Genomic DNA, 61,899 nt, shown 5'->3' on the forward strand with positions numbered 1-61,899 from the left:
CGATACACTTATTTGTTTTAGCTCTTGCTCATTTGATTTTCCTAGTTTGTCTCATCTGTTTATGAAAGTAGGTAGCTGATATATTGCCCTTTTACTTTTATCGCTAGGTATACTCTTGGTTGCTTGTTTTAGAAGAGAATGCACTTAATACTTCTGGTGATTAGTAGTTTCGTTCCCTACCTATGTTGAATGCACTTATTGTAAGTCGCTTTGAATAAAAGCGTCTGCTAAATGACTGTAATGTAATGTAATGTAATTAATGAAGGTGCTAGGACAGGAGTCACTGACATTTCAATGTAAACTACATCCTCCTCGAGTCTGGGAACTACTGACCGCTCTGCAATATCAACGGTGATTAGAAAGGGTCATACAGTGAATAAACAGACAGTTATATATCATCACTAAATCTTCTGTATGAATTATACTATAATAATTATTTTGGATGTTGGATATCCAAAAGGTGTTTGAAACCATGAATCATGATATAATTTTGAGCAAGCGTAAAGGCCCTTACACACCAGGGAGTTTTTTTTCATGCGAATAATACGTTTTTTTTTTAAAACCTTATAAAGTCAATGCAATCTTCGACGGAGTGAAAAAAGGGGAAGCGAAAAAAGCGTCTTTTATTTATTCGGAACAAGTCCGAATTTTGCGTGTATTCGCATAATCGCTGGTGTGTAATGACCTTAAAGCTCCTTACACACCGGGCACGATTTTTTCATGCAAATAATGTTTTTTAAAAAAAAACCTTATAAAGTCAATACAAGCTTCCACGGAAGCGAAAAAGCAAAAAAGCGTCTTTTATTTATTCGGAACAAGTCCGAATTTTTCGTATATTCGCATAATCGCCGGTGTGTAATGACCTATAGGCTTTGGGTGTCAGCAGGCATGTGCACACATAGACATCAAAGGGGGCTTGAGCCCCTGCCCTTTTTATTCCTGTCTGTAAAAGTGCCCTCTCCAGACCATGAATATAGCACTTACTACTATGAAAGAAATGCCCCTTTCCATGCCATATACTATACTGAACGCAGGCATTCAAAATAATTGCCTTTTCAAACTCTCCTGAACTTGAACGCAGCATTTTATGCTGAAATAATTGCATCTCAAGTATTGGCTTGAATCTTGAGCGACGCGTTGTGAGCTTGGAAATCGGCTATTTTCGATATTTTCACCAAAAGTGTCCTTTTTAGAAATCTCAGCCCCTGCCCCTCTAACATTCTCTGCACGTCCCTGGGTGTCAGTGTATCTTTAAAGGGGGTTAGGTCTTATCTGGGGGGATGTAAATGGCATCATGTCCCTCACCTCAACCACCAAAACGTGGGGGTCCCTCAAGGAAGTATTTTGGATCCTCTTTTCCTCTTACTATTATTTTAATGACATTAAAGGGCCAGTTCACACATCCAAATTTGGTCAGAAATATAAATGTTTTGATCAATAATGCCCCTGTCAATTCTTTGTCTCACCCAAAAGATATCTATAAAGGAGTTTTATAGCACCTTGAACCCTCTTTAACAATTCCAGGATCTATTAATTATGCCACGCCTGCATGAACAACCCTTCATGAATATGCTAATATGCCACTTCCCTGTAATCAACATGCAGACCCCCCCCCCCCCCCCCAAATAAATAAATGATAATAAAAAAAAATATATAATGATAATAAAAAATAATGATAAACACATCTCGGTCACACTTGTACCATAAAAGGCAATATTAGACTAATTATGCCTTATCAGGGCTCAACATTTTGAATAGGCCTAAATCTTATAGTTTATTATATAGCATTTCTAAGTTATAAATGAATTGAAATGTAAATAGTATAACCTAGTTTTGCCATTGTTACGATGTAGGCAGTGATAGAATAAAGGTAATTGTGTTCTGTGCAAACTTTTAGAAAAATAACAACAGCATGTGTTGGTAGAATACTGTCATACATGTCTTTACATCTGATCATAACACCTAATGTCTACAATCTGTACCAGTCTCATCCCTGCGTTCTTTACTTATTCATGTGATTTACTTATTCATCCCACAACCAACCTACTTAGTTATCCTCTCTCTCTCTCTCCTCTCTCTCTCTCTCTCTCTCTCTCCCCCTTATTCCAGTGTCACTGAAAGTCAGTCCTGAAAGGTTTCAGTTCTTCCAATATCAGTCCATGTCACTGATCTGTGAGGAAGAAGACAACTCTATGCATTGGTGGTCTGTGAATAGAGAGACCAGTGAAAAGGTGAATGGAACCTGCAAAGAATGGGGAACCAACAAAGGTATGGGGAGAGAGAGAGAGAGACAGACACACACACACACACACACACACACACACACACACACACACACACACACACACACACACACACACACACACACACACACACACACACACACACACACACACACAGACACACACACACACACACACAGAGAGAGAGAGATTTAATTGAATCCCTCTTTCTTTTCATTCTGATTCTGTGTAGGAGAGTCCTGTTTCATGGAGAGCCTGTATCCTTGGGACAGTGGAATTTACTGGTGTCAGTCCAATTCAGGAGAACACAGCCAGTTCATCAGCATTGTGATCTCTGGTACAATAAATATAATTACTTCAATTGGATCAATATATTGTAGTGGGTAGACATAATTTGCATATTATCATTGGTTACACAGATATAGATTAATTTCCATTCAAGGGGTACATTTTATCTACTGTATGCCTATCAGTATTGTGTTGTGCAAAAAATTAACGTCTGATTCGAACACACATTTGTGAAGGCATACTTTTGATTTGTTGACAAGTCCATGTGTCATCTAACTTTTGGAGCTACCAACCATCAAATGTTCATAACTCAACCTGCTGTTGGTTCTAGATGGAGATGTGATCCTGGAGAGTCCTGTACTTCCTGTGAAGGAAAGAAGTGATGTCACACTCCGCTGCTTGTCCAAAGAAGAGTCAACCTCTGACCTTCCAGCTGGTTTCTATAAAGATGGATCCCTCATCAGGACTGAATCTACAGGACAGATGACCATCCATAATGTCTCCAAGTCTGATGAAGGATTCTACAAGTGTCACATCTCTGACCTTGGAGAGTCACCAGAGAGCTGGATGGATGTGACAGGTGAGTCTTGAGCCTTTGTGAGATGATTTGACCATTATCAACATGAGAAGATAAACCATTGTTTGGATGCTGAAAGCCATTGTTCTCTTTACAGATTCATCTTCCACCCACGATGCAACCTCTGCACTCCCCTCATGTCTCTGTCCAGACTGATCATCCATCTAGTGGTGCTCACTCCTTATGTGGTGTCAACCTTCCTCTACATATCCATAGTGAGAGACAGAGCTAGAGGTGAGACACACATGTTATATAAACACACACCTTAATATGTGTCCACCATACTAGTACTCATATACAGCGACACGACTAGAGGTCAATGTAATGGCCACACCCACTGTCCCTCCGACCACGGCCACTGTCCCTTCGGTCCTAGGATCTAATTATGATTATAATGTTGTTCATAATCTTGTGTTTATAATCCTATGTGCAAAAACGTGTTAAATAAATTGTCTCTGATTCTGAAAAAAACTATAGGAACATGAAAATGTAGAGCGCTTGGGTGGCACAGGGGTGAACCACCACCCCCGGAGTCTAGGAGTTGAATTCCGTCGTGGTGCATCTGGCTTGGTTGATTATCTTATATTTCATGGTTGGTAGCCCGCAGGATGATTGTGGGAAGAAAAATAATATACAAGACTATTCCTTATATATTTGTCACAGCAGATACTGTACATAATAGACACCACCCTATGACCGCTATCTCTCCCTACCACTGTGTGTAGCCTGCAGCACTGTACACTTGTTTCCAGAGCAGTTTTACTTAATTAAGTAAATAGTCAGTATACTGTACAACCATCTGTATAGTTCATGTCTCTCTCTCTCTCTCTCTCTCTCTCTCTCTTTCTCTCTCTCTCTCTCTCTCTCTCTCTCTCGCAGCTGCAGCCAATGTGAGGGAGAGAAGAGACATCAATGATGTCATCATGGAGGTAGCTGTGTAGCCAATCAGAAGTGTTGAAGGTGATCAGCACGCTGCTCTGCCTGTCACACAGTCCACTGTCTTAAAAGTAGATGTGTGTTTGGAATTCATGTTCAAGAAAAATGCAATAGATCTGAAACAACATCATTATATTCTGTATGATGTATAAATCATTATAAACTTCTTTCTTTTTTCTAATCTTTGTAAACAGTATTCTACTAAAGATATTATAATTTGAAAGCTTCCTGCTTGTGTATATGAAAGACATTCATTGCATGTACAAGAATAATTATGCCTGTGATTATGATAAAGGACTAATCACCTTGAAGGGTATTTCTCAATAATGCTCACCAATCATTATCCCACTTATTACACGGCTACTTAATAAAGTGTTTAATAAATTGACACAAAATGTAATGAAATGCTTTCAGTATCGAAAGAGTCCTTTAGATTATGCCAGATGTGTCGAGCGCAACAGGTCGGGTCACAAACCTCCGGTAGAAAGTGTTGATCAAATATTAATCAAATTCTGATATTCTGATTCTGATTCGGCATTGCCTATTTCTCGCATTAAATGTTCTCAAAAACTTTCTTTAGTGTACTGTTTAGCCTTATAATGACATAGTGTGTTTGTTTACATGGCTGCCTTATTGAACATGGCACAAATCAAGCACCTTGAATTGATTGATTATTAAAATGGTTGATTCAGGTGGGTTGTCTCCATAGGTCTGTTATTGGTTATTGATAGCAGTGGTCATTATTGAAAACTAACAGAATGAATTTATTGATTGACCAATCAGAATCAAGCATTCAACCAAGCTGTGTAATCACAGGGGGTCTTCAACGTTTTTCAGGCCAATGACCCCTTAGCTGGGGGGGGGGGGGGGGGGGGGGGAGAGAGAGAGAGAGAGAGAGAGAGAGAGAGAGAGAGAGAGAGAGAGAGAGAGAGAGAGAGAGAGAGAGAGAGAGAGAGAGAGAGAGAGAGAACCCCTATATATTGTTATTTTTAGCAATAGGGATGTTAGGGAATCGGGATCAAGTGGTTAATGTAAAAAATAAAAAGGGGGAAAAAAGTTTTCTATCACACTAAGATTTGGCGGCTCCCATGTAGTAACTCCCCTAGCTGCCCCGGACCCCGTGTTGAAGACCCATGGTCTATCATACTCTTATTAGTCAGCCTGGTCACCAGAGAAAACATTTATCCTAAAACTAACCATAAAAATACAGTTGAAATGCAACATACCTAAAATGTAACTCTTATGGGGTACAGAAACATTGTCACTGAACGATTTCCTCTGGCGATTGTGTTGTTTTAGTGGAAGTTTTAGTTTGAAGTGGAACTAAGACCTGGTGTACTCAGAACAGGACAGAAAGTCAGGACAGGATGTTTCAATGAACAAAACCACAGCACATGATATGTGCTGTAACACACACACGCTGGAAACACAGTCCTTTAAATTTCACGTCTGTAATTGTGTAAACATTCATCATTAATCATTATAAACTTCTTCTTTATTTTTCTAATCTTTGTAAATAGTATTCTACTAGATATTATAATTTGAAAGCTTCCTGCTTGTGTATATGAAAGACATTCATTGCATGTACAAGAATAATTATGCCTGTGATTATGATAAAGGACTGATCACCTTGAATGGTATTTATCAATAATGCTCACCAATCATTATCCCACTTATTACACGGCTACTTAATAAAGTGTTTAATAAATTGACACAAAATGTAATGAAATGCTTTCAGTATCGAAAGAGTCCTTTAGATTATGCCAGATGTGTCGAGCGCAACAGGTCGGGTCACAAACCTCCGGTAGAAAGTGTTGATCAAATATTAATCAAATTCTGATATTCTGATTCTGATTCGGCATTGCCTATTTCTCGCATTAAATGTTCTCAAAAACTTTCTTTGGTGTACTGTTTAGCCTTATAATGACATAGTGTGTTTGTTTACATGGCTGCCTTATTGAACATGGCACAAATCAAGCACCTTGAATTGATTGATTATTAAAATGGTTGATTCAGGTGGGTTGTCTCCATAGGTCTGTTATTGGTTATTGATAGCAGTGGTCATTATTGAAAACTAACAGAATGAATTTATTGATTGACCAATCAGAATCAAGCATTCAACCAAGCTGTGTAATCACAGGGGTCTTCAACGTTTTTCAGACCAATGACCCCTTAGCTGGGAGAGAGAGAGAGAGGGAGAGAGAGAGAGAGAGAGAGAGAGAGAGAGAGAGAGAGAGAGAAGAGGACCCCTATATATTGTTATTTTTAGCAATATGTTAAGGAATCGGGATCAAGTGGTTAATAAAAAAAATAAAAAGGGGGAAAAAAGTTTTCTATCACACTAAGATTTGGCGGCTCCCATGTAGTAACTCCCCTAGCTGCCCCGGACCCCGTGTTGAAGACCCATGGTCTATCATACTCTTATTAGTCAGCCTGGTCACCAGAGAAAACATTTACCCTAAAACTAACCATAAAAATACAGTTGAAATGCAACATACCTAAAATGTAACTCTTATGGGGTACAGAAACATTGTCACTGAACGATTTCCTCTGGCGATTGGGTTGTTTTAGTGGAAGTTTTAGTTTGAAGTGGAACTAAGACCTGGTGTACTCAGAACAGGACAGAAAGTCAGGACAGGATGTTTCAATGAACAAAACCACAGCACATGATATGTGCTGTTGTGGTTTGTTGTTACAGAAGTGGAACATGTTAGCATCAACTTCATGACAGGGGCTGACTGGAAACAAACACACACACACACACACACACACACACACACACACACACACACACACACACACACACACACACACACACACACACACACACACACACACACACACAGTGCAGCTCACCTGCATGCGTCAGCCGCAGGGGGAGGAGGAGGAGAGGAGACAGACATGCAGCAACTTAGTTTCGGTATAGCATGTTAGATGCACCTTTATTTTGTGTAGTTATGAAAACTCCCTCTAACATACAGTAGCTCTGATCCATAGCGTTAGAGGGAGTTAATAATAAGGATAATTCCTTTTAACAGGTCGTTCATGAAAGTCCTTGCGGTCTTGTTTCCAATGAGAACCTGTGAGCAATTGGGGTTAAGAGTCTTGCTCAGGGACAAATTTCATATCATCGGCACATATGCTGGGATAGCCTGGAATCGAACCTGGGGCAACCAGGGCCAGCTGGTTCCCTAGGCGGGCTTACTAACCACTCAGCTATGGCCGCCCCTAACTTGGTGCCACAGAGTCAGACAGTCCTTGTGTCCGTCCGACACAAGGTGCAGAAGGCTCTGACACATCTCCACTCAGGGGCTTAACACCGTTTTTCTTCCCACTGTATGTTTTAAGAATAAAGTATTTTCTTTTTAGGAGGGCCGGGGCATCTGGCTCTCCATATCCTGTCACTCTCAGCCACCAGCGGCGCGCAGATTTTTCCACAAACACATTGAGGAAATCTTACACAACACAAGCACATACATACACACAAGCGAGCGCACACACTGAGCCTGCCCTGTCATCCCGGTCATTTCAAGTGAAAAAGACCGGAAGGGTCGAAACGTCGTATACTGTCTGCTGTTTGTTATAAATAAATAACCTTTGGAGCATTACAAAAGTGAGTTGCGAGCCCTGCTTTGTTCTCCATAATACTATATTATAACTTATTTTATATCATTGAATTTGTCATTTATGTTCCTGTGCATATTATCACAATATTTTCAGAAATAACCGTTACCTGCACCCTGCATCTGAAACTGTATCTTGTCTAGGTGTTCATGCCAGGGTGCAGCTCTCTGCTGAGCATGTCATCAGAGGCGTCATTTGAGAAGAAACAACTATTTTTGCTATTTTGAAAAAGAAAAAAGAAAAGAGAATGTTTCTTCACCTACTGTAATAGGCTCACATTCCCAAAATAGGGACACCAGGTTGAAAGTAGATAATGAATGTGATGCAATCAGCGAGTCATCGCTGATCTAAAATCAGATTAATCAGCTAAAAAAAAGGTGGAGAAAATAGACATTAAGAACTGAATGTGAGGTTGTGAATGCTAGGGGGTGGCAATTGCCATCCCCTGGGACCCCTACTGACACCACTGTGTGTCATTTCATTGCTTTTGTCCTAATATCTGTCATCTCTGCAGACCTGCATATTTCTACGGCTGATGTCAGTGTGACTTCCTTCTCTCGAATGCTTAATGTATTCTTTGTTTCAGATGCAACACATTGTGAGCTTGTACATCTGCTAAATCTGGCGCACAACACCGCCTTTCGATGATGGCCAGTGGTGCCAGTTCCCAGGGACCAGCTTGACTTGGACTGCGAGGCCAATCAACAAATGTAATGTAATAGTAATCAAAAACCAAAAATGTCACCTGACTAACAGGACGGACGCTAAGGGAGCAAGTATTTTTTATCATGTTGTATTATATTTTTTTTACACACAAATACATATCATGCAACACGTGCACACGGACATCCTCTCAGGCTATGGCATTATAATTGCCGGTGCTACATAAAGAGGGAGATGTGCATCAGTTGGTTCAATAATCTAAACATTAAAACTGCACTTTTTATTAGAAGCCTAGTAAGTTATTTTTTTTATGTTAATTGTCAGATGTTGTGCCTGTAAGAGTGCATGAATAAATCCACTAGTGAGCTTTAGATGTGAAAGGCACCTTCATTTAATTATTCTTATATGTATGTATGTATATATATATATACATACATACATACATACATACATACATACATACATACATACATACATACATACATACATACTTACATACATACATACATACATACATACATACATACATACATACATACATACATACATACATACATACATACATACATACATACATTATATTACAGTCATTTAGCAGACACTTTTATCCAAAGTGACTTACAATAAGTGCATTCAACATACTGTAGGTAGGGAACGAAAACTACTAATCACCAGAAGTCTTAAGTGCATTTTCTGCAAAAACAAGCAACCAAGAGTATACCTAGCGCTAAGGTAAAAGTGCAATATATCAGCTACCTACTTTCTTAAACAGATGAGACAAAATAGCTAAATCAAATGAGCAAGAGCTAAAACAAATAAGTGTATCGACTAAACAAGATCCAATAAAACAATACATCAACTAGAAAAAGTGCTCCTCGGAGCACAGGTCTCCGCCAGGTCAGGTAGGTTATTGTGACCTCCTGGTGGCGCTATAACAGGCCAATGTGTTTTGGGTGACATTTGCTCCTCAACATAGTGTGAATGTGCGTGCAAAGTTTGACCGTAATCGGACGCTGCGTTCATGATTTGCGGCATTCTGTTAAAAACAAGCCACTACTGCAAACTTTAGATGTCAATCTTAGCCAATCAGGATGGAATATGAAAAATCAAACACATCCGTCTTGATCACATGACTATAGAGATCATGTGTACTGATTTGCGTGAAATTTGGATAAAATCGGAAGGAGTAATATGAAACAAATTGTTTTACATAAGTCGGCCTCCTGGTGGCGCTATAAAAGGCAGATGTGAAAAATGCAGGGCAAAGGTTTTTCCTTCACCTCTAGGGAGTGCGCTTACAAAGTTTTACACAGATCGGTGCAGTTATAGGTAATAACATGAATCGGCCTGTTATAGCGCCACCATGAGGCTGATTTGAATATTTTTTCTCTCTTCCTCGGCATAGTGGAAATATGCGTGCAAAATTTCAAGAAATTGCATGCTATGTTCATGATTTGAGGCATTTTGTTCAAAACGGAGCACTCCTGCAAACTTTGGAAGCCATTTTTAGCCAATCAGGATGGAATACGAAAAATCTGAAAGACCTGTTTCGTTTAATGACTATAGAGATACTGTGTACCGATTTGTGGGATTTTTGGACAAAATCTGTAGGATTACTGTCAAAAAATATGTTTTGCACAAATCGGCCTCCTGGTGGCGCTATAAAAGGCCCATGTGAAAAATTTGGGGCAGAGGTTCTGCTGTGGCATCCAGGGAGTGTGTGTGCACAGTTTCACTGCGAGCAAGCCAACGGTGCCGGAGATTAGCTGTCCACAGACAGAATGACGGACACACGGACGGGCACACGGACAGACGGACGGACAGACAGGGGGCAAAACATACTCTCTCGCCATGCCTTTCGGCCTGGCGGAGACAATAAAACAAGCGTTCGTACAACTAGTTAACAACAAGTAGGCCAGGAAAAGATGAAGGGTAGTGTTTCCTGAAGAGGTGGGTTTTCAGCCTGCGGCGAAAGATGGGCAGTGACTCTGCTGTCCTGACATCAGTGGGAAGTACCTACCTACCTACCTACCTACCTACCTACCTACCTACCTACCTACCTACCTACCTACCTACCTACCTACCTACCTACCTACCTACCTACCTACCTACCTACCTACCTACCTACCTACCTAATACGTGTGTGTGTGTGTGTGTGTGTGTGTGTGTGTGTGTGTGTGTGTGTGTGTGTGTGTGTGTGTGTGTGTGTGTGTGTGTGTGTGTGTGTGTGTGTGTGTGTGTGTGTGTGTGTGTGTGTGTTTAGTAAGATCTGGTAGACTACAATAAGACATGTCATTTCTTGGTTTTACACTGAACATTTAACTGTTCCCTGTCCTCTTATGCCCTCTGCTGGTTTAAAACTGCATGACATATACACTAAATGGGACTAAAATGACTCATTCTAATGTAATGGAAACATGATTGATATTTTCTTGTTAAAGGTTATCATGATGACATCATCCTCTAGAGATGCGGGGCTTTTCAAAATGCCAAACTAGATGAATGAAACAGTAATCTTTAGACCCTGTAGAACACAAAAGACCCTCAGAAACAACATGAGAGAGAAACCCTGGATCCCTTCCATTCCCCTGCACTGCAACCCAACCGCACTGCATGTGCACCTACATATCATAGTCTCTATTGTGTCTTAACCCATTAAGACCTGAGGCCGATTCTAAAAATGTTTTCTAAATCCTAAAATCCTATCCTAAAATATAAAAAATATATTAAAAAAATATAAAAAATATATTTAAAAAATATAAAAAATTAAAATAGAAAAAAATTAAAATAGAAAAAATATAAAATATCTCAAAATATTTTGTTCCAGGGACCCCCCAGAAGCAAAGATTAGAGTTACAAATGTTCACTTTAAAAAATATATATATTCAAAAATGTTCACAATTTTTTCAAAAATAGCAGATCTACAAGCTCATGGCACTCAGTGCGACGCTATGAGCTTTTTTGAATAGCCGAAGAAATCTAAAAATGACACAGTCAGATGCGTTCCTTACTGGGTTAATTTGAATATGAGGATGATAACTTTTGGATATACACGCAATGACTGATTGATTTAGCTTCCCTCCTGACTGACATCCTGAATGAACTGAATTACACCTTTGATGGAGATGATCAGCACACCATCACATCAAATCGATATGTCGACAAATCATTACCCAAAAAATAATTTATTTAGTGGAGGACAGCCCTATTGGGCATTTTATGTTTAATTGTGACTGTTCCATGGATGACGATGAGCGTGACAATGCTCTAACTAAGCCAGTGGTTTTCAAAGATTTTTCCAAGGCACACCATTGGGCAAGACAAAATCTCATGGCACGCTTGTATTATACAAAAAAATAATGTCAGAATGTGTTGCACCACGGCATGTTGTGAGCTTGTAAATCGGCTATATAAATTGTAAGCGATCTTTGACGATCAGCCTGTGAGAGTTGGCTCTGGGAACTAGCTGCTAGTCCATTTAAGTGAAGTTGGTAGCTGCTTGTTGCTATTGTCAAAAAAGGCCACAAGGTGGTCTGTCACTGCTGATCAGTACTTTGACTTGAAATCCTCCATGTGAAAAAACTCTCACAGAGGTATGTTGATACAAACATCACTGTCACTATACGGTATCTGTTATCTGGTAACTTTAACATAATAGTTAACATCCACATGATGTAAGATTATTGTGTAGTACAGTAATTACATTGGTAATTTAAACATGCCTGTGTGTGTGTGTGTGTGTGTGTGTGTGTGTGTGTGTGTGTGTGTGTGTGTGTGTGTGTGTGTGTGTGTGTGTGTGTGTGTGTGTGTGTGTGTGTGTGTGTGTGTGTCAGTTCAGGGAGCCGTGACTGGGACCATTTACTTTCAAATATTTAGGATGGGGTAGAAGCAGCCCCTCACAATTTGGACTGATCCTTGTTTATGTTGAAATCTGATCGTTCTCACAGGCTTTTCATTTCACCCTGAAGAGTTTCTGTCAGAAGTTCTTTCTGTTAAACAAAAAGGTCAGGAGCCGGTTTCTCCTGTTTCCCTAGCGTGCGACAGCTTGATTTTTACACAACAACATCACTGTTATGCACTGTTAACTGATATGTACATCATATAACACATTTTGGACTGGCTGTGTGTAGCCTGAAAATGAATGACCTCAGTTTAGACTCTTATGCTACTTGAGGTCTTACTTTTCTCATCATAACATGTATGTCTGTCAGCAGTATAAAACTATGTCTAGCAGTTAACTGACCACAGGTTCAGCTGTCAGAAATGAACATCTGAAAACAGTAAGCAGTATTTCTACTGCTTACTGCAAGCTCAAATCATGACATGTTATAGATCAGGCATCTATAGGTTAAAAAAAATAACATAATGATGACAGTGTCCCAATATGCAGGTGAATATAATTATGAGCAAGGAGGTGAGAAAGCCAGGGCAGACATAAGGTCACCAGGACATCATTATGTTTGTCGATCAATCATAATCCAAGAATATTTGGTCTAAGAATATAGTCCAAGAATATTGACAATGATGTAGGTAGAGGATTGCTGCTTTATATTCATAGGTCATTAGAAGTCAAGGAAGTTGCATTAGTGACAGAGTTCCAAGAGAATATTTTTGTGGAGATAAAATGTAACAACAAAGAGTCTATGCTTGTGGGTTTAATCTATAGGTCACCGTCTGACAGTGGTACAGAGACTAATAACGGAAATCTTCTGGTTTTAATGGAGGAAGTGTCATCTAGGAAGTATTTACATTAATTATTTATGGTAGATTTTAATTTGCCAAATATAGATTGGAATTTGCTTGATGCAAAGGGAGATGGAGCTACATTAGACAAAAAAAAATTGGACTGTGTTCAGAATGCATTGTTGTTTCAACATGTTCTGGAACCAACAAGGCCGTCCAGTGAGCATTGCACCCCTGCAACATGACACCACATGTGTTGGATCTTATATTCACAAATGAGAAAAATTTGGTCGAGGATGTTCAATATCGATCACTGTGTTTTGCTGTTTAAGGTCATATGTTGATGTTGTACAAAAATTAGGAAAAACGAAAAAATAAGAAAAAAATACAATAAGGGGAATTTTGAGGCAGCAATTAGGGAATTGGAAATATTTGATTGGAAAAACTATTTCTCTGACTATGATGTAGACAATAAATGGAGATTATTAAAGTTGAAGTTGAAAGAAACAGAGGATAAATATGTGCCAAATATCAAGAGCAGGCCATTGAATAGGAAGCACAACTTTCCCTTAGACAGTATTACAAAAACAAAAATTATGGAAAAAAAACTCTCTTGCAAGAAAGGCTATAAAAAGTAAAGACCCAGAGGTACAAAAAGAATATCGAGAGAGAGTTAGAAATTGTGTGAGAACGAGAACACAGAATTTAAGAAATCTATATGAAGAAGACTTAGCAAGACAATCTAAACACAAACCAAAAGTTATTTGGGATCACATTAACAAAAGGAAAATTGCTACAACTAAACTGTAACTCTGAAAAGAGAAAGAATTTCTTTACACTTCGAGCTGTAAGAGCATGGAACAAACTTCCAGAGGAAGTGGTCCAGGCTCCTTCAGTCAATACCTTCAAGAATAGACTTGACAAATTCTGGTCATCAAAAGACTTTCTGTACAATTATAGGGCTGGCTTGTAACTTCATAGACTAGATTTTAAATGTTTTAATGTAAAAATGAAATTATGCATGTACCGTATGTATAGTGGGGGATTGTATGTATTGTATGTGGGTTGTGGGGTGGGGTGAGTTGGTGGGTTGAAGGTTAGTACATTGTGAATTGTGAATGTCGCAATTTGAAAAGAAATATTTATATTGTGTTGAGTCTGGCGTAGAGGATTGCATCCATTCCTGTGCCAGAAAATGTTCAATAAATTTCAATACATTTCAATAATAAGCCAATGGATATCACATGGTGAAAGCCCCCTCCTCTTGGGTATAAAAGGGAGAGAGGTCTGTCGGTATAAGTTCAGTTGAAATTCAGACTCAACTCGGTTTTATTGAATGACCTTGTGCAAAAAACTCTGCCTGTACATCTAATCCCATCTCTGAGTTCTTCAAAAACTTTGAGTCACCAGTGGTTTCGAGAAAGGCACTTTTGAATAAGTGTTGGGAAAAATTCCAAACTTCACACCTGGCCCAGACTTAGAATCTTGCCACAACACTGCACAAGTAGTACACCCCCTGGACATGTCGCTAGTATGTCACATGATATACAAGTACCGTAATTTTCAGACTAAAGTCGCGACTTTTTTCCCCATTTTTGGACCCTGCGGCTTATATAACGGTGCGGCTAATCTATGGATTTTTACAGCTAACTGCCACTAGGGGACCTTCTAAATCTATGGATTTTACAGGTTACAGTCCACCACCTTTAACGCTATGGGCTCTATGCCCCCCCCCCCACCGGGCTTCAGCAGGAAAAGCTGGAGGCCAGAAAAGAGTGAGACAGGCAGCGAGCGAACAAAAGAAAGCAAAAGTGGAACCGAGAGTGGTACGAGAGACAGAACGAGAGCAAGACAGTTAGTGCAAAGGAAGTTTTCATGCACAACCCCTCATTATGGAAAACAAACGTAGAAATGCATATGATGCAGCTTTGCCTTTTAAGTTAAAGGCAGTCAATCTGGCTGTAAAATAAGGAAATAGAGCTGCTGCACGTACCCTTGGCATCAATGAGTCAATGGTGACACGTTGGAGACGCCAGCGTGAAGAACTGTCTCAATGCAAAAAGTTGAAAAAAGCTTTCAGAGGTAATAAAAGCAGATGGCCAGAACTTGAAGACTTTCTTGAAGATTGGCTGAACACACAGAGAGCAGACGGCCGAGGTGTTTCCACCGTGCAGATCCGACTGAAAGCCAAAACAGTCGCCACCGAAATGAAAATTGAACATTTTAGAGGCGGACCATCCTGGTGTTTCAGATTTATGAGACGAAAGGGACTGTCCATCAGGGCGCGGACGACTGTGTGTCAGCAACTCCCTCCAGACTACCAGGAAAAAATTTAAACTTAGGCAAATTCACACAAGAAAGAGGAATATTCCATCGGACCGGACCAGATCATAAATATGGATGAAGTGTCTTTGACGTTTGACCTGCCTCTCACTAGGACTGTTAGCAAGAAAGGTGAATCGTCCATCACGTTGAGAACCACTGGCCACGAGAGAACGGATTTCACTTGTGTTCTGGGCTGCACAGCATCCGGATTAAAGATTCCACCAATGGTGATTTTTAAGCGGATTACTATGCGAAAAGAAAAGATCCAGAACGGCATCTCCTTTAAAGTCAACAAGAAAGGGTGGATGATGGAAAGCGTAATGAAGGATTGGCTGAATGAGTGCTACGTCAAGCGTTGCTCGTTTTGGACAGCATGAGGGCCCATATAACAGATTCTGTGAAAGCAGCCATCAAGAGTACAAACTCAATTCCAGCTGTGATTCCTGGGGGCACGACGAAGCATCTGCTGCCACTCGACATCAGTGTGAATCGTGCGTTCAAAGTGGCACTAATCGTTCAGTGGGAGGCGTGGATGAGTAGCGGCGATAAATCATTCACCAAAACTGGTCGCATGCGAAAAGCAACTTTTGCTCAAGTCTGCGAGTGGATCCTGACAGCGTGAAGAAGTGTCAAAACATTCACGATCACCAACGGGTTTCGAAAGGCTGAACTGTCTGCTGCGTGATGAAGAGGAGGACGCCGCCACGGCTGAGGCCCTTCAGAGGATGTTCGATTTCGACAGTGACGAAGAGGAGTTTGTTGGTTTTGAGAGCGACAACGAAGGAGAGACTGGGAGAGTGGCTGACGAAGCCACCCTGAGCCTGTTCGTTTCCGACACTGAAGAGGAGGACTTTGGTGGTTTTAGTACGCAGGAAGAAGACGAAGATGAGGATTAATGACTGACTTTTCTTGTTACAGCCGTGTTACTGCACTTTGGCCTAAAAGATGAAGACGAGGATTAATGACTTTTCTGGTAGGCTGGTTATATTTTAAGCAGCCGTGTTACTGTACCTTTAGGCTTACTGCCGTGTTACAGGCACTTTATTTTGCACTTTCAAGAAACACATTTAATTTAGCCATTGATATTGCCTCGTCAAGCGCTGTAAGCTTTGTTTGTTGTTATGGTACTACTGTAGGCTATACTGTAGATCAGTGGTTTTCAACCTTTTTCATGCCAAGGACCCCTAAATTGACATACATTTGGCCGCGGAAATAGCAGATCTACAAGCAGATCTACAAGCAGATCTGCAAAAATAGCAGATCTACAAGCTCATAGCACGGCACTCGGTGCCGCGCTATGAGCTTGTACATCTGCTATTTTTGAATAGCCAAAGCTAAGTGGTTAAAAATGATTGTGACGGTATTAACTAATTTTGCTGGGGACCCCCTGGTACTCCCTCAAGGACCACTGGTGGTCCCTGTACCACTGGTTGAAAATCACTGCTGTAGATCACTGCCGGGACGTGCGCTCCCGTTTATTAACTGCGGTGACGCAGTGTTTATTATTGCTGCACAGTGTACACGTTTCAAATGCTGTTAAACATGTGAAAGTTTGTGTGTCTGAAACGCTATGTGATACAGTACAGTTTACACAGCACAGTACATGTTCCGTAGCAACTATTGCACTAAATGGTAACACTTGGTAAGCAACTTGTTTGTTGAAATGTTAATAAATGGGAGCTTCCCGAAACAGCCATCTCTTTCCTGACAATCCCCTCTGTGCACAAACCCTTACATATGGTAATTAAACATTAAAGCACCTGTGGCTGCCAATCACCACTGTATTTATTGACGTTTTTCAGTTTAGTAGTGTTGTTGTTGTTTTTTTGTCCCCCCCGCACACACGCACACACACACACACACACACACACACACACACACACACACACACACACACACACACACACACACACACACACACACACACACACACACATTTCGCCTCCCCAAAATGTAATTCCTGGATACGCCACTGTCTCAGTGTGGAGTGGACACGAACCACAAGGACACTAAGTTGGTTTAAGAAGTTCACTGCTCCTCCTTCTAAATGGTTTTGTATCAATCAATCTATCAATCAATCAATCCATCAATTTTGCATCTGAGGTATATTTCATAATATGATATACACATTTGAGCCATACTCTACAAGTAGCCTACAGTCAGACAGGAGAGGGGGTTCAGACAGAGAGGTGCCGGTTTGTCTGAGCTGGGTGGGGGTTACAATTAGCATTGCCTTTTGTTCTACCTGGGAGACAGTGGGTCTATGCCTGTGTCTCCCATCCCCCCTTCCTGCCTCATACAGGTGCAAATCGAATCAGGGACTCAGAGTGTGATCTATTGTTTGTCTGGGTGGGGTCTCACCTTTGGAGGCTGACCCCAACCCCCTTATTCAATGCTATATAGATGGGATGTATTTGTAACTATCTGTGTGTGTCACTCAGCGGCCGTCAGGCTGCTGTGAGGGGACCTCAGTGTCCATGGAAGGCTGTTTGTACTCTGAATAAACTGGATGCAAGGAACCTCACTGCTGGAGTGATGACTCAATTCATTCTACAACCATTCATTCACACCACTGGAACAACAAACTAACTACAATATGGCAGTGGAAGAGATACCACACATCTCTTCATGAAAAGCACTGCATACTCCAGTCCCAGTTTGGTTATGGTGAATGATATCACTCAGGTAGGGATTGTTTTAATTATGAAACCACGGTTAAACAACACTCACCTACTTTTATGTTATATGTTTTATGTTGAAACGAGTTCTTTATAGTTGACAACAAGTTCCACCTGTTGACCCTCAATGATGGTGCTCTGAGTGAGAGGAGTGTGGCATCTGAAGACGATTCACATTTTTGTCTCTGATACATTGAGTTGAAGGAATTTTTGCGTCAGTTCAATAAATAAATAAAATAATAAATAAAAGTGATATGACTTGTTTCAACAACGAAACTAATTATAACTGAGTCGCCTACAAACTTCAGGATGTACACATATCAGTTCTCAAACTACCTCCAACTGTTATCAGTATACAGATAACAGTTGTGGTGAACCTGTATAATAATAATAAGGGTAATAATAATAATAATAATAATAATAATAATAAGTGTAATAATAATAATAATAATAATAAGTGTAATAATAATAATAATAATAATAATAATAATAATAATAATAAGTGTAATAATAATAATAATAATAATAATAATAATAATAATAATAATGAAGAGTGCTCACCTGACATGCACTCATTTACACACACCCTCTGGTTTCTGTTGGATAGGATACAACCAATCAAACTCAACAACAAAGTAGAGATTATCCACAAACAGGTGGGGTTGAATGGGGTTGAAACCTGATGAAAAACAGCTTGGCATCCAAGTACTGCCCTCAGGGTGTTTGAATAAAAAGTCAAGCAAGGTAGCAGTACACCCCGCCCGGCTATCCTATATGCAAATTCAAACGGATCCAGAAGGTGTTGGGTTTTGTCCAAAGGTTCCTGTTTTATCTGTTTCTCAAAATACTTTATGATCAGGAAGGGCAGAGCTACAGATTTTTTGTAATTCAGAACCTTTTAGGTCCTGTGTGTGTGTGAGTGTGTGCGCGCGCGCGCGCGCGTGCGTGCGTGCGTGTGTGTGTGTGTGTGTGTGTGTGTTAATTGTGTTTGACATTTAGATCGTGTCAAAGGTCATGTCTCACCTAGCCACAGGATCTGACACGAATTTTGACCTGATGGTCAAGATTAATCCCCTGAGTAAGCAGGCGGGCTATATTAGATCAATGGTGAAAATGTCAGCACTTGCGCAGGAAACCGGGTTCATATCCTGGGTAGAAGAGGAAAGTTACGTAGTGCAGCTTTAATGTACATGTAACGTTTTATTTGAGTATTTTATAAGCAAGTTGTATTGGTAGTTGTCATGTGTTTGATCAGTAGGCTACTAAGTTATGTTTGTTTACTGAGAGTACAGCAGCGTCAGTTGAGGACAGACCACAGAAGTAGTTGTTAGGACTCAGGGGGTGCTGCAGCCCCCTCAGCACCCCTACTTCCCACGGCTATGAGTGAAACTTAACACAATAGAGGAAAGACAAATATAGTTATATAGACACTTTTATTATTTTATTTATCATTTTTATGTTTATTATATTTTATTTTAATATCATTTAGTTACTGTAACAATGTTATCTCAATCAAGTATGGAAAGATTGGATTAGGAAAGGAAGGTAACTGAACGTGAATGTGTACTATAGGCTAAGCATGAATGTGTACAGGAGCTAATGGGGCCGAGGGCATGCTGAAGCTAGGAAAATGTGAAGCTAGCAAGGTTCAAAAGAATGAAAAATATACACTCTTGCACATATATTGATAGCCCAAAATAGAATTTTACAAAAAATCTGGCACAATTAATTGTTACAAGCTTTTAGTGTAGTTGAGAGTGATGGCTTTTGAGAGATGTAAGCACATTAGTGCTGAGGTACAATATACCAGGAGAGACCAGCTGGGCAGAAGAACATATTAAAATAGAAAATCGCAGCCCACACACTGGATCGTACAACATGATGATCCACACACAAAAGCAAACACAAAGTGTGCGCTTCATGAAGGCAATATCTCTAAATCATGTTCAGACTTAAGCACAACACATACCACGAGAACACAGGTTGGGACAAGTCATGCATTTGTGGAGAGGAGAGGAATGTTGGCCAGGTGTGACTATAATAACCTCATATATATATATATATATATATATATATATATATATATATATATATATATATATATATATATATATATACATATACATATACATATACATATATATATATATATATATATATATATATATATATATATATATATATATATATATTATATGTACTAGACCATACCCGGTGAAGGGCGCAGGCGAAAGTAGTTGCAAACTTGGGGTTATTGCACGTCCTGTCGCGCGGTTTCTCCCCGCCACGCGTCCCGTCGTGCCGCTGCTTGTTTCTCGCGCAAAACCTGGCAACGTTATCTCCCATTGTTTGACACATAAACGCTAATAAGAAGCTGAGATTTGATGACATTGAAAAACGGGCTTCGCAGTTAAGTTCAGATGGTAATGGTCAATGAAATGGCTGTGTGCAAAATCAGAGCAATTGCTCCAGCCACTGAGGAGAACCGGGCAACTTCACCATGACACGACTACAAACAGACAGAGTTACAGAGGTTTGTTAAACTGTAGGAGGATATATACACACACACACACACACACACACACACACACACACACACACACACACACACACACACACACACACACACACACACACACACACACACACACACACACACACACACACACACACACACACACACACACACACACACACACACACCAAATGGACCCTTACAGGTCTGTAACTCTGAGAGTGTACAAATGGAACCAAAGGGACCCTTACAGGTCTGTAACTCTGAGAGTGTAGCCTACTAATGGAACCAAATGGAGTATGCCTAAAGTATGCCTCTTGACTTCTGTATGAATATTCAGCTTTGTAACTAAATAAAATAATATCTCTCTTAAGCTTATCTTAGAAAAAGGTATGTAGCCCCTTTGCCATGGCTGTACAACATATTCTGTCAATTTGAGAAGAGCTCATCTCGCACAGCTCTCTCGTGCTTTGCAGTGTTGATATGGGCTTGCAGGTCTAAAGAACCTTTATTTGCGACGGACCCATAAGTGCCAGCTTTGCAGACAATACACACTGCTTCTCAGTGGTCACGACTAAGACTAAGAAAATAGTACATTTTCTGCATTTCGACTGTGAAATGGCATTTGAATTTTGGCATTTTCATTCATTCACGGAGAGCTCAGGCTCAGTGCTGCGCAGCGAGCCTTTGCATTGATCTGAGCGAGGAGTGCAGGGCAGAGTTAAGTTATGAATAATACACGTTCCGGGGTGTGGTGTGGAAGTCCGCCTCTTAGCGTGTGTTTCCAAACGAACCATTGTACGTGAATAATATAAATATAAGTCCCGTAGGAGAGGGATCGATGATGAGCTTCCTAGAGATCCAACTGCGTTCCTCAGGGGGGTAACCCTCCCAGTCCGCCAGGTACTGGAAACCCCGACCCTGGCGCCGCACCTTCAGCAGCCGCCGAACCGTCCACTGAGGATGTCCGTCGACCATCTGAGGAGGCGGAGGAGCCGGGGCAGAGGGCATGAGAGGACTCGAGGAAACAGGTTTGACCTTGGACACGTGAAACACGGGGTGCACCCGCATGGAGGCAGGGAGCTTGAGACGTACCGCCGCAGGACTCAGGACGCGGTCAATCTCAAATGGGCCGATGAACCGTGGGGCCAACTTCCTGGAGGATACCTGGAGCGGTAGATCAGCAGAGGAGAGGTACACCCGTTGCCCAACCTGGTACACCGGTGCAGACGAGCGGCGACGGTTGGCCCCACGGCAGGAGCGCTCGTTGGAGCGGAGCAAGGCGGTGCGGACCTCCTTCCACACCCGCCGACATCGACGGAAGTGAGCCTGGACAGAGGGGACAGAGGCCTCAGACTCCTGGAGGGAGAACAACGGGGTTTGGTAACCCAGAGAGGCCTCAAATGGGGACTTGCCAGTGGCGGAGCAGGTTAGGGCAGGGTAGATCCTTGCTCCAGGAGGTGGGATGGAGAGCAGAGACACAGCGGAGGGCAGACTCCAGGCTCTGGTTGGCCCGTTCAGCCTGGCCATTGGTTTGTGGGTGGTAACCCGAGGAGAGGCTAATGGTAGCGCCGATCTCCTTACAGAAGGCCCGCCAGACCTGGGACGTGAATGCAGCAGTCTCTGCCGAGGACGGGAGTTTAGGGAGCGCCACCAGGTGCACTGCCTTGGAAAACCGGTCCACCACGGTGAGGATGATGGTGTTACCCTGGGAAGAGGGAAGACCGGACACGAAGTCCAAGGTGATGTGAGACCAAGGGTGGGTGGGGACAGGGAGAGGACGTAGAAGACCAGCTGGTGGCTGATGTGACGCCTTGGCACGGGAGCAGGTGGTGCAGGCAGCGACAAACTCCCGGACGTCAGTCCTCATAGACGGCCACCAAAACCTCCGGCTCAGGAAGGAGAGGGTGCGGTGGAACCCAGGATGGCAAGCGAACTGGCTTGTATGGCCCCACTGAAGCACTTGGGACCGCACCGAATCGGGTACGAAGAGCCGATTCGGTGGGAAGAGCCGGTGATGAGGAGCATTGCCTGGACCGGGTTCGGCGTGTTGGCCCCGTTCAACCTCCGCTTCGATATCCATGGTGACCACCCCAATGATGTGAGAAGCAGGAATAATGGGCTCAGGCTCGGACGAGGACTTCACCGGTGCATGGAGTCGGGACAAAGCATCAGCCTTGGTGTTACTGGAGCCAGGCCTGTAGGTAAGGGTATAGTTGAACCTATCCAAGAACTGAGCCCACCGTGCCTGGCGAGAGTTGAGGCGTTTGGCAGCACGGATAAAGGTTAGGTTCTTATGGTCAGACCAGACAAGTGTGGGCTCTTCGGCGCCCTCCAGCCAGTGGCGCCACTCCTCAAAGGCTACCACCACAGCTAGCAGCTCCCTATTACCGATATCGTAGTTCTCCTCTGCAGAGTCAAACCGGCGAGAGAGAAAGGCGCAGGGGTGTAGCTTCTAGTCCTCCACTGATCGCTGGGACAAGACAGCCCCTAGACCTATGTCCGAGGCATCTACCTCCACTATGAAAGGCCTGGAGGGGTCAGGGTGGAGAAGGACTGGGGCTGTGGTGAAGTGCTCCTTGAGGGTAGCAAAGGCGGTAAAAGCAGCAGGTGTCCAGACATAGGGACGTAAGGTGGAGGTGAGTTGAGTAAGGGGGGCCGCTATGCGGCTGTAGTTCCGAATGAAACGGCGGTAGAAATTCGCAAACCCAAGGAATCCTTGGAGCTGTCTGCGGGTGGTGGGTTGAGGCCAGTCGACGACAGCTTGGACCTTGCGGGGGTCAGGACGGATGCAGCCATCCTCCACAATCAGTCCATGGAACTCCACAGAAGGCGAGTGAAAGACGCACTTCTCAGCCTTAATGAAGAGCCGGTTCTCCAAGAGGCGCTGGATGACCATGCGGACGTGCTGGATATGCTCCTCGAGGCCCCGGGAGAACACCAGGATGTCGTCGTTCCGGAGGTCCAACTTGGTGAAGATGGTAGCACAGACGAGGGGTTCAAAGTTGGAGCTCATGAGGGGGAGAGGGTATTTGTTCTTGACTGTGATGTTGTTGAGCTGTCTGTAGTCTATGCACGGCCTCAGATCCCCACCCTTCTTCTTGACGAAGAAGAACCCCGCAGCCACCGCGGACGTGGATGGGCGGATAAGACCCTCAGCCAGACAACCATTAATGTAACTGTCCATAGCCCCCTTCTCAGGCAGAGAGAGATTGTATAGGCGACCGGCTGGAAGCTGAGCGTCTGGACGGAGCTCAATGGCGCAGTCATAGGGTCGGTGGGGGGGCAGGGTACAAGCACGCTCCTTACTGAATGCCTCACCCAAGTCGTAGTACTCGGAGGGAACCTTGGTGAGGTCGGGGGGAGCAGGACTGGGTCGTTCCACACTGGAGGGCATTTGGGCGGACCGGAGGCAGCGGGCGTGGCACGGAATGCTCCAGCTGAGAATACGTCCCGAGCTCCAACAGACGTGAGGGGTGTGAAGCTCCAGCCAAGGTCTGCCTAAGATGAACGGCGTGTCAGGGGAGGTGATAACGTAGGGGCGGATGCTCTCCACATGGTTTCCAGAGACCGTGAGGGTGAGAGCCTCGCACCGGTGGGTGTTGGGACCCATGGGATGGCCATCCAAAGCGAAAGCTGAGAGAGACTTCTCCAGAGGCGTAATGGGAAGGCCCACCTCCCGGGCGTATCCTTGGTCAACAAAGCTCTCATCAGCCCCGGAGTTGATAAGTGCAGGTATGGTGAGAGTCTGTCCCGACCAGTTAAGAGTGACAATAAACCTGGCCTTGTTAGAGTGGGACTGGGGGTTAGATAGGCGGCTCACTCTGAACCCCCGAAAGGGTGAGCCCTGTCTTTTGGCAGTCGGGCTGAGGAGGGTCTGGAGGGCAGGAGGGGACACGGTGAGTCGACCGAGTGTGCTGAGCTGGCACAATACATGCAGAGCCCCTGTAGCCGTCGGTGCATACGTTCAGCAGAGGTTAGGCAGGCTCTGCCCAACTGCATAGGCTCCTCACCAGCTGAAGTTGAGAGAGCAGGGGAGGCTTGGACAGGCCGGTTAAGGCTGACTGGAGGAGGTGGAGATGGCCTAGCGGCAGCATGACACTGGTGAGCCCTCTCACGCTTATGCTCCCGGTGACGTTCATCAAGGGAAATAGAGAGGGAGATGAGCAGATTCAGGTTGGGAGGCCTCTCTCTACCAGACAAGGCATCCTTCACGGGCTCTGCCAAACCCCGCACTGAACAATGCGGCCTCGTTCCACTGGCAACGGGCTGCGAGAATACGAAACTCTGTGGCATACTCCGCCACAGAGCCAGAACCCTGCTGGAGGGTGGAAAGAGCTGAGTCTGCATCCTGTCCGTGGACATCATGATCGAAAACAGTCCTGAACTCCTCAGTAAACGCTATGTAGTCTTGCATGTAAGGTGCAGAGCCCTCACGACTAGCCATAACCCACCGGCGAGCCTGCCCTGTGGTCAGATTAGCTATGTAGGCTATGCGGGCGGTGGCAGTGGAATACATACTAGGTTGCAGATCGAAAATGTACTCACACTGCATAAGGAACTCCCGACAGAGAGTGAAGGACCCGTCAAAGAGAGCCGGGGCCACAAGATGGGGCTCCCGAGTGGGAGGTATGTCTGGCTCAGGGACTGCGTTCGGCACAGGAGCTGGTTGGAAAGGAGCGGGGGCCGGATGGCCCGGAGGTGGAGTGAGTCGAGCGCAGAGCGCAGCGACCTGGTCAGAGAGATCCTGGACCAAAGTAGTGAGTCGGCTAATCTGGGCTTGCTGCTGAGTGGCCTGGGACTGCTGCAGAGTTGAAACCCCCTGGAGCTCCTGTTGCACATTAGAAACGACAGCAGATGCTTCCTGTAGCAGACGGGAGTGCTGTGCTAAAACCTGTCCCTGGGCCTGAAGCGGATTGAAAGAGGAGACGTAGGTTTAGGTGAAGCCCGTGGGCGTATTTATTCAAGGTTTGTGGGGAAAAGGTAGTGGAGTGAGTGGAGGTGGTGTGGGTTGGTGGCTCCGTGGTGGCACAGCTCAGCTGGGGATCCGGAAGACTGGAGAGGAGAGGAGAGGCAGGTTTAGTGACAAATAACCACCACAGGATAACAACAGAAGGCTGGGGCTGTAACACATACTGTTTCACAACCTGGTCACAGACAAATCTAACAACTCTCAAACCCATAGAATCACTTTACAAACAGACATTAAAAACACTTGATCAAAAACCCAACCGTTACCACCATTGCCGTGTAGTTCAAAAGTATAATTTATTTAATTTTGATGGCTTTAAACATTTTGCAGATGCTAGTCTCATTTTTAAGGTTTTAAATGGGCTTGCACCTCCACCACTAAAACAGTTCATAGAGCGAAGAGAAAGTGGTGACAGAACAACAAGGGCAGCTACCAGAGGAGACTGTGAGGTACCATTCAGACAGAGTGTGTTTGGTAAAACAGTCTTCTCTGTTAGAGCCTCCCATCACTGGAACAGTCTTCCTACTAGTGATGTGCGGGTCAGGTTTTTTCATGACCCGCCCCGCCCCAACCCGCCACGGAACCCAACCCGCCTCAACCCGCGACCCGCGACCCCATATAAATCTATGGCTCAACCCGCCCCGCGACCCGCGGTGGGAATATAAATATATATTATATAGCGCTCTTTTAAGTACCCAAAGTCCCTTTAAATGTCTACAGTAGCACAACATTGTCATGGGCTGAATAAACAAGCATGTTGTTCAAAATAGGGTTTTTTTTTTTTTTTTGCGTGTGAGAGCGGCTGACCCGCTCACCCGTAGCCCGCATAATTTCCTCTGAAATCCTGACTCGACCCACCCGCGCCGCGGGTTGACCCGCGGGTCCCGCGGGTTACGGGTCGACCCGCTCATCACTACTTCCTACCAAAGTAAGAGAGACCACCAACTATCTAACTTTCAAATTCAACCTTAAAAGATGGCTTAAAGCTAACCAAATTTGTAATCATGAGTAAATTTCGGCTCCATTAATCACTGTCTTCTCATATTTTACTGTATTTGTTTTGTCTTCTGTACTATGTCTACTTGTTTTGTATTGTTGACGATGTCTCTTTTTGTATGGATAACTATACCACTTTTTTTAACAGCCTGCTCAGGGACTACAGATGAAAATTAGCCAACTCTGGCTAACTCTGGCTCATTTACATGGACGTGACATGGATAACTGACATGTTGATCAATCTGCATTGTCTCTGTTAAATAAATAAATAAATACATAAATTGTAGAATGGAAGGCAGGTGTGGAGATTGGTGAGGGAGAGCAGGTGCGCTGAGTTGAGCCAGGGAGTAGTCAGAGAGGGGGGAGGAGCCGTGAATGTGAAGGTGAGGAGGACTGAGCGTAACAGTGACAAAAACATACATTCACTAACGCTGTCGCTGAGTTAAAATTTCATCAGACAAAAACATACGGTCAACACGAGTTCAACAGAGTACAGCACATTGACATGAGGTTAACAGGCAGAGTAAGAATTACAGAGTTTCCACTTTACTTGGTTAACTTTCATTGAGGTGACATGATCAAGGTGTTCTGTGATAGCTCAGCAAGGGGAATTTATAAACAAAAGGCTCAATTAAAAGACATCATATTATGGTGATATTTTTAATCTTTTGTGATATATTGAGTTTTTATAACTAGCCAAGTATGGTTTATTTGGTCCCTATGTTGAATCTTTGATAAAATGTGCGTAAATGCCTTTGTGTCTGTCTGTCTGATCAGAAGGGCGTCAGTCATTTCAGTGTGCTGAGTTGTAGCTCCGCCTTTACAGAATAAATCACATTGTCCCTTGTTTCTCAAAACTCAGATTACTCAGTGTCTCCTCTGCAAGTGAAGGCAAAATGTCTGGTAGGTGGCCATTTTTATATAATTCAAAACATAAATGTGAAATATATGGTCTTTGGTTGAGCTCAGCTGGACAGTATTTAAGTGACTGAGGTAGTGCATATCATTAGTGTACTGTAGACCTAAACACGCTGCCTCATGCAGGGGCAGATTTAAGTCTGCAGCATACTCTCCATTTGAAATTCCATTCTGAAAGTAACACAAGCTGCAACAAAGCAGAGATTGTGTGCGTTTTTGCTTACGCTTTTTTTGCCTTAGCATAGGGCAGGATACTGTAATGACAATTGTATATTGCACAATACTCACCGTTCAAAGGGAAGAGCCGCGGGACATTCTTCTGACTGGTGAGATCGTTTTATATTTTGTTTATATCCAGCGTGGATATGTTTGTTCTCTCCGTGGAGATCTGAACGTTTCTTTTGATTATTCCGCTTCTGGAGAGGATTAAGTTTTCTTTTGGATTTATATTGGATTTACTTTTTTCGTGCTGTTTGGGGAGCGTTTGGGAGACGCTACCCAAACGCTCCCCAAACAGCACGAAAAAAGTAGCGGCTACACGGACCGATATTGGAACAATAGGAGCGTGCGTGCGGACGTGCGCGAGACGCGGACTTTACCATCGGCCGCTTCACGATCTGGTACATTTATACAATGCATGTATTATTTTCCTGTCGATGATTTAAGTAGTAGATAAAGGGGTTAAACTTGACCACTACTTTCGTTCTTTATTTCTGGCTGTGTTTATTTGCTGTTTATTTATTGAAGTGCATTGCTTTCAGCTTAATCAATTGTATCTTTAAAGAGATCATTCAGAACCCGTGATTTAAAAAATAGTAATAGTCAAATATATAATATCTGACCGTTACAAGTCATCGGTCATTATTTCTGGATAATGACCGATGAGCTCTATAACGGACCGCTGTGTAATCAGAGACTCAGAGCACCTGCTCGTGCCAACCTGCTGCTTGGTTTTATGCTTTATCCAACATGACAGCCATGTAAACAAACAACCAATGTCATTTACAACTAAACGTTGCTCTCAATAATGTTTTTGAAAACATTTGAAGTGCAGGGATTGACACTAACACCTGCCCGCCTGCCCGGGGCAGGTAAATAAAATGGTAGGGCAGGTGAAGTTTGCTATCTGGTTGCCCCACGGGCAGGTGCACATTTTGTCTCTCCAGCTTTTTTTATTAAACAGAAAATGCCTTTTCGAGTCAGGATACCAATTTTATCGAATCAGGACAGAGAACTCAGACAGGATACAGATTAAGCAAGTGAAATTGGAAGTGATGACACAAAGAAATGAGCATGTAAAATTGGAACTGGAACATTATAAAAATGAAGCTGATAAATGGGTACTCTCTCCTGATTGGCTGAAATGGTGTCACCTAACTGGAAGTTTATTTTCTGTCTATCAAAGAGCTGGAGAGACATAGAGACCCCTGTTACTGAACAAACACTCTATAGCAATGAGTACTATCAGAATATAGAGCTTTAACCCATAACAAAACCCTTTTTGTTTTAACCAAAAAATATCACTTACCCTACCTACTTACCCTACCTTCAACCCATAGTCATATTCATAGCTATTTAGATATTTGGCATACATATTGAGGTATGACATTTTCTATCGTGCAGCCCCATAATTCGGAAGTAGAAAGTAAAAAAATAAGTGTTGAATGGTAATTCAAATTTAACCTATCATTTTATAAAGGACGATTTACTTTTCGGGCAAGTGGGCAAGACCTGTGGGCAAGTAGAAAATGACCTGTACTTGCCCGACGGGCAAGCGCCTCTGAGACCTTAGTGTCAACCAAGGGCGTATCGTCATAGAGGCCAATGGGGCCATGGCCCGGTCTGGAAAACTGCTCCCCCAGGGGGAAAAAAACAAAAAATCAACATAACAACATTAGCACCCCCTCACCCTATTCTCTTGTAGCCAACCACAGAAATTCGCCTTTGTTTTCAAGTCGGGCTTATTTGCATTCGGCCGAATTGTTAATGGGTGGCCATTAAAAACCGGTTTCCCCTTCAAACCGGTTCTCTCTCTCAATAGACTGTCACTTATCAGCCATCGTTGCGCGAGCCCCCACCCGCGGGCGGGGGGGGGGGGGGGGGTTAAGAATCTGGCCCGGTCTGGCCACGTTAGAACCCACCATACGCGCCTGGTGTCAACCCCAGAGAAATAGACGATGCAATAACCAAAAAGTTATTCTATTTGATCCACTGCACTTCCTTGATTATCGTGGCACAACAACGGGGGAATACCAAAACGCTCACCCCAAAACACAGTCGCCCCGGGGCAAATCCGGCGGTATTACAGGCAAATCCAGCGGTATATAGAATGGGGGTGAGTGTGTTTTGGGGCGAGTCTTCCCGTTACCTTATGGAATACTGTCATTTGTTTTCCGAGGCAAACTTGTCCGCCCAGCCCAATACTTATGGAATACTTTCATTGCCGTAAGCAAGGAAATACTTAGTTTTGTTGTTACTTTTGAGTCAATTTATTTATTTATGTATTAAGTAGCCGTGTAATAAGCGGGATAATGTATGGGGAGGTAGTCATTATCGAAATTTAAAGCCCCTACAGTTTCTCTTACAGACAGCTAGGGGACAGACAGGGGCAAATGCAAAGTCTCTCTCTCTCACACACACACACACACACACACACACACACACACACACACACACACACACACACACACACGTTTGTATTACTATTATTGTGAGGACATCAAAATGTTGTGAGCTTGTAGATCTGCTATTTTTTTGGTGTGTGACATCGCTGCACAACAAAACTTATTTTTGTTCTTGCAAGTATAGTAATACAAACACACACACACACACACACACACACACACACACACACACACACACACACACACACACACACACACACACACACACACACACACACACGTGTGCGTGTGCAAATAATGCACACCTTCTGACCAATCACAATTTAATTTCTTTCTTTCTTTCTTTTAGATATTATGAAGAGGGCGTACCAACATGTCATCTATCATCAGATGCATTCCTCAAGTATCCTGCTAATTTCACTACTGCTCTGGTCTACTGGAGGTAAATTACACTGCACCACATTTATGTATACCTAATAATCAATATTGCTAAGTATATTTAGGGTTCCAAGCATTGACGGTGGCACTACAATAAAAGCAACATTGTGCTTGCAACCCACCATATTATGTTGTTTTTATTGTTCTACTGTCATATTTTGTTCTGTAAAAACACCTTGCAACTTTGTTAATAATGGATCTATATAAGTAATGTGTAGCAATTTATATTATTATTATTATTATTATTATTATTATTATTATTATTATTAGTGCCTTGCTTAAGCACATAAAATGTGTGTATTGAGGGAGTGGTGGGATTGAGAGTTACTTATTCACATCCTGCCTGTCCAGGGCATCCAACCGGGAACCTTCTAGCCAAAAGTATACTCTGTGATGAAAGAAATGCCTCGTTGCCACAAAAAAGAGGGAATTCCATGTTTGAATCAAGTCATCGTGAATGAAAGTGTGATTTGTCTTCCACAGAACCTCGTCAGGTCACTGCAGCAGTTGGTGAAGATGTGATTCTGCCATGTAAGACCGACATTACAATCCCAGTTAGTGAAACAACAGTGGAATGGACCAGGAACGACCTGACACCTCAGTATGTCCATGTCATCAGGAACGGCTATGAACTGTCTCTAGAAAAGAACTCTGTCTATAAAGACAGGACCTCTGTGTTTGTAGAAGAATTTAACAATGGCATAGTTTCCCTGAGAATCTCTGGAGTAGCAGAGTCTGATGGAGGCTTTTACACATGTTCCATTCCAACATTAATGATACAGTCTGAGGAATGTGTTGTTCAGCTCATTGTAGGTAAGTGAATATGTTGATTCTATGTTGGTTTGAAAAATATCTGGTAATGTAAATGTTGTGAAAAAAGTATCTATCTGAATCAGAAGCCTGCATCTATCTCACAATTGACATGTACCCCTAATACATTGTTTGATTAAATTGCTGTCTTCTGTCTCTTCAAACACAACTTGTGTGAGAAATACATTCAACATAGATCATACAAAAAATATAATTTCCTTCTTAGCACTCCCTCATAGTAGTACAGGCATATGCAAAACTGTTGACTCTGACTAATTTAGCATGTGTTGACATGGAGCTTGTCAACGTGTCAGTGGTGGCAGTTGTTTCATTTGTCCTGTAGCGTCGTTAATTTAGCCATATGTTTCATCATTTAAATGTAGATACCTCATGAGGTCTTTAAGCCACGCAGATGCTTTAGGGGAAAGTGTTGATTTCCACTCAACACTGGCCCCTAAAGCATCTATATGGCTTAAAGACACTGAGACACTGTTTTAATGCGGTTCACCCCTGTGGAGTGTTCTACTACCTGACCCTTGAAGAGTGGACAATTATTACAATAAACTAGAAACGATTGTATGTCTCCGCCCACCATGTTCTGTTTACATCTGTGTCCGTCCAGACTCATGTAGTATGTATGTAGTGAATGGAGACTTTGAAGGAATTTAATGAACTTTGTCACAGTGACCTTGACCATTGGCACCTTCTAATTCTAATCACCACCTACTTCTAATCAAGCCTACGAAGCCATTAAGGTTCGGACATCCGGCTGTGTTTCCGAATGAACGTTCTAGCTCTGTTGTAAGACAGATGAGTAAATTAGAAGTTTTTACATACATGTGACAAATTCTGTGGCTTTGCTCTTTGCAGTTGCAGCACAACACGGTGTGGAAAAGGATGAATCAAGCAAGATATTGGGGAGGTCATTTAGGAATGCAGCTCACGCCATTAGGTCAACATCACAATCTTGGGTCAGTACAGTACATTCACACTTAACCACTTTAAGACAGGCATTTTATTCAAGGATGCAGGCATACGTATAACATCATGGTGTTACTCGGCCTCTCTTACACAAACGCACAAATAACCCAATTTCAAGTTTTGATTGATTGAATACTTTATAAAGAAATACTTTTTAGGAGTTTTAGGAGGAGGGGGGGTAGGTTAAGACTTTGACAGGGGCCAGTTTGGAATTCTTTAGGGCAGTTTTGAAAGTGAGTAGGGTTTTACACTCCTTTACTCCTTTGGGTAGGGCATTCCACATTTTTGTTGTGTAGCATGAGAAAGAGTTCATTCCCTTGTTTGTGCATAATCTGGGTTGAACATGATCAGTGGAGCTGCCTCTGGTGTTATGATCGTGGACTTCATTTACGTTTTGGAAGTATTTTGACAAATACCGGGGGATCCCAATGTTGTGTCGAATCTTGTAGACCAGGCCCATATCAAGTTGCTGTACTCTGTCCTCAACCCTGAGCCATCCAACCCTAGCAAAATGAGCAGGGGTTAGATGGGTTGTATGATTGAGGCCAAGAAGTAGCCTTACCAGTTTGTTTTGGGATGTCTGGAGCCTTGTTTTTAAGGCCTTGGTGGTGTTGTGATACCATGAGAAGCATGCATAGTCGAAGTGACCTTGGATGAGGGCCCCTGCGAGAATCTTCAGGGTATTCTTACTGAATAGAGAGTTGATCCTATACAGAAACCGTGTTCTTTGATTGACCTTTTTGATGACTCTTTCTGCCATCTTATCACCGGAGAGGTTTGCCTCCAAGATGGAACCCAGGTAGGTAATTTCTTCCTTTCTTGTGATAACATCGTCGCCCGCTTTGATTGTGAAGCTCTCAGCCTTGTTAAGGTTAACACTAGACCCAAAGAGAATGGATTCGGTTTTACCCAGGTGTAAAGATAGTTTGTTGTCAGAGAGCCAGATGCGGATCTTATCGAGTTCAGAGCTGAGAGATTTTTCAACCTGCAGCCTGTCCCTGTCCGAGACCAGCAGAGCCGAGTCATCTGCGAACAGGAACAGGTTGCAGTCGCAAGCTGATGACATATCGTTCACATATATCAGGAACAGTAAAGGTCCTAGTATACTTCCTTGCGGAACGCCACAACTCACTGGGAGGGGGGGGGGGGGTAGGGTTTCTTTTACTTCGACCACCTGTTCCCTCCCCTCCAGATAGGATCTCATCCAGCTAGCCGACATCCATCAAAACCTATTGCTTTTAGCTTATCATGCAGAATTGGGTGATCAACGGTGTCAAAGGCCTTCTGGAGGTCCAGCATGACCATGTCGCAATATTTGCCCTTGTCGACCTCTTGTTTGATATAATCATTCAAATAGAGAAGGCATGATTCAGTGGAGTGTTTTTTTCTGAACCAGATTGGAATTTGTAAATTAGATTTTTGTCTGCAAGATACTTATCAACCTGTTCATAAACAATTTTTTCCATGACTTTCGAGATGGAGCTAAGAATAGAAATAGGGCGGTAGTTGCTGGGGTCTAATTTGCTTCCTTTTTTGTGCAGTGGGGTCACTCTTGCTATTTTGAAGTCGCTAGGGACCCGTCCCTGTTTGATGGAGAGGTTTATTATGTGGGTGATGATTGGAGCAATGGAGGCGGCTGAGTCTTTTAGAAATTTGGAGGGAATATTGTCGAGGCCTGTGGCTCGGTGTTGTTGTAGTTAAGCGACACCAGCACAGATTGTCATTTCAAAATGTATATCTTTTTCACCTGGTGACATTATACTGACTGAACGGGTCACATACAAATATGCGTGAAAATAAACTAACACAGCGGTCATTCGGGCAGGTTGATGAGGTTGGCTGAGAGGTGAAAGGGAGCATGTTCCATTGGTAACCTCAGGTGAAATGATGTAACTCTGAGAAAATCGCTGTACGCGTGCTTGTGGGAACGTGCGAGCGCACGTGCACGCATGGGTGCACACATGGTTGGTCACCGGCGTAGATGACATACTACCAAAAAAACAACAACAGGCAAAGAGTTAAAGTACTATAGCATGTGAACAAAAACAAAAAAAGGTGTGATTTGAAGCAGTGGCGGGACAAGTCAAAGCCGGGGCAGGTTTGCATATTGTTAAGTTAACGAAAGTGCAAATAAACAAAATTCTCATGCAGCGCAACATTTCAATATTATTTAATGGTTATTACCTATGCCCATGACTCAAATCAGTTTAGTTAATTAACTAGAAAACCTGAGTGTAATTCCTACGTGATTTGGGTGGTATATATAGGTCTACAATTGACAGAAACTGAGGGTGTGATGGCAGTGCTTTAAATGCACCCTCCCGACATAGTGCATGCAAGTCTGTGGCATTGATTTGATGTGACGGCCGGGCCTCTCGAGTCCTGGGCCGTAGAGTATTTACCAGAACTCCTCCATATCAGTTCATTCTCTGATTTGCAATGAAATGTTTGTGTGGTAGACTATGCTACAAGTAATGTCCAGTAATGAACATATAAAGTAGAAAACAAGTTTGAATACAAGTAAGGTACTACTAATAGAAAATAAGTAACTAATATAGTGTATTATTTTGTCTTAAGATGAATTTGAAAGGTTATGATTAAATATTATTATTGGACTTCCCACACCTACACTTTCTGATTAATAACATTAATGCCATCACACGCTTAGCACTTACAATAACAAATAAGGCTGATCATCCCCTGTATCGCTACTTCGAACTAATGCCATCTGTGGGAAAAGGTTTGTTTTAGCTCATGTATTGTCTTGGTGTTGTGTTGTGTGATATGTTGTTTTGTGCTATATGGTTATGTGTTACAAGTATCCCTTGTTCAGTCCAAAGGCCTAAAAGTAACTGGAACAGAGTTTTATGTAACCTCTTGTCCTTTTCTTCCTGTCGTTTCAGATCATAATGCCACTCCACCCATTGGCATCATTGGTGTCAGTGTCAATACTGTTATTGGTTTCATGATCAACCTCCGTAGGCCAAAGGAGATAAGATATACTTTCCTTTCCCAGCGTTAAATAAACTTTAATTGCCCTTGTATATTAATTAGACCACTGTTTCGTCAGGACCCATTTGTGGGACTAAGGGCCCGTACACACTGCAGGAGATTGGGTCCGATATTGCTGTCGCCGACATTTTTTGGCGCTCGCCGACAAAACCTCCCGATCTGACGCAGATCGGCCTTTGATCTGCGAGATAATGCTCGCTGTGTGTGAAAGGCACCGCGAGACGATATGGCCGCTATTATCCGCTCTGCGACGGCTTTCCGACCGTTTTCAGATAACTACCATGTTAGATATTCAGCTCTGTCTGGGACAGGACAGCAGACAATATCATACAATATGAACGGGGCTGCGACCACCTTGCGAGGAGATGCACGCTACAGCCAATGAGAGCACATTACAGCCACCGTGGCTAGGGGGGCGTCGCTGGATCTGACCACAACAAACAGTCCCTACCGCAATATTACCGTCCAGTCCTGTATTAAAGTAATACTAGGTAACGTTTTCAACAAAACTAAAGTTAAATTGTATATCTTTTGCGAGTGGCAAAAGTTTCACAACACCCACTCCGTGAATTTCACCCCCGGAAGCCTTTTATTTATATATTTTCTATTGAACGTGTACGGGGGGGACTTTCCCGGGAAAATGACGTTCCTGGCCAACGTCATGACGTCGTGGCCGACGTCCTCAGGAACTACCGCAACGGTTTCCTGTTTGGCCAGGAACTACCGCGCTATTAACAAAAAGGAACCTCACGCTGATTTTAAGATAATGTAGGATTGGGAGATCGAAAAAGAACAGAAAAAGAAAGCACAGCTCATGGTAACTAATGCTCCACTGGCTAAGAGAAACGATCCGTAGATAGTATAAAACAATTAAAAGATCGCTTTTTGAAACGCTTCCGGCTTCCGGTGAAAACGAATGGAATTCTGGGTAATCGAGGACTAGGGAAATTGTATGCAGTGACGGTAGTGACCAGCAGAGGTTGCTAAAAATCGTTATTTGTGATTTTGCATTGTACAACTTTAAGTTAACATTATAAAACAAAATGAGAGAGTGAGCGAGCCTGGTGGGCTGTTTATTTTAGAGGAATTGTACAGAGAGAGAGAGAGAGAGAGACAGAGACATAGAGCGAGAGCGAGAGCGAGCTCTGTGTGTGTGTGTGTGTGTGTGTGTATGCAGCATGTGCACGCTGTCTGAACAGCGTTGCCAGATGTTGCGAGAGAAATAAGCAACCAGGTCTATGAAAACAAGCCCAAGAAAAGGCCACTTGAGCACTTTAAACCTATTTACAAATACATTGGATATTTGAAAATAGCCGATCTACAAGCTCACAACGCGTCGCAGCTATTTTCAAAGAAAAATCTTGAGAAAATTGTGGAATATTTTCCAAATCCACACAAATCTTATATGGGGGTCTATGATGGCACAACATATTTACAGAAGGGGGGTCTGCGGACAAATACATATTATGTGTTGTTTAAACCACTGGTTTAAACAACATTAGGAAACAAGGCCAAATAAGCAACTACACAAATAAGCCCCGCAACAACCAATATTTACAAGCAACTCTACAGAAAAACAAGCCCAAAGTCGCTTATAATAAGCGGACATGGCAACGCTGTCACTGACCGCTTCTGCGCACTTGACGTGCGAGAGAGAGAGAGAGAAAGAGCGAGATAGGGGGGAGAGGGAGAGGGAGGGAGAGAGGCATATCACGGGATACGTCGATTAAAATGAATTGGAATAAACTCAAATGTATGTATTGGGTCTGACTCTGGAGATAGCATCCTAGTGAACTATCCTACAGTGTGTCAGCCCTTGTCGGGGATCAATCCTGTTGTGAAGACCACAACGATATTATGACAGCCGATTTCAAGAAATAAACTCCTGCAGTGTGTTATGCTTAACGATCAGATGACCCCCCGACCACTTTAAGGTCCTGCAGTCTGTACCTGCCTTTAATATCCCTTTATGTTTTTGTTTCCTACAATTTGTTTTTAATTATTATTATTTCAAAATAATTGTCAAAAATGTCAAACATTTTCATAAATTAAAAACAAATTCAAACATTTTTCAAAATAATTTCATAGATAAATACAACAATCAAAGAAAGTTCATGAATTAGAAAAATAAATGTTTCAGAAATATTGAAAATAGCAGATATACAAGCTCACAACGAGTCACATCGTGGCGCATCCTCACCGAGTTTCAATTGATATGCTGGTGGTGACACACTTACTCACACGCATGCAAGGAATGTGACCATCATGCTATTTAAAACTACATGCTATTAAAGCATCATTAAGGTTTGATAGAGCTATGGGTTGTGTAGTTACCTTAAACTGACTAATACGGTACACAAAGGACGCGTACGGTCAAGTAATGTTCCTGAACATAAATGCAAAAAAAAAAATCTGATGACATGGTAGAATCTCTTGAATTGTTGAATTTGTTCTAAAAAACTAAACAATTGACTGTATTTTTGAGGGGAAAAAAACAGAATCTTGTCTTGATAACTGAATTTTTACACTAGTTTGAAATCTGCCAGTACGTGCAATGTAAGAGAGACAAGCTACAATACCCACATCCCCTCAGCATTCAGCCCAACTCTACATAGCTGTTTGCAAAACTGATTTGCTTGATTATAAGGACTTCTCTCAGTCATTCACATTAGGGCGGCAGTAACTCAGCATAGATATACATACACTTAAATACTTCATTGGCCGCTGCTGTTCATTGGAGCGATGCATCATCACAGCCACCATATTGGCATATAGAAGCCCCTGAACATGTGACTCCAATTTGGGGGTGGATGTTGGGTTTATGATATGGCTTTTCTTTTTTCAAACCCTGTGTTACAGTCATTGTCACATGACTCGAGATCATTTGTACCTAATTTGTTGGGGGAGGCGGGGGGGGGCTCATGTTTCTGCAACCGACTGATACTGATGACAACGGGGATCTCCATAATATGGGCATAAAAGGGACACAGGTCATGTCTCCTGTGACAGGCAGCTGTCACTGCAATTGTATCCTACTGACTCACCTACCAGTGAGGGGCCCCCGCCAGGAGGATGTAGAGCCTTTGTCCTACTCCTCCCGCCCAACACTCCCTGCTGACAGGTGCCACCCAGCCTGTGTTGGAACATTATTGCATCTGACCCAGCACTCTAATATTTGAGAAACCAACTGGTGAGAGCTGACCTACCACCACTCAATCAGTCTGAAGAGGGGCAACAAAACTCTGGATTGAGTGCACTGACATTGATGTCTTTTGTTTCTTGCAACCCGATGGTACCATGAGCACCACTGTCTCTATCAAGGATAGTAGTAGTAGTTCATCACTTCATTTTGCAGATTTGCAGATTGGTCAAAAATGTGGCTTAAGGTGAAAGCAAGCAACCAAACAGGTCAACATCTCCATATGGTTCCCTCAGTTCATCAGTCACGTGGCGCCCTCTAGTGACATTAGTGACATTTTAGGCATTATCTCACAGCCCAAAGCTGATTTCCATTATAAAAATACTTGAATGTGCATACTGACAGAAAGCAAATAATAAAACATTCACCACAAAAAACAAGCATTTGATTTTAAATGTGCTTTATATCTAACTAATGCCCAATGTATGCCCCTGTAGATCCAAGTGTGACACCATAATAGTCACCCATTGAACGTTTTTAGCTACTACGAGTAATTACAGAAAGCTCTTTGACTGAGTTATAGTTTATTGAATTACTTTACTATGACAACCTATGAATATATATTTTGAATGAATAATTTACTATGAATTTACAACGGTAAATCAACAGCCCCTGATGGTAGGACTGGTGTGTTTTAGTAGGAGAGGTAGATATAAACAAAACGCAACACAGGCAATTCTGATCAATAGTTCCCCAGTGGTTCAAACGACCATAATTAAAACTAAAGCAATACGTCTTCAGATGAAAACATATTTTATGAATTCCTTCTTTGAGGATAGTCAACTAAACAGACTCTTCATCAGTATCAAACATGGCATTCCACAGACAGACAGACTGACTGACTGACTGACTGACTGACTGACTGACTTTGCAAAATGTCTCAGCTGAAAACTGTTCATCTGTGTTTGGGTCTGAGTCCTATTCCATGTCTGACAACAAAGTAAATTAACACTTCATTTCACAGTAATGTATTTAATAACATTGCATATGCAACGCTGTTATGATGTCATAACGATGTTGATTAACAGCTCTGACACAAGGACGACAATTATATTAAAAAATATTTGCACATATGAAAATATTTTAAAGCGGCACTATGAAACTTTTTTTTAATATACAGACAGTTAAAGGGATATTTCACTTTCAAACATGTTTGGGTTGTCTATTCAGACTTTTGTGAGTTTTTAAGTTGCTTCATTCAGTATTTAGATATTTGATATTCATTTTATCAGACACGCCCCCTTCCTATACAAACCCATTGTAACATCAAACTCCATTTTAACCATGATAGATTCATCGAAAACACCGTCCGTGGTTCTGGTGACTCATCCTGCCCTCCTAATACTCGAGGGGGCCATGTTTTTTCCATTACTCTTTTCATTAATTGTATTATATTTTTTTATTGTATTTTTTTTTCATCCCCCTCCAAAAGAAAACTAATATATAAGTAATTGAAAAATAAAAAATAACACGGCTGACCACTAGGGAGCTCCGGATGAGCAGGAAGTGAATCAACAAATAAAATTCGGTCACTTGCCGAAAAGAACCGATCTATGTGTCACACGATGCATTGATAGCTTGTAGATCAAGTGACCATAGCTGAATTGGTATCAAGGCCATCTGGGAATCAGATGGCCCGTCCCTTGGTTCGTCCCCCAATTCTTCCCAGTGTATGTGTTGAAATGTCCCTAAGCAAGACAGCATTAATAGCACCCACTTAGCACTGCCACATAATATTCAATTAGGATTTATTTTAAAATGTCATCTAAAAGTGTATGACCCAATGTAGTCCTTTAAACCAATTTCCACCTTTATGTGTAAGGTCCTATTCTCTCTGAGATGTATCCGTTTTTGGTTTTGCTTATGTTTTGGGGGGTCAATGTCAACAGATTGATTGATTGATTGTTTGATTGAGTGACGGGGCCGTGACGCATCCGTGGATAAAGGACACGGAAGTTGCCGGCCCAGCGCGGGGGTAACATCAGAGCAAGACAAGCGGCCAGGGATTCTGCGTGTGTCCTGGGAATGTTTGATTCATTAAATCTCTAAAGCTATTCGTTGGAATATAGCCACGGCCATACTCACCGTTGAAAGGAGTACGCCCGGCCAGGACCGTCATCTACTTAGGTGAGACTGGTTTGTTTCTTTTTGTATCCAGCAAGGAATATCGTTTGTTTTTTGGTTGGAGAGACAGTGGACTTTTTGTTGTATTACTTTCTTTCTTTCTGTGGTTCATTTTTACGTTTAGATTAACTTTTTACTTTCTTATTTGTGAGCGTCAGGGAGACATGAGGACGGTACGGACGGTTTATTATTGCATGCGGACACGGACGTTGCGTTCGGTTTGGACATCACCTGCACTTATTGTTTAAACCTATCTATCATGAACTGTGTAACTAACCGATTTTCATCGTTTATTTAATTTATTTAGATAAACAAATCTTCTGAGCTTCTGTGTTGGTGTTGGTTGTTTATAATGAAAAAGCCATTCATTGCATGCTACGTACAAATACATGTTATGTGTTGTTTAAACCACTGGTTTAAACAACATTAGAAAACAAGGCCAAATAAGCAACTACACAAATAAGCCCAAAAAACGCAACCTGCAAAAAACAATATTTACAAGCAACTCTACAGAAAAACAAGCCCAAAGTCGTTTATAATAAGCGGACATGGCAACACTATTTCTGAGTTGCATTGCGCACTTTTAAGCTAGTTGACTTGTTTCAGAGAGAGATAGAGACATACTGTACAGAGAAATAGAGAATTCATTATTTTATGTCAATCAATAGTGTCCTGTCTCAGTCTCGAGCATATATCACAGGAGCCGTGCACATTTTCATGAGACGTCAGTTAAAATGAATTGGAAAAAACTAATGTATGTTTCGGTCTGGATCGTATCCTAGTGAACTAGGATACATTGTGTAATCCCTGGTCGGAGATCAATCTATAGCGTGAAAACCATAACGATATATGACAGCCGATTTCAAGAAATAAACTCCTGTAGTGTGAAATGTTTAACGATCAGATGACTCCCAGACCACTATAAAAGTCCTACAGTGTGTACATGCCCTAAGTCAAATAGGCTACAGTATGGCTTACAGCAGGGGTGTAATTATAAATTAATGCCATTCTTTGTCACGCAAAAGTAGCGTGTCGCACTCTTGAGCTTGTAGATCTGCTATTTTTGAATTGGAATCCTGAAAAGTAACATTTTTATTTAATTTCAATTATACTTATGTTAACTTTATGAACTTAAATACAAATACATTAGACATAAAAAAAGACAATAGAATGTACTAGTCATTATGTTAACTTTATGAACTTAAATACAAATACATTAGACATAAAAAAGACAATAGAATTTACTAGTCATTAAGCTACTAATATAGACTCAAGTAATTAAAGCGGGTCATGTTTGCGTGTTTGGAATTGTAACAGCTGAAATCAATAATCAGTATTCCGATATTAACCTGCGGGCCGCATTAAGTGAAGGTTGGGGCCGCATGTGGCCCCCGGGCCGTGCATGGCTTACAGTGTTAATTTATATTTGTATAGCCTGCAAATATGAGGCCTGGCCTTCATTCAATGTTGTGGTTTGAGCAGCACCAAATGCATGCAGACAATGCTTGTAGTGGACTCCTTCGCCACTTCCAGTCTGTTTAGATAGTCGCCTTTGCATATTTGATGCGTTGTGTAATCAATATGATGACTTTAAGAAGTTTAAGGCCTAGTTTATTGGGTGTGGTGAGTTTGTGTCACTGTCTGAGCTATGGGATGTTGTGTTTGAGAGAATGGATATAAGTGTCTATGTGGTTCATAGGGGGGCTTAGAAAGATGATTAGTCCCGGGCCCTGTGTTGATTCTTTGATTATTATTTTTTAAATATATTTTTGGGGGCTTTTCTGATAGTCTAAGTGGAGATGGATAGGAAACAGGGAGAGAGAGATGGGGAGAGACATGCAGCAAAGATTGTGAGGAACGGGACTCGAACCGGTGATGCGCTGTCAGGCTATGTTAGAGCCTTAGTGCCCGGACCTCTAGGCCAGCGGTCCGGGTCTTGTGATGATTTAACCCTGCTTTGCCCCCATGCGCTTGAGATTTCAATACTTAAAAATAGTGGCTAAAAATAGCCACTTTCACAGAATGGAGGAGGTATGCTCTTCCTCTCTCTTCTTCATTCAATCTCCATCTGTAACACAATAAAATAATACAGCACAAAATGTAGCATGAGAAGGACTGGCCAACATAAAGATATTTGTTGAATTCTCGATTGTGATTGGTCAATCAAGTCATCCAGGGGTCTATTATTATGAACAACAGACCAAAGTGACAAGTGTGAGATGGGGATAAGCAGAGTAGCCTAAGCATGAACACTAGTCACAACAAGGTAAATTAAACATAAATGGAGTGCAGAGAGAACAGTGCAGTGCCTCTAAACAAGGTTGTCATACCAGGTAAATAGTGATTAGGGAACCTAACATTTGTCTAAACCACAAGCTTTCCTACTTTTACCAGCTCAGTGGCCTTGTGATTAAAGTGTCCACCCTGAGATTGGGAGCTTGGGGTTCAGTCTCAGTGGAACATATGTCCCACCAACATTTTGCTGCTTGTACTGTACTTGTGTAAGTGACAAATAAACCCCTCTTGATTCTCTTCAATCAGGGTTTAGGTATTATGTATGGAGGGAGAGACATTCAGTATAGGCAAGCTGAGAGACAAACATATTTTCCCTGCTCAAAAAGGTGCATTTATATAGTGCCTTTATACAAGACACTGTACATTCACCCATTATACAAGAGGTAGTTCCAACCAAGCAATCTGATTGGTTGAAATAGCTATCTAGCCGTGCTTCAAACCAGCATGATAGCACGGGCCTAATCACATTAATAAATCACTCCTCACTGCAGTCCGCACCTGATTAGACCATATATGGCACAGCTGTGCTGTGACGTCACGCTGTCCCACGGTAGGAAAACAAACAGACAGTAGCCTGACCCACCGCCGCCACCGGAGAACAAACAGCTATGCAAAATGGACTATGTTGTTAATTTTGATTTATTTGGTGGACTTACGGTTGAAAATACGGCGAAAATAGCCGATCTACAAGTTCACAACGCGTCGCCATCGCGACGCGTTGTCAGCTTGTAGATCAGTTATTTTGGCCACGTGACACGGTCGTACGACGGAGCATATAGCCTACTGGAATCAGCTGTGTTGATGAGACACTGCCTCAGAGCGCTGCTACAGGGACTATTTAATGTCTCAGTCAAATAAACTCTTCTCTTTACAGGGAAACGGATAATAGCAAAACATTTTTATTATGAATTGCCCCACAATATGAATACATTTGGACGTGTTTTGTTGGTAACTGTTGTATAATCGCAATATTACACTCGAGGGTGTGATTTACCTACATTATTGGCACTTCAGTGATGCTTGCGGAACTCGGCTCCGCCTCGTTCCTGACCGCATCACTGGCGTGCCAATAATGACGGTAAAGCACACCCTCTCGTGTAATATTGCTTAATTCACACACACATTCACACACCGACGGCGGAGGAAACCATGCAAGGCACCAATCTGCTCATCTGGAGCAATTAGGTTCAGTGTCTTGCCCATGGACACTTCGACACTAACTCTGGGGGATAGACCTCAGCCCCCGTGTTTACGTAGACGAGGCTGATGAATGAGACCTGCATCTTTGGTTAGAATCCATCAGTATATATAGCTGTGTATATTGTGACTGACCTGTGTTTATCTTCACCATGGAGTAGATGTCTTGTTCTGCAGAGGTCTGGCCTGGAAAAACAAAACAAAACAAAAAGCGTTTCAAGTGTTAACCACTTAACCCTTTAAGACCGGGACGCATCCGTGTCATTTTAAGATTTATTTTGCTATTCAAAAAATAGCAGATATACAAGCTCATATCGCGGCACAGAGTGCTGCGCTATGAGCTTATAGATCTGCTATTTTTTTTAAATCATGAAAATTTGTGCAAGTCTTTGAATATATATATATAGCGAACATTGTAACTCTGTTACAACTTCTGGGGGTCCCTGGAACAAAATATTTTGAGATGGCGTCCACGGCCAAATACCAAAAAAAAATGTTTTGGATTTAGATTTACATTTAGAAGACATTTGTAGAATTCCCAGAAGCAATGATTTGAGTTGAAAATGTTCGCTTTAAAAATATATATATTCAAAGATTTGCACAAATTTTCCACGATTTTTCAAAATAGCAGATATACTCAAGCTCATAGCGTGGCACTCGGTGCCGCGCTATGAGCTTGTATATCTGCTATTTTTGAATAGCCCAAAGAAATCTAAAAATGAAGATGCGGTCCCAGTCTGAATGGGTTAAACCCCAAAATGGTTGAGCGGCGTCCATCAGGGCTCTATAGTGTCTTTTCTGTTCACTGTTACTGAGGGAAAAATAGAAAATAGCTGATCGACAAGCTCACAGCGTGTTGCAAAACGCTGAGAAAGCTTTCCCCACAATACGGATGCTGGGGTTTAAGTGGTTGGTTAAAACAATTGACACTCTGGTGTCATAAACAACAGAACATAAGCATGTGATCAGAGTATGTGAGCTCGGCAGTGGTGGAAAAAGTACTCAACTGTTTTACTTAAGTAAAAGTATCAATACTGCAATGTAGAAGTACTCACTAAAAGTACAAAAATATTGGTATCAAATTCTATTTAAAGTACCAAAAGTAAAAGTACTAAAATGTTTGAAAATATCAGATCTACAAGCTCTCAACGCGTTGCGATGCGTTGTGAGCTTGTAGATCGGCTAATTTTTAGGTATAATATAGGGCTAAAGTGGTTAATGTATGTTTTATAATATAATAATTTATATCTGCAAAGTAACCAGTAACTAAAGTTTTCAAATAATTGTAGTGGAGTAAAAGTACAATATTTGCCTCCGAGATGTAGTGGAGTAGAAGTAAAAGTATAGACAATTGTAAATACTCCAGTAAAGTAAAAAATACCTCAAAAGTGTACTTAAGTACAGTACTTGAGTAAATGTACTTAGTTACTTTACACCACTGGAGCTCGGAGTGGTGTTGAGTTACTCTATAATAAAATGTAATGTGGTGTATTTTGGGGTATTTGTCACTGTACCGCTCCCCGCCGTGTGTTGAGCTGTCTGCATCACTCTCACATCAGCATACGTCACATCTTCACTCTGGCTCTCTGTTCTACAGCCTGCAGCATAAAAATACAATAATAATATACAAAACCATACAATAAGTTAATATGTTTAGATCTGATTAGATATTAGACTTAAATAGATGTATTTCTGAAACAATGGAAATTATCAAGTCAGCTGCCGGTAAAAATCTTTTTTTATTTTTTTTTATTTTTTTTATCAGAACCATTTTCACATTGAAGGAATTTGACTTGGTCGATTGCTTTCAGAAACAGAAACATTAGATACAGTGATACATAGAAAGAATATCAAATATAAGCGCAAGATGGAAAAAGTAAACATTAAAGGAGAATTCCGGACCACGTTTTTCTTACCTTTAATATGTTATTATGTCCTAGGACGAGTGGTACAGTAGAACATTTTCATAACTCCATCCCGAGTCCACCGCAGCTAAAAACCAGAGCGGCGGGCCATGCTCTAGATCGCATATTTTTATCACGATCTTATATATACTGTTTTGTTCAAATCTCGTGGTTTTCCTGTACCACTCATCCTAGGACATAATAACATCATATTAAGGTGAGAAAAACGTGGTCCAGAATTCTCCTTTAAGTACAGCATAAGGTACCTTGTTCCTTGTTTTATTTCTATACGTGTGTGTGTGTGTGTGTGTGTGTGTGTGTGTGTGTGTGTGTGTGTGTGTGTGTGTGTGTGTGTGTGTGTGTGTGTGTGTGTGTGTGTGTGTGTGTGTGTGTGTGTGTGTGTGTGTGTGTGTGTGGATTATCACTTTTAGTACACAACTCACCACCTTCCCTAGATGTATAGTAACCTTATGCTAAGTTGGACATAATGCTCCAGACAGACAGAGGAATGGATTACAGTTCAAACCTATAGAGTATGAAAAGGACACCCCAAGCCAAGGAAGCCAGTGTTTCATTGGCTCGTCCCAAAAATAATAAGGAACAGTTACATCACATGCTGTTCTCTAAATGTCTGTAGCCTATGTGTGAACCAAGGGGCCAGCTTGAGAGTTGTACATTGAGTCTAATACGGAAGAGACAGTTCATATGAATGGCCTGTAGTTTCGCTGTTTTACCCCTGCTGGTGTCAGAAAGAATATTCTCTCAATGCAAGCGGATGGGCTTTTGACGAACTTTAGACTTGATTTTCTTACCTTAATAAACATTGTCATAAATACTATATGCTTCTAGTCGCTAGTTTAAAGTCTCCTTTCAATCCTCATGATATGCGTTTTGGTAAATTATGGTCCCATTTATTTTTTAATTGACGATAAAGTAGGCTATGCTCTAGGAGGGGCGGGATGATTGATTGACAAGTTACACAACCAATAGCATTCATTCCCCGCCCCCGCTCTTGATTGACAAGCTACCCAACCAATAGCATTCTTTAGGGATTGATTTCCGGTTCCTATTCCCCGTTGCTTTTTGGTATATATTAAAGATGGCGGATTTCAAATTCCTGAACAATCGGCTTCATTTTTGGTCTGTAGAAACCAGGGGTGTGGCTTAGTCCATTCTTTTTACAGTCTATGGTGTGAACATCATTGACGTACCTCTGCATTTATTCCACAGACACAGACCCCAAATCAGCAGAAAGATGGAGACTCCAGCACACACCAGAGGATAGAAATATGGAGGCAGAGAGACAGAGGGAGGGAAAGAGGAAGGGGGAGGGAGAGAGAAAGGGGGAGGGTCTGATTCGTCGTTCTCTATGGAGGCCGGAGAATCTGAAGCAGGGTAAGACAATACCTTAAATTCTGCTTCATTGTTATTCTGTTTTACTATTTAGACTAAGAGTAGGGTGGAAGCAGAACTGAATATCACATTTTTCATTTGACCCGTGACTTAACTCAGCCCAAAATATTACTAAATATGAATACATTTATTTCCCCCCCACCTCATAGCTGACTTGTTATGCATTCATATCCATGTAAACACTTTTAAAAATATTATTTTGGGTTAGGGTTTCATCTTTCAATATATCTCGTTTTCAATTATAAAAATGTTAAATTTCACTCATTAGATTTCCTATAATATGGATAACTAGAAAAAGTGCTCCTCGGAGCACAGGTCTCCGCCAGGTCAGGTACGTTATTGTGGCCTCCTGGTGGCGCTATAATAGGCCAATGTGAAAAGGGTGCCATTTATTCTTAGGTCTTTCACGGCAATCAGACACTGCATTCTAAATTAGACCTGCTGGTGGCGCTATAACAGGCCAATGTGAAAAGGGTGGCATTTCTTCCTCGGCCTAGTGGGAATGTGCGTGTGAAAATTCACGGAAATCGCAAGCTGCGTGCATAGTTTGAGGCTTTTTGTTCAAAATGGACCAATCCTGCAAACTTTGGAAGCCAACCATAGGCAATGAGGATGGAATATGGGAAATCTGACAGATTTGTGTTGATCACATGACTATAGAGATACTGTGTACCGATTTGCATGACGTTTGGATAAAATCTGTAGGAGTAATGTAAAAAAAAAGGGTTTTGCACAAATCGGCCTCCTGGTGGCGCTATAACAGGCCCATGTGAAAAAACATCATGAACGAGGCTAATGCTAATGCCGAACGAGCTAACGCTGGTTGCTTGTTTCTCTCCCAGAACCTGGCAACTCGGTGTTGCCAGGGAGAGAAATAAGCAAACAGCGTTAGCTCGTTCGGCATTAGCATTAGCTTCTAAGGAACTTTCAGTGCATGTTTGAGTATCATGAGACTCTACAATGAGTAGTAGTAGAGAAAAAAATAACTTTGCATCGGTTATAATAGACGAATTTCTCTTAGGCACACGCTCCCATTATGCCAACGGAGGGGGTCGAAAAAATGACGACACGGGACTCTCTGAAATAACTCAACGTCCCTTTCAAGGATGGTGAGTGATAAGCGACACATCAAAGATAACACTTAAAATGTCCGGATTTCTCCTTTAACACCACAGATGTCCCTTGTGTAAGAGTTGTGTACGTCGTGACCGTGGGTTGCAGCTGTCAGGACCTGAGGAAGCTGCAGGGGGGAATTTCTACAGCGGTTTAACTTTTTACATTTGTGGCGCCCCCTATGGGCAAAAGTGACCCCTATGGACAGAAGAGAAAGTCCTGGGAGTGGCAGTGGCTCAGGAGGTAGAGCAGACGCTTGGCTTTGTCCCTCCCACTATTTTGGAAGCTAATTATAGGAAATCAGAAGGACATATCAAAAAGCTGTTTGGCTCTCATGGTCACAACAAACAGTGACATTTATTGCATTGTGACTTTAACCCCTTAAATATATTATTTAGGCCACCATGAGGCCAACTTGAAAATGTAGGGATCGAGTGTCCTAAATGTATTCTATACTCTAGACCTCACATAATTATGCAGCAAGGTTGCTCACGGAGTCAGTCACCCACCTTGCCACTTTAGCTGTGCTTAATGGTTAACTGCCCTATTACCCCTTGGGAAGATACAGCTTTACCAGCTGTTGCATCAGCCCTTGGGATTATACAGCAGCTGACCAATAAGCTCTAGGGATAGGAGTCAACTCAGTATATGATTAAAGTGAGCTGTGCTGTCCTCTCTCGCTGATGTTTCACCAACATAGTAAATAATTATAACAAAACAAATATTGTAACTTATAAACAGACATGCCTAGTAATTATCAATTACGCATGCTTAATTTAAATAAAACCTCTCACTTGTGAAACATTTGTGCTTTGAAACATGACTTTGGTGCAAATTCTGAACGTGATGGCGGTAAACTGCATCGAGTTGTCGACAATTGCCTTTGACACATCGACTATCTAGTCACTAGTATGGGTATGTGATGCATACTAGTACACAACTAACTCACCTCTCACATGCATCCAGCTCTCTGGTGACTCTCCAAGGACAGAGATGTCACACTTGTAGGATCCTTCATCAGACTTGGAGACACTGTGGATGGTCATCTGTCCTGTAGACTCAGTCCTGATGAGGGATCCATCTTTATAGAAATCAGCTGGGAGGTCAAAGGATGTCTTGTTCCTACAGCGCAGCATGACATCACTTCCTTCCATCACAGGAAGTGCAGGGCTCTCCAGGATCACAGGTCCATCTGAACAATGATAGCAGAATAGCGAGCATTTGACTGAGGCTACATCACAACATATGATGTAGCCAACATGATGAGGTTTTGACTCGAGACTCTTTAGCAGACAACTTATTTAAAAACAATTTAAAAACAGAAAAAAACAGAAAACAGTTGTTGATTTATTGAACGTACCATTCACCGTGATATTAACAGTGTTACTCTTTCCCTCTGAAGACTCGCACCAGTAAAGTCCACTGTCTGTTTTGGGGTACATGGAACTGACCAGACATCCTGTGCTGTTCATCTTCCCCCAGCCACGTTTGCCACACTCTGAGGTGCTGTTTATGATAATGATATCATTCCTCTTCACTTTCCAGACCGTAGAGTTAGACTGTCTGTCCTCACAGCTCAGAAAGACAGACTCATATTTGAAGAACTGAGATCTGTCAAGACTGAGTCTGAGAGAGGCTGTGGGGCAGAGACAGAGAAGAAAGTTGATTTCCTGCTTGATGGATCATGTACTGTAAATCTAAACTATATTTCTTGTAACAGTTCCCTGATTAATTCCTTTTGATTCCACTAATAGTTCCAGTGGATAATTTGAACACTTGTTCAGACAAACTGACTTACCTCTGATAACATCGCTACTGTTTTGAACTTCTGCTGAGACAATCAGCATGGAATTACCCACTGGAAGACAGAGAAAGGGTGTTTGTTTATTATTTTAGGTATGTTTGCAGATACTGTATGTGTAATGTGTGTACTACATTGAATAATGATATTATGGAGACGTTTACAAATGTGTGTGATTGCTTTGACCTTCATGTCCGATAGTTGGTGCATGGCAAGGCCAATGAATGACACACACACACACACACACACACACACACACACACACACACACACACACACACACACACACACACACACACACACACACACACAACTAATAGTACTGTGTGTTTGTACTCACAGACTAGAAGATAGAGTGATGTTTGCTTCATCCTGTGTTGCTACTCACTGACTGACAGTCACTCACTGACAGGGGCCTACTACTGGTTTTGTGGTGGGGAGGAGGCTACACAGCTACTGAAAGAAGTGATGCGCGGATACAGTCTCCTAATTCTGGTGTCGCTGAACATCTTGGCACTAAATAACTGCTTTGTTGGTTTACAGTCAGGATTTTGGTCAGACTGCTCAAGGTTCAAGGTCTTTATTGTTGTGGACAGGTACATAAAAATAAAATGTATTTTTAAGACAATTAGCCTACTATGACCTTGTGAATACATCAAGATTTAAAGGACGTATGTCTCCGAAAGATTTGGAAAAACTTGTCTCAATGACTGTAATGTTTTCTTCAGACACCTGCAGTTGATTCAGAATACAAGTCCTTAATGATACCATTAAAGTGGCAACAATGCCTGACCTGTGCCCTGTTACTGACCATACACTTGCTCTGCTGTTCCAGGTATCCCCAGTGGTCAGATGGACTGATGTGGTGGCAGTACAGTGATCGATGTTTGCAAGCTGCCAGTGGTCGAATGCCAATCTCCTCTCTCATCAATTGTACTGTCAAGTTCATCCGTTTATTTTTCATTGTATTGGGTTTTATATGTATTTGTTTCAGCCATTTGACAACAACATCCATGAAACAGTAGTCATACAGTGCTGGTACATTCAAAGAACATTTCCCCTTTCTGTGGTCACCCGAGGTTGTGTATGTGTATGTGTATGTGTATGTGTATGTGTATGTGTATGTGTATGTGTATGTGTATGTGTATGTGTATGTGTATGTGTACTGTGTGTACTGTGTGTGTGTGTGTGTGTGTGTGTGTGTGTGTGTGTGTGTGTGTGTGTGCGCGCGCGCGTGCATCTGCTGAAAGGCATGGGTAACGGAGCGACATATACCTGATTAGTGTGAATGATAGGTGCAAACTTAGCAAAATGTGTCTTTTTTAACAACCTTGTGTAGACTAGGACTAGACTAGTAAGTAAAGTAAATACTTTAAGTGTAAATGTATTGAGACTGTAATGCTGTGTTGATTTTGGTCATGTGAAATATCAGCATAGTGTGTGTATAAGCAAATGGTGTTTTATGTGTGATGGAGATCTACAGGCGCGTGTGTGTGTGTGTGTGTGTGCGTGTGTGTGAGTGTGAGTGTGAGTGTGTGTGTGTGTGTGTGTGTGTGTGTGTGTGTGTGTGTGTGTGTGTGTGTGTGTGTGTGTGTGTGTGTGTCATGAGTTTGTGGTTGGAACAATGTACTTGTTCTTGTTTAGCAAACCACACGCTTACATGGGCACGTATGGGATGAGAGTAGGTGGTGTGTGGGTGGGTGCGTGTGTGCATTACTCTGAAGAGGACAGGAAGTCATGACAGGATGCTTCCATCAACAACACAATAGACACCAACTCAACACGAAACAAAAAAAACTAACAAACATACAAATACATTAAATGCATTTTCTAAACTGTGGCACGTGAGTAAATGAGACTCTCGACTGTCCATTCCCTCAAAATGGTGTATCTCCACCAGGCCAAAAGGCGTGTGTGTGTGTGTGTGTGTGTGTGTGTGTGTGTGTGTGTGTGTGTGTGTGTGTGTGTGTGTGTGTGTGTGTGTGTGTGTGTGTGTGTGTGTGTGTGTGTGTGTGTCATGAGTTTGTGGTTGGAACAATGTACTTGTTCTTGTTTAGCAAACCACACGCTTACATGGGCACGTATGGGATGAGAGTAGGTGGTGTGTGGGTGGGTGCGTGTGTGCATTACTCTGAAGAGGACAGGAAGTCATGACAGGATGCTTCCATCAACAACACAATAGACACCAACTCAACACGAAACAAAAAAAACTAACAAACATACAAAGAAAGACAACATCAGCTATTGTATCACACACACACACACACACACACACACACACACACACACACACACACACACACACAGTTTTTCTTTGCTCTTTATAACAATCAGGTCTGATTGTCTGTCTCTACACCACTGTCTGCTCTCCTCCCAGGATTTCCCCCAAGTAGAGATGTAATAACAACCTCTGTTGAATTTCTGCCATCCAGGTGATTCTAACAATAAAACAATGAAGTTGGACACTGTTTAATTTGTTCTCTCTCTCAAATGAATGACAAATGTTGAACAACATGATATAACAACTAGAAGGTACTGTTCCTGAAGAAACAGTGTGGGATCGCTAAGAATGTTGATGGTATTGAGTATTGATAGTGTTAGTAGAGTTAAAGGTTTGAAAGGTTTAAAGGTTTTAAAGGTTTTAAAGGTTTTAAAGGTTCTAAAGTTTTGAAAGGTTCTAAAGGTTTGAAAGGTTTAAGAGGTTTGAAAGGTTTGAAAGGTTTAAGAGGTTCTAAAGGTTCTAAAGCTTTGAATGGTTCTAAAGGTTTTAAAGGTTCTAAAGTTTTGAAAGGTTCTAAAGGTTTGAAAGGTTTAAGAGGTTTGAAAGGTTTGAAAGGTTTAAGAGGTTCTAAAGGTTTGAAAGGTTCTAAAGGTTCTAAAGCTTTGAATGGTTCTAAAGGTTTGAAAGGTTTGAAAGGTTTGAAAGGTTTGAAAGGTTTGAAAGGTTTGAAAGGTTTAAGAGGTTCTAAAGGTTTGAAAGGTTTGAAAGGTTTAAGAGGTTCTAAAGGTTTGAAAGGTTCTAAAGGTTTGAAAGGTTTGAAAGGTTTGAAAGGTTTGAAAGGTTTAAGAGGTTCTAAAGGTTTAAGAGGTTCTAAAGGTTTGAAAGGTTCTAAAGGGTATTTACTTTAAATTATTTTTAGTCACTTTATTTACTTTAAAGTATTTTTTACTAATTTTTACAACTTTTAAGTATTTTTACTATTTTTTTCAACTTTTAAGTATTTTTACTCATGTTGAGTACTTTTAAGTATTTTTACTCAGTATAAGTACTCTTAAGTATTTTTAATCAAGGTACTTACTTTAAAGTATTTTTAGTCACTTTATTTACTTTAAAGTAGCTTTTACTAATTTTTACAACTTTTAAGTATTTTTACTCTTTTTATCAACTTTTAAGTATTTTTACTATTTTTTTCAACTTTTAAGTATTTTTACTCATTTTGAGTACTTTTAAGTATTTTTACTCAATATAAGTACTCTTAAGTATTTTTACTCAAGGTATTTACTTTAAAGTATTTTTAGTCATTTTATTTACTTTAAAGTAGCTTTTACTAATTTTTACAACTTTTAAGTATTTTTACTCTTTTTATCAACTTTTAAGTATTTTTACTATTTAAAAAGTGAAATATCTCTAAAAGTACAAATTATTTCAAAAAATTCTAATGGTAGCCAATATGTCCTAAGTAGGCTGAACGTTATAGAGTTGGAACGGAGTTTCTATCTAAAAGTATGAATTTCTCCATTGAAATGAATGGGAGTTTTTTAGAAGTAAAAAGTGAAATATCTCTAAAAGTACAAATTATTTCAAAAATTCAAATGGTAGCCGACATGTCCTGAGTAGGCCGAACGTTGAAGAGTTGGAACGGAGTTTGTAGCTAAAAGTATGAAGGACTAGTTAGGGGCCAAAAAACGGTGTTGACAATAACAGTAGTGTGATCGCTTTAGCGATCCCACAATGAATAAAAACAGGGATGTCTCACTCACCACAGAGCCTCATCTTCATGTCATCTCGCTCTTCAGTCAAGTTGTTATGTCAAGTTGTAACTGGTCAAACCTAGTCTGTAACTGGTCAGAACTGCTCTGTAACTGGTCAGAACTGCTCTGTAACTGGCCTTTCTGTTTAGTCAGTAGGTTATATCTGGTCTGTAACTGGTTAAAACTGGTCTGTAACTGGTTATAACTGGTCTGTAGCTGATCTTTCTGTTGAATCAGTTGGTTATGGCTGGTCTGTAACTGGGTAAAACTGGTCTGTAACTGGTCAAAACTGGTCTGTATCTGGTCTTTATGTTCAGTCAGTTGGTTATGTCTGGTCAGTAACTGGTCAAAACTGGTCTGTAGCTGGTCTTTCTGTTCAGTCAGTTGGTTATGTCTGGTCAGTAACTGGTCAAAACTGGTCTGTAGCTGGTCTTTCTGTTGGGTCAGTTGGTTATGTCTGGTCTGTAACTGCTCAAAACGGTCCTGTAATTGGCCTTTCTGTTCAGTCAGGCTGTTATGTCTTGTTAGTAACTGGTCAAAACTGATCTGTAGCTGGTCTTTCTGTTGAGTCAGTTGGTTATGTCTGGTCTGTAACTGGTTAAAAGTGGTCTGTAACTGGTCAAAACTGGTTTGTAACTGATCTTTCTTTTCATCTGGGCTATTTTGCCTGGTCTGCTGCAACTGCTCAAAACTTGTCTTAAGTCGGTTAAAACTGGTCTGTAACTGTTCTCGGTCTTCAGTCAGGTTGGTGTTCCTGGCCTGTACTTGGTTGTAATTGTTCACTAGTTGGTCTCTCTCCACCTTGTTGGACTGATCTGTATGGAAACAATATATAAAATGGGAGATCTACTAATTAAAAAAATGTACACCTACTGCAGCAAGTCAATTGTTATTATTAAAGTAATACAATGCAGGTCCACAAATAACGATTTTTAGCAGCCTCTGCTGGTCATTACCGTCACTGCAGGCCGTTCGTTTATTCCTCCGTTACCCAGAATTCCATTTGTTTTCACCGGAAGATGGAAGCGTTTCAAAAAGCGTTCTTTTAATTGTTTTATACTATCTGTGGATCGTTTCTCTTAGCCAGTGCTATAGTTACCGTGAGCTGTGTTTTCTTTTTCTGTTGTTTTTCGATCTTCAAATCCTACAATCTCTTAAAAACAGCGTGAGATTCCTTTTTGTTATTAGCGCGGTAGTTCCTGGCCAAACAGAAAACCAGTGCGGTAGTTCCTGGCCAAACAGGAAACCGGTGCGTTTCCGTTTTCCGGCCGGATGACGTCATTTTCGCGGGAAAGGCTCACTGAGCCACCTTTTCAATAGAAATTATAATAGAAAAGGCTTTCGGGGGTGAAATTCATGGAGTGGGTGTTGTGAAACATTTGCCACTCACAAAAGATATACAATTTAACTTTAGTTTTGTTGAAAAAGTTACCTAGTACTTTAAAGTACAGCATATTTCATGCTAGCAGATCTATCAGGAGGAGTAAATAATAGCTATCTTGAAAACTCATGATGACCGAGATTCTTTCTGTGTGCAGTTTGTATGTATGTCCGTGAGCCCCCTGGCTCACGGACAAATATGGGGTCATTTTTATCAACTGGGGGGATTAATTCTCATCGTGATTTTTGGGTAGGTATACACCCTTAGTGCTAGGAAAAATGTGATAGCATTGCATCTGCGGTAGCTTTCTGTGTGTTATCACTCCTTTTATAAAAACATGCCAAAACACAGTTTTCAAAATCCGAATGAAGCATTCTACTTCAAAATGATGGTTCTCTCTTATTATTGACCCTCTCTCTTTGAAAAATGGTTGGGATAAAGCCCAGATTATATATTGTTCAAAAAGGTTGTTAAAATTAGCATCTCTAGATTTTGTTTTCTATTACAGGCAGTGACAACATAGTGACTATATATGACATAAAAGATGTACTTCGGTTTTCATGAAAGATGGAACACAAAGGTTTCTTTGTAAATTACCTAAAGATTTAAAACCATGTTTACATACATAGATTCTAAGGAAATGTATAATGAAATTCAATTAACAGAATATAGTGCAAGTGTGTAAGAAAATATCCAAAATGGCCACTAAACGCCTGGCAAAAGATTTACTTTTGATCCGCTTGTCCTAGAATACCTCTGTGTAATACCTCTCTTTTTTAGGGTTTTCATTTGTAGAATCCATTCCTGATGTTATTTTTTAATATCAGGTCAATCTCTTCTGTTAAAGGTCAGGTCAAGGTTTAATCTCTGTGAGAACAACAAATGGAAACAACTTGATGAACATTCATGGTTCACTTTATTCAAGATTTATTTTTGTGAACATGTCACAAGAACTGGTATTCATAGTAACATGAATGTAAAATTATATAATATGATGGCAATATGTATCTTTTGCAACTAGGCCCTCGACCTCCTGATTGGCACGCATACAATTCTCTTACCTACATCCTGTTCTACCTCATCCTTATAAGTATCCTCCTTATTGACATCACTCCTCATCTGTAGCTTGAACATATCATCAGTAACCATCTTCACCAGAGCAGTTACAGTACATCAGTGATGCACTTCTTACTCAGTGCCTTAAATTGATATTGCACCATGTCTCATAGCTCTGATGGTGCCGGGTCACCCTTAGCAATGACAGGAACAGGGATACTATCCTGGATCTACCATCCAAATGTTGTGACATCAAACGACTTGTCAGGTGGAGCTTGGTGGTCTGCCACTTTCCACAACATCACTTGTAAATGAGCCCACACATGGTGCAGCAGGTTGGTCGGTGTTGGAGGAAGGGCCAATAACTTGTGGCCCTCACCTCACCCAGCACATCAGGGTAGCCTCGGAAGTTGGGTAAAGGACATTACTATTCACAACATTCACAACAGCATGGGGGCAATTTAGCCAAGGATGGGATTGAAGAGATGAGGGCGGTGATCTTTCTGTGTGTGAGGATACACTCCAACATTTTATGACGAAGACACACCAGTGCTTCAACTCCCCCTCTACTGTTTCTGCACATTTTGGGAAGGCGTCAGTCCACTCCACTCACATGCATCATGACAGCATCTTTCCTGATCTGTATGGCAGTCTGCTCCCCAGACTGGTGAGCAGAAACAGTGATCCAGAATCCATCATGGTGCTGACAGACAAGGTCTAGCTTAGCCTCTATGGCATGGAGCACATGCATCTTCAGCAGGCACTGGGTTAGATATCAAGCATACTGCACATGGTCAGCACGGAAGAAGTACTTCATCATGTACGTCATGAGAGAAAAGGTGACAAGTTGATGTCAATGTGTCTCCCTGCACATTCAAACTGGTGGATGTGAAGTGTAGGAAGAGGTTGTCTACACACTGTCAGCCAGTAGGTTGGAGATGTGCAGTGTCCAGGTAGGCTACTGCTGTATCTGTATGAATGCCTTTGGCCCAGTTGATAGAAACCACTTCAAGACTGCTGCTGATACACTAAGGACTTACCACTAAACTTGCCTGTCAGCCCTCCATATGCTGCAACCACATGCATTTCCAGTGCTGAACCTTGCATAAGTTTTGAAATGCATCTGAGGAATGACTATATAACATGCATCCCACTGGGATGCACAATTACATTATAGAGCTGTTCTGGCTGATTCCAGCATACCTGCAAGGTGTCAACAAACGGTTCCATGTCAATTGTGAGGTGAATACTGTAAATGTCACATGTATATGACCATAGTGACCATATCTGCTGCCTGCTTGGACACCTGGTTGGATGACAAGGTGCGAGAGAGACCTTGACCTGACCTTCAGCACATAGGCCAAAGACTGACCGTCAAGTGAAAATATAACATTAGAAATAGATTCTACACCTATGACCCCCCCCCCCCAGGTTCCCATATGAATCACTATTCATATGAGTTCACAGATTCCCTCACACAACTGCAATTCAATTTGTTGTTTTTAACATAACTTTTACAATGGAGCATCACCTTGGGATGGACACCATCTTTGATTTGGCGATACATCATTTACTGATGGTAATTTCACTGATTGAGCCACATTTCTTGAACCCTAAAACATAGGGTTAGACATCAAAACCACCTTTCTAGGTTGAACAGTATCATAAATCCATTTAAGCTCCTCGCAGCCTTATTGGACGCCATCTTGAAAATGATGGCTTTACGATACATATAATTTCCTAGATTTTTTTGTATGTTTTTAAGCATGCCTAGAGGTACCGGAACCAATTGAAAAACTTTTTTTATAATTTTATTGGGGGGTTTAAGTATAAGTATAAGTATGATGTTTTCATATATTGACCCATGTAATTTTCGCCTAATGTTATAAAATAAAATGCATGATAGCACCCATAAAGCTACCATTGGTGCAATGCTATCACATATTTTCTAACTCTAGACATGCATACCTTTACAAAAATCACTATGAACATTAATCCCTTCAGATGATAATGACCAACCCCCCTGGCTCACGGACTACACTGCTCACTTGGGTTTCCTCACACATAGGCTACATGTGAGGGAGAAACTCCTGTCATTGACCTTGAGCAAGGCATTGGTTTTAGAGCCCCTACCTGAATCAAACACGTCAGTACCATAGACAGAAAGACAGAGCAGTTGTTGTATCTTGAATCCTGGACCACTTATGAAAGACAGATTATGAAGTCTAAAGTACTATTATCATTTATTATTAGTTAATAACATTGTGGGGATTTTCAGGTGAGGCTGGGACCTTTTGTAGGTAAGAGGCTGAGAAAGCAGTCACAATACACTAGACTCAATCAGGCTTCAGCCCCAATAGATAAGTTAATTAAGTCACACCCGACAAGATCCTGCCCTTTTTCCTAGAACAGGAGAGTTCATCTTTAGGCGTGAACCAAAGCAAATCTCTGGGCCAAGTCTTTTGTTACCTAGCAGGATGATGGCCTCTCTCTCTCTCTCTCTCCCTCTCTCTCTCTCTCTGAGGATAATGTCATGTTCTTTTTAAATCAACTCTTCTTGTTTAAATCATTCATACAAGGTTGAATTTATATATGTTTTGGCTTAATTTGAAGCTAATAAGATGTTAAACAATGATTTAATAACACAGGTTTATGTGAAACTACAGTTTTATAGATAAGGTTTAAGGGAATAATGAATGTCATGTGGTAAATTCTTCTGTGGAAAAGTTAGATGGGTGTTTCCATTGTGTGCATGACAAAGGGCTGGCCAAAAAGCCATTTTTTTCCTAAAAAGCTTGTTTGTGAGTTGTCAGAAGCATACCAGGGGGAAGGTTCTATGTCAACTAGTTTTTGTAAACTAAGTTGCTCTGTGATTTGGCTACACACAGATGTCATGTCCGAATGGAAATAAATTGATTCTATGGACAAACCCAGTTTTCGACTAAGGTTCTGCTTTAATTTCTCAACCCAGGATACAGGTATGTTTTGGACAATATTAGGGCTATAATGTCTCAGATTACACCACACAGTCCGCATGGTGCTCTGTAGGATTGAGACTGGAATGGAGTTCCTAATAAGATTATTCAACACAATCAAAGAACATGGGCCAATATACAGAGTTGTATAACTAAAGAGGTAATACAGCTCATTAGCCACAGCATGACGCTATGGAAGCTAGAAGAGGAGAGATGACAATTAGCGAACAGCAATATGTTTTTATGCCAAGAAAGAGCAGTACAGGCCCTGAGAGTGTTGATGGAGATGTAAGGCCTGCGAGACAAAGAACAGGGGAAAGCCAAAAAGAGAGACATTGTAGTTGTTCCAGAAGGAGCTTCAGGATGAGGACATAAAGAGAGACCCTGGGGAGGCAGCCAAAGACATCTTACCAGATACTCGACGAAACCTCAAACCAATGAATTTGCTGATTCCATTCAAGTGGACGACTTAACCATCTGGCCCAGAAAGGGAAGGCCTCAAACGAGATGAGTCCCATTTCACCACTTTTCAAATGAATAAATCGTATACAAATCTTTTGAAAATAGCAGATCTACAAGCTCACAATGCGAGCTTGTAGATCTGCTATTTTCAAATGGCTGAAATGTATATAGGGCTTAAGTGGTTAATGTATGTTTTGTAATAATAATCAAGATCTACAAAGTAACTAGTAACAACGTTTTCCAATAATAGTGAAGTAAAAGTATGATATTTATCTCTGAGATGTAGTGGCGTAGAAGTAAAAGTACTGAAAATTGGAAATACTCCAGTAAAGTGAAAATACCTCAAAATTTTACTTAAGTACAGTAGGAGAGAACGGGGTAAGATGAACCTCTGGGTAAGTTGAACCACCCCCTGTATCTTTAAAACTATACACATGAGTTGTCATGTGACCTTAATATCAGGACACACCCATCATTTCCACCTGGCTGTGAAGTTGAGAGACACATGGGCAAAGTGATAAGCATATTTCTACACAACAAAGTGTTTTTTGCTGGTCAAAGTAATTTTTTTACTTTTCTGGTATAATGATTTTTATTTTAAAGCAAATGTACCCAGGTCTAAACTTATATATCATGCATGTTGGTGATATTCCAAAGTATAAAACCATGTGAATCATTTAGCTAAAGATTAGCCTGAAGCATTAAGCTAGCCAGGTTAGGTGGCCATGGGGCAAGATGAACCAAATGCCTTGGGGTAAATTGAGCCAATTATCCTAATATCAATCACTATTCATATTTTTTATTATGTCTTTGCTTCTCAAATTATGCTGTATGACCTTTCATTTGGATGAATACACTAATTTAAGAGAAGTTTTCAATATTGTATTAACAATTGCAAATATTAAAAGGTTCTGAATAACAAACTTTATTTAATCGGTTTTATATTGTTTAAATACCATTAAGAAAATAAATAAGACTATTTGCAAAAGGTAAATGTGTTATTAAATTATTGTTGATACGTGAATACATTATTTGTTCAAGTTTAAACTTGAAAATGCAAAATATCATATGGGTAAATTTACCCCTTGACTAGGATCAACTTACCCCTTACCTGGGGCAAGTTGAACCACATGACCACTTTTTTTTGAGAACCCATATTTTTCCAACCATTTGTCATAGATGCACACTCATTATTTCAATTGATAGAAGACATCTTCAAGTTTATAGATGTTTAGATTTTACTTCCATCTAATTTTTCCTTGCCTAGAGGTCAACATAAGTAAAAAGTGGTTCATCTTACCCCGTTCTTCCTACTTGAGTAAATGAACTTAGTTACTTTACACCACTGACAGTCATAGCTGCGCACCTCGTTGAGGTGTTGCTCACTGAGCGCATAGAATCAGAAACAGAATCGTCTTTATTGTCGCATTACAGGTTTACAGGTGTAAAACAGTGGGTGACATTTGTTTTTGTGTAAGCTCCATCGTTTTTGATTGTTTCAAGAAATAGAAAAAAGCAAAGAGGGGGGGGGGTACACCCTTCTTTCGGGTTTGGTCATCAACTTGATGACAATAGCATGCGCACTAGGGTTTGAGGCCATGGAAGAATGCGTATTAGTGTATTTTGCGTTCCCCCAGAATTGGGTTCCAGTGGTTAAAGCAGCTTATGAATCACAGTTACTACATTTCCCCACGGCACCTGCGCGAATCTGCATTGTTAGGCAA

At 41.5% G+C, this 61,899-nt stretch overlaps 3 protein-coding genes and 1 long non-coding RNA gene across 4 annotated transcripts; 3 read left to right on the forward strand and 1 right to left on the reverse strand.

The window, feature by feature from the left end:
- Nucleotides 1–2,146: 2,146 nt before the first annotated feature.
- On the forward strand, nucleotides 2,147–4,103 carry LOC308081502 (Fc receptor-like protein 5). The gene is made up of 5 exons (XM_080457879.1): nucleotides 2,147–2,268; nucleotides 2,476–2,580; nucleotides 2,863–3,111; nucleotides 3,206–3,342; nucleotides 3,988–4,103. The coding sequence occupies exons 1-4, from the start codon at nucleotides 2,160–2,162 to the stop codon at nucleotides 3,262–3,264; spliced, it is 522 nt and encodes a 173-aa protein (XP_080314005.1). The 5' UTR covers nucleotides 2,147–2,159; the 3' UTR covers nucleotides 3,265–3,342; nucleotides 3,988–4,103.
- A 23,250-nt stretch (nucleotides 4,104–27,353) lies between these two features.
- LOC308081504 (myelin-oligodendrocyte glycoprotein-like) lies at nucleotides 27,354–44,038 on the forward strand. The gene is made up of 5 exons (XM_080457881.1): nucleotides 27,354–27,403; nucleotides 30,392–30,484; nucleotides 30,964–31,293; nucleotides 32,161–32,261; nucleotides 35,175–44,038. Exons 1-5 carry the CDS (start codon nucleotides 27,397–27,399, stop codon nucleotides 35,238–35,240), a joined length of 597 nt encoding a protein of 198 aa, XP_080314007.1. The 5' UTR covers nucleotides 27,354–27,396; the 3' UTR covers nucleotides 35,241–44,038.
- A 539-nt stretch (nucleotides 44,039–44,577) lies between these two features.
- Nucleotides 44,578–51,167, reverse strand: LOC308081503 (cell adhesion molecule CEACAM20-like). Its single transcript, XM_080457880.1, has 5 exons — nucleotides 50,670–51,167; nucleotides 50,327–50,386; nucleotides 49,889–50,164; nucleotides 49,478–49,720; nucleotides 44,578–47,387 (listed from the first exon to the last, which is right to left on the reverse strand). Exons 1-5 carry the CDS (start codon nucleotides 50,698–50,700, stop codon nucleotides 47,188–47,190), a joined length of 810 nt encoding a protein of 269 aa, XP_080314006.1. The 5' UTR covers nucleotides 50,701–51,167; the 3' UTR covers nucleotides 44,578–47,187.
- LOC308081505 lies at nucleotides 47,377–51,278 on the forward strand. The gene is made up of 3 exons (XR_013932859.1): nucleotides 47,377–47,397; nucleotides 48,437–48,524; nucleotides 51,165–51,278. It is a non-coding gene; the product is annotated as an uncharacterized lncRNA (long non-coding RNA).
- Nucleotides 51,279–61,899: the final 10,621 nt, after the last annotated feature.

The sequence above is a fragment of the Gymnoscopelus braueri genome (assembly GCF_963280865.1).
Source record: "Gymnoscopelus braueri genome assembly, contig: SCAFFOLD_343, whole genome shotgun sequence".
NCBI lineage: Eukaryota > Metazoa > Chordata > Actinopteri > Myctophiformes > Myctophidae > Gymnoscopelus > Gymnoscopelus braueri.

What these genes read in the sequence shown, in the direction of transcription:
- LOC308081502 (XM_080457879.1), top strand. Translation starts at nt 2,160, where the DNA reads ATGTCACTGATCTGTGAGGAAGAAGACAACTCTATGCATTGGTGGTCT. An exon ending in CATCAGCATTGTGATCTCTG is followed by an intron (nt 2,581 to 2,862) that starts GTACAATAAATA and finishes TGTTGGTTCTAG; the next exon opens with ATGGAGATGTGATCCTGGAG. An exon ending in GAGCTGGATGGATGTGACAG is followed by an intron (nt 3,112 to 3,205) that starts GTGAGTCTTGAG and finishes TTCTCTTTACAG; the next exon opens with ATTCATCTTCCACCCACGAT.
- LOC308081504 (XM_080457881.1), top strand. An exon ending in TGTTGTTCAGCTCATTGTAG is followed by an intron (nt 31,294 to 32,160) that starts GTAAGTGAATAT and finishes TGCTCTTTGCAG; the next exon opens with TTGCAGCACAACACGGTGTG. An exon ending in GGTCAACATCACAATCTTGG is followed by an intron (nt 32,262 to 35,174) that starts GTCAGTACAGTA and finishes CTGTCGTTTCAG; the next exon opens with ATCATAATGCCACTCCACCC.
- LOC308081503 (XM_080457880.1), bottom strand. Translation starts at nt 50,700, where the DNA reads ATGAAGCAAACATCACTCTATCTTCTAGTCT. An exon ending in ATCACTCTATCTTCTAGTCT is followed by an intron (nt 50,387 to 50,669) that starts GTGAGTACAAAC and finishes TCTGTCTTCCAG; the next exon opens with TGGGTAATTCCATGCTGATT. An exon ending in TGTTAATATCACGGTGAATG is followed by an intron (nt 49,721 to 49,888) that starts GTACGTTCAATA and finishes ATCATTGTTCAG; the next exon opens with ATGGACCTGTGATCCTGGAG.